The 72089-nt window shown below is 32.8% G+C and overlaps 5 protein-coding genes across 8 annotated transcripts in view; all 5 read right to left on the bottom strand.

Moving 5' to 3' along the window:
* Positions 1-3894, bottom strand: part of LOC112010864 (beta-glucosidase 46) — a 5724-nt gene extending 1830 nt beyond the window's left edge. The window contains exons 1-9 of one of the 3 annotated variants that reach the window (XM_024043234.2): positions 3538-3892; positions 3358-3424; positions 3211-3269; positions 1485-1560; positions 1046-1120; positions 765-852; positions 400-652; positions 170-285; positions 1-50 (exon numbers count right to left, since the gene is read on the bottom strand). The exon at positions 1-50 is cut by the window's left edge and continues 206 nt beyond it. In XM_024043234.2, coding sequence (XP_023899002.1) covers positions 1-50; positions 170-285; positions 400-652; positions 765-852; positions 1046-1120; positions 1485-1560; positions 3211-3269; positions 3358-3424; positions 3538-3693 — 940 coding nt within the window. In that variant the 5' untranslated portion in view covers positions 3694-3892. Of the gene's footprint in view, positions 51-169; positions 286-399; positions 653-764; positions 853-1045; positions 1121-1484; positions 1561-3210; positions 3270-3357; positions 3425-3537 lie in introns of all 3 variants that reach the window. The other 2 variants (XM_024043235.2, XM_065782557.1) reach the window with 2 other exon arrangements.
* Positions 3895-6741: 2847 nt separating this feature from the next.
* On the bottom strand, positions 6742-7703 carry LOC112010867 (beta-glucosidase 46-like). Its single transcript, XM_065782558.1, has 3 exons — positions 7277-7703; positions 7097-7163; positions 6742-7008 (listed from the first exon to the last, which is right to left on the bottom strand). The coding sequence occupies exons 1-3, from the start codon at positions 7430-7432 to the stop codon at positions 6893-6895; spliced, it is 339 nt and encodes a 112-aa protein (XP_065638630.1). The 5' UTR covers positions 7433-7703; the 3' UTR covers positions 6742-6892.
* Positions 7704-14257: 6554 nt separating this feature from the next.
* Positions 14258-29394, bottom strand: LOC112010866 (uncharacterized). The gene is made up of 16 exons (XM_065782540.1): positions 28478-29394; positions 27748-27973; positions 27312-27534; positions 26389-26602; positions 19715-20035; positions 19533-19599; positions 19386-19444; positions 17608-17683; positions 17167-17241; positions 16904-16991; positions 16539-16791; positions 16305-16420; positions 15930-16185; positions 15747-15849; positions 15549-15657; positions 14258-14688 (listed from the first exon to the last, which is right to left on the bottom strand). Exons 1-16 carry the CDS (start codon positions 29162-29164, stop codon positions 14478-14480), a joined length of 3084 nt encoding a protein of 1027 aa, XP_065638612.1. The 5' UTR covers positions 29165-29394; the 3' UTR covers positions 14258-14477.
* Positions 29395-48828: 19434 nt separating this feature from the next.
* Positions 48829-53123, bottom strand: LOC112010878 (F-box/LRR-repeat protein At4g14103). Of its 2 annotated transcripts, XM_024043251.2 has the most exons (5): positions 53024-53123; positions 52686-52771; positions 51633-52585; positions 49301-49459; positions 48829-49196 (listed from the first exon to the last, which is right to left on the bottom strand). In XM_024043251.2, exons 3-5 carry the CDS (start codon positions 52569-52571, stop codon positions 48900-48902), a joined length of 1395 nt encoding a protein of 464 aa, XP_023899019.2. In that variant the 5' UTR covers positions 52572-52585; positions 52686-52771; positions 53024-53123; the 3' UTR covers positions 48829-48899. The 2 variants fall into 2 exon arrangements, with proteins under 2 accessions (XP_023899019.2, XP_023899020.2); XM_024043252.2 differs by lacking the exon at positions 52686-52771 and having other exon boundaries at positions 53024-53120.
* Positions 53124-62339: 9216 nt separating this feature from the next.
* On the bottom strand, positions 62340-66468 carry LOC112010868 (F-box/LRR-repeat protein At3g26922). The gene is made up of 4 exons (XM_065782556.1): positions 66314-66468; positions 64973-65925; positions 62624-62788; positions 62340-62519 (listed from the first exon to the last, which is right to left on the bottom strand). Exons 2-4 carry the CDS (start codon positions 65909-65911, stop codon positions 62340-62342), a joined length of 1284 nt encoding a protein of 427 aa, XP_065638628.1. The 5' UTR covers positions 65912-65925; positions 66314-66468.
* Positions 66469-72089: the final 5621 nt, after the last annotated feature.

The raw sequence follows: 72089 nt of genomic DNA, 5'->3' as shown, positions 1-72089 counted from the left end.
TTTCTTGCATCTCTATTGGATATTTCCCATGTATAATTGGGTCTAAGAACCTGCATTGAACTTCTAGATTAAGTCAGAGCAGTGCCTCTATTATGAATGCAAAGTTCTAAAGAAATCAATATGTCAACAAGTTTTTAAATTGTGGATCAGTTAATGATGTTTTTTTCACCAGTTCATGTAGAAAGATTGAGCCCTCTCCGCTGCTAACTTATCTTCCCAGGAGTCACTAATAGGTTCAAACCACATAGCACTCATAACTATTCCAATGCTACCTCCTTGTTTTTTCTGGATGTTGAGTAAGAAGCAATTTAGTAAAGAAAAAAACGGCTTTATTGTTTCATTCATTATATCTCCTAAAGAGTGTTGCGTCAAGGACTTGGAAGACATTGACTAATTTACCTGGTATTTGGTTCTATAAATACCGACAGCAGCAGCGTGGGATAGGATCATGTTATGAGCCACAACAAAAGGCTCTTTCTCTGAATCCCCACCGCTGCAATTCCCAAATGGCCAGGAGCAGCGACATGGTGGGTAAATCCCTGTCCTGTAACCGCGAATTGCTACTACATTGGGCTCATTAAAAGTGGACCAGTACTTGACCCGGTCCCCAAAGAATCTAAAACATATATCTGCATAATATTTGAATTCCTCCCTGAACAAATGATTTTATTCTATATAAGAGGTAGCCAATCTCATATAAATTAACGCACAGATAGCCTAACTAAACCGTTTCAGGACTGCAGTAAGAGAGTGCTGCCACTTACTGCGTTTTGGAACTCAGCCAAGCTCCATTTTTGCCTTCAAGCTCCTGAGGAATGTCATAATGAGTCAATGTCACGAAGGGTTGGATCCCTGAAACCAGAATATGAAAATTAATAGGGAAATCAGGAAATATATGTTTCTTTCTTTGTAAGTGAAAATTTTGTTTACCTATGTCGTAATGTGGTATGTATTCACAAATGACCACATTTGTGAAAATTGCAAGAGTAGATTATAAAGCGAAAATGACTTGGATGAACATACAAATTTGGGAAGTTGAAGTGACCTTTATGCAGAAGAGCGTTTATGAAGTTGTTGTAATGATCAATGCCAGCTCTATTCACTTTTCCAAATCTTCCCTCTGGTTTGAAGAAAGGGTAGGTGTGAGAGATAAAAAGTATTAAATTATCAATTTTTTCAAAAGTTTAAACTATTATGAAATAATAAATTTAATTATTTAAACACATAATTTTAACACGCCCCTCACGTGTGAGCTCAAACTCCATTTTAATAAGTGAGACCCAATACATGAGATTTTAAATTAGAGGAGTGTGGAGAAGACAATGATCAAACTCAAGACCTCCTGCTATAATACCATGTTAAATTACCGATTTGTCCAAAAGCTTAAATTACTAAAACTTTTGGGACAATTAATAGTTTAACAGAAAGACCACTCCCTCAATCAAGTTAGAAGGTCTTTCCCTTTAAAAAATTGAAGAACTTACTGGGTAGAATTCTTGCCCATGATATGGAGAAACGGTAGCTGTTGACTCCCATAAGATCCATGAGATATAGATCCTCCTGTTTTGTCATAGCATAGCAATGCATATTTATCATTTGTTTTTTTTAATTTTCATAGTTTGAACTATTTAGTTACTTATGAATAATATTAAGCAATGAGAAAATTGGACGGATACCCTAAGGATATTGGTTTAGAAAATATTTTAAGAAATTTTTTATAGGAAAAGAAAAAAGCAATTGACTTTTTTGACACCTTTTATATATTTTCTATAAAAGCGGTATTAAAACTTTTCTAAAATGGTCTTACCAAATACCTTAATACCTTAATAGCACCCGTTAACAGGACCCTTAAACTAAAAGCCTAGAAGATCACTAACAAGCCTTATTACAGTACTATGGGACATCCCTTGTTCTGTCACAATAGCAAAATATGCTCTATTTCTAATGTTTGGAGAGATAGACAATGCCTTTCCAAATTCTAAAAACTCCATTAAATGTTTTGGATTAATACACGTCATTTCTTGCTAATGAAGGTCCTCTAAGTAGGGGTAATTATAGAATACTTCCAGTTTACCATAAATACATACTCTTTCCTTTCACATAATTGTGAGACTCACTAATTAAATTCATGGTGAGACCTACAACTTATGTAAGATGAGAGAATACGTATTTATAGTACTCTTGGAATATTCAATAATTTTCTTGTAAATAGTCTATTTGCAACAAAAACAGATGTAGAGTCTGCTTTGCTCAAATTATGTACAGTTTCAATTTACATGTCTTAATGGCGTAAAGCCTTTTTATCTCTTTAAAACACAAAGTCCTAAAGTATGTTTCTTTTACATGATTAAAGTGAGCTCATTATCAAGGGGTCCTTTTCTATCAACCAATCCCTTTAATATAGTGGGGTTGAAAACTAACCTTATTAGCACAAATAATTCAATGGACCATGATTTATTTAATAGAGCTGAGAAAACAAACATGATCTCTGTTAGGCATCTATTGGTACAAGTGTATGTGTGGGGCTCTGTACATTGTGGAATATGCATATCTGTGGAATTGTATGCATGTATCTGTGCAAGTGTATGCGTGTAAGTGTGCATAGAGTATTATGGGGAGGTAATGCATAACAAAAGTTAGTTAGTGTCAGTTAGATGGAGTTGGTTAGTTGTTTAAAGGCAGTTACAATTACCAGATGTATAAAGAGACTAACAAAAGTTAGTTAGTGTCAGTTAGATGGAGTTGGTTGGTTGGTTAGAGGCAGTTACAATTACCAGATGTATAAAGAGACTAAGGCATTGCTATTGTTCTTTCATTAAGAAATAACTCGATCACACTAGTGAGTGTATAATTGTGTAAATTTATAAATTTGTTACAATAAACTTTACACCGACATTATTCATTTTGCATTTAGTTTTTTTTTTTTTTTTTTTCTTTACATATCTTGAGTTTGAAGGAAAATAGTAGATGGTGATTGTTGTATGCATGTGATGAAAGACAAACAATTAAAAAAATCAAGAAAAATCAATATTTTTATAATTAATATAAAGTAAAATAGATAGTTTGATGTGGGATGTTTTGAAACGTGAGAATGTAAAATAGCAACACTGGCCCTGCGCTTGAATTGAATTCAAATTAAGAACAAATTCATCGTCAACATTCTCATACAAACAATAATAACAACAACAACAACAAAAGGACTTGAGTTACTGGATATCGATGGTACTGGTCAACAGCAATATCTCCATTACTCCCATCCATGATTTTACCTGTAACATACAACTCAAACCATCAGAGGTAAAGATTGAAAGGGGAAGGGGGTGTTGAAGAGCATTAGAACAGAAAAAATATGCTAACCAGGCATATGAGTGAAAACATCCCAGTTATTAAGTCCTTTACCATAGCTCAAGTAAGCTCCTTCAAACTGAAAATGAAATAAAACATAAACATATATTGAAAACAAAAATAATCTGATTAGTGAATAGTATGTTTGAATCAACTTTAATTTTGAGAGAAGTGAGAGAGAGGCAAGAAAACCTGATAAGAAGAAGAAGCTGTTCCAAAGAGGAAGTTGCTTGGGAATTGAGATGATTCAGTACTTCCTTTTAGAGATATGGTATCACATGTTGCCACTAGAATTGGACAGCACATATGAAATACAAAGAAAGCATGCAATACCAATGAAAGCTCCATAGTAATTAACGCTATTCCAAATAAAATGAATCCTTTTTGAGAAAGAAAGAGAAGTAAAAGTTACTCTAGTGAACTTATTATGGAGTACTATCTTTTTAGAAAATAAGAATTTATGTTGTTCGAAGGGTAACAATCAGAAAGAGTATCTAAACAAAGAACACAACAATTATTAGCTGAAATGAGCGTCTAGATGGCGTTGACATTTAGGTGGGGTTTGGATTCGCGTTTGCGTTTCCTTGTTTGTGTTTTTTTTTTTTTTTTTTTTTCATCAGTGCTTATGAACAGTAACCGGTACTGTTTATTCACGTGATTACACTGTTCATGTACTGTGCAGAAGACAAAGTTACTGTTTATGCATAGTGCACGCACTATTCATGGGACTCACAACTACTTATTTAAGAAAAAAATATTAAAAATGGATCTCACGATACTATTCACACATTTAAAAATTATTTTGCTACAGTATTTTCATTTTTCAGTTTCAGCAAAAATAAGTTATATCCAAACAGACCTTTATAGTCATGCATCAGCCAAAATGTGACATACATGACACATTGCACTCAGGGCAGAGCTATAGCATGGCTGGACCGCCCCCCCCCCCCCAAATTTTAAGAAATTATTTTATATTATGTATAAGTATTAAAACTTTAAATATTTAGCTACAAAAATAGAAGTTGGCCCCCCAAAATGTTTGAGTTAGTCCAATAATATTCTTAAAAACCAATAGAATTTGTCAATTGGTCTAGTAGTTATAGAGACAATGTAGTTTTTATTTTCTCTAATTCATTTTTTGTACATATTTAATAACAAACTAGACAACTTTTGTATACTCATTAGAGTTTGAAAGACAATAAGTTCCCCTAAAAAATTATCTTACGAATATATATATTTGAAAGTTGTTAATTTTATATACAATAAATTTATAAATTATGACCTACTTTATATCAAAATATTAATGTTTATATTTGTGTATGTACATATACGCATGTGTACGATGGTTTATCTTAACTCGAAACTAATATATTAATACCAAAATTTGCCCCCCCCCAAACAAAAAATCCTAGCTCCACCCCTGATTTGCACTGTTTGAATGGATATATACAAGTGATATCTCCCACAAAAGCCAACTCCCTTGATTGTTGCATTTGGAAATTTACTAATCCATACATGCATGGTTTAGTAAATTTGACGGATACTCTAAGGACATTGATTTAGAAAATATTTTTAGAAATTTTTTATAGGAAAATAAAAAAGCAATTAAGTTTTTTGACACCTTTTATATATTTTCCATAAAAGCAGCATTAAAACTTTTCTAAAATGGTCTATTACCAAATACCTTAATAGCACCCGTTAACAGGACCCTTAAACTAAAAGCCTAGAAGATCACTGACAAGCCTTGTTACAGTACTATGGGACATCCCTTGTTCTGTCACAATAGCAAAATACGCTCTATTTCTAATGTTTGGAGAGATAGACAATGCCTTCCCAAATTCTAAAAACTCCATTAATTTTTTTGGATTAATACACGTCATTTCTTGCTAATGAAGGTCCTCTAAGTAGGGGTAATTATAGAATACTTCCAGAATACCGTAAATACATACTCTTCTCTTTCACATAATTGTGCGTCCCACTAATTAAATTCATGGTGAGACCTACAATTTATGTGAAATAAGAGAATACGTATTTATAATACTCCTGGAGTATTCAATAATTTTCCTGTAAATAGTCTATTTGCAACAAAAACAGATGTAGAGTCTGCTTTGCTCAAATTATGACCCGGTTTGGATAGCATTACTTTTCACTCAACGTAGAGTTGCGTTTTCTTTTTTTTTCTTTTTTTTTAGCCGGACTTATTGACTTTTGGGAGACAAAAAACACTGTGCATGTACTGTGCGTGCACTGTTCATGCACTGTTCACGCAATATTTAATATTAAAAGTGGGTCCCACAGTACTATTCACACATTTAAAAATTATTTTGCTATAGTATTTTCAGCAACAATCAGTTTTTAGCAACTTTCAGTAACAATAAGTGCTATCCAAACGACCCTATGTACAGTTTCAATTTACATGTCTTAATGGCGTAAAGCCTTTTTATCTCTTTAAAACACGAAAGTCCTAAAGTATATTTCTTTTACGTGACTAAAGTGAGCTCATTATCATGGGGTCATTTTCTATCAGCCAATCCCTTTAATATAGTGGGGTTGAAAACAGACCTTATTAGCACAAATAATTCAATGAACCATGATTTATTTAATAGAGATGAGAAAATAAACAAGATCTCTGTTAGGCATCTACTGGTACAAGTGTATGTGTGGGGCTGTGTACAGAGTAACATTGTGGAATATGCATATCTGTGGAATTGTATGCATGTATCTGTGCAAGTGCATCCGTGTGAGTGTGCATAGAGTATTATGGTGAGGTAGTGCATAACAAAAGTTAGTTAGTGTCAGTTAGATGGAATTGGTTAGTTGGTTAGAGGCAGTTACAATTACCAGATGTATAAAGAGACTAAGGCATTGCTATTGTTCTTTCATTAAGAAATAACTCACACCAATGAGTGTATAATTGTGTAAATTTATAAATTTGCTACAATAAACTTTACACCGACATTATTTATTTTGCATTTAGTTTTTTTCTTTTTTCTTTACGTATCTCAAATTTGAAGGAAAATAGTAGATGGTGATTGTTGTATGTGATGAAAGATAAACAATTAAAAAAATCAAGAAAAATCAATATTTTTATAATTAATATAAAGTAAAATAGATAGTTTGATGTGGGATATTTTGAAAAGTAAGTATGTAAAATAGCTAGAAAAAGTAGGTTTTTATGCTTCAATAGATAGGAATTTTTGAATGAGTTGATGCAAATGCTCTAATCCCCATCAATATTTGCACCTAAGAAAGTCTCTAGACTAATGCCACAATTCTGATATGATCAACTATAAGTGGTGTGGAAAAAATAACGCATACATGTGAAAGTGGAAAGCAGCCACTCATAATCAACTACATCAGAATTGTGGCAAAAGTTGTAGTATAAAAACTATCATAGAAGAACAATAACTCTTTCACCTGGATTTTGTATATTATTTTTACTTTATATAGCTAAGCATGTGTTTGCTTCTCTCTCTCTCTCTCTCTCTAACACTGACCCTACGCTTGAATTGAATTCAAATTAAGAACAAATTCATCGTCAACATTCTCATACAAACAATAATAACAACAACAACAACAACAACAACAAAAGGACTTGAGTTACTGGATATCGATGATACTTGTCAACAGCAATATCTCCATTACTCCCATCCATGATTTTACCTGTAACATACAACTCAAACCATCAGAGGTAAAGATTGAAAGGGGGAGGGGGTGTTGAAGAGCATTAAAACAGAAAACATATGCTTACCAGGCATATGAGTGAAAACATCCCAGTTATTAAGTCCTTTACCATAGCTCAAGAAAGCTCCTTCAAACTGAAAATGAAATAGAACATAAAAATATATTGAAAACAAAAATAATCTGATTAGTGATTAGTATGTTTGAATGAACTTTAATTTTGAGAGAAGTGAGAGAGAGGCAAGAAAACCTGATAAGAAGAAGAAGCTGTTCCAAAGAGGAAGTTGCTTGGGAATTGAGATGATTCAGTACTTCCTTTTAGAGATATGGTATCACATGTTGCCACTAGAATTGGACAGCACATATGAAATACAAAGAAAGGATGCAATATCAATGAAAGCTCCATAGTAATTAACGCTATTCCAAATAAAATGAATCCATTTTGAGAAAGAAAGAGAAGTAAAAGCTACTCTAGTGAACTTATTATGGAGTACTATCTTTTTAGGAAATGAGAATTTATGTTGTTCAAAGGGTAACAATCAGAAAGAGTATCTAAACAAAGAGCACAGCAATTATTAGCTGAAATGAGCATCTAGATGGCTTTGACATTTATAGTCATGCATCAGCCAAAATGTGATATACATGACACATTGCACTGTTTGAATGGACACAAGTGATATCTTCCACAAAAGCCAACTCCCTTGACTGTTGCGTTTGGAAATTTACTAAGAGCATCTCGAAGAGCATAGCTATCCGGGTATATTAGCTATAATTTGGAGAAGTTGTGCACTATGGATGCTCCAGCGACTTCTCCATACTTCATTTTTTTTTTTTTTTTTTTGGCTTATGAACAATAGCCCATCAAGTCTGATGGGCTATTGTTCGTTTTTTTTTTTTTTTTTTTTTTGGGCTTATGAACAATAGCCCATCAAGTCTGATGGGCTATTGTTCGTTCTTCAAATATATTTTCTCTATTACAATAATGATGTATTGAATAAAAAAATATTGGAAGATGTGTAGTTATTAAAAAAAGAATAAATAATGAATGAAAAAATAATATTTAAATAAGATAGAGAATGGGATAGAGAATCTGTTGAAATGTGTATTTGAAAAAGTTGGTAGATAAAGGTAAAAGTCACTGTTCATTCTCCAAACAGTACAAAAATTTGATTAATCTACTGGAGATGCTCTAAACCATACATGCAACTATCATTAGGTGGATGTCGAGTCACTCACACACTGGCAGGTCCCACACACTGTGGGGGCCCCCTATGTGTGAAAGACTCAAACATGCTATTGAAGGTTTACTTTGTGAACATAATTTGAGTTTATCGAACCTACATGGGCAAGGTGATATCAATGGACTCAAAACTTTAATTTTGAAAGAGAACAAGTAAGCATTTTATGTCCATTGTTTTGCTCATCAACTTCAATTAGGACTTGTTACTGTTGCTAAAAATCACATTAACATTGCTGAATTTTTTTATGTGGTTAGTAATTTAATAACTGTTGTTGGAGGCTCTTGTAAGAGAGGAGATGCTCTTCGAGATACACAATTTGTCAAAATTAAAGAAGATTTAGAGAATGGTGTACGTAGAAGTGGGCAAGGTTTGAATCAAGGCTGCATTTGAATTGGGTGAAATTCATTTCCGGAAATGGTTTTCTATATTTTCGGGTGTTTGGTTGCGCCGGAAAAAGCAATTTTCCAGAAATCATTTTCAGTTGACCGTGAGTCAAAGGGGAAAATGATTTACAGAATCATTTTCACTTCAAATGACTTCCGAAAAACAGAGGGAAAGAGAGAGCATGAAGACAGAGAGAGAGAAAGAGAGAAAGAGAGCACCAGCACCGCTGGATTGAACCCAGACACACCGGAGACGTCGCCGGCGAACCCCGTGCACCGCGCCGATCTCGCCTTCGATCGCACTACCGCCGATCTCCCCGGCGATCGCCTTCGATCACCTCCACGCGATCTCGCGATCTAGCCTTCGATATCGCGATCTCGCCTTCGATCTCCCACCGGCGAACCCAGAAGCCGTCGAACCCAGAACCCAGCGCTCTTCGCACCGCGCCGCGCCGTTGATCGTCGATCGTCGTCGACCCAGATTGTCGATCTCTCAGCTTTTTTTTTTTTTTTTCTTTTTTAAGTTTGATTGCTGTTGTTGTTTTTTTTTTTTTTTTTTTTCTTTTTTAAGTTTGATTGCTGTTGTTGTTTTTTTTTTTTTTTTTTATGAACTGATTGTTGTTGTTGTTGTTGTTTTTGTTGTGTTGTTGTTGCCGGAATTTGTTGTTGTTATTGTTGTTGTGTTGTTGTTGCCGGAATTTGCTACCGAAATTTGTTGTAGGAAAATAGCATTTTCCTAATAGAACCAAACACATGAAAATATTTTCCACACCAATTTTCATAAAACAACCAAACACTTAAAAATATTTTACGGGAACCAAACGGACCCCAAGAGACAAATCTTAAATGTCTTGGTGATACACGTTGGGGATCATATTATGAGACTATTCTTAACTTGATTTTGATGTTCTCTGCTGTTGTTGATGTATTAGAGATTATTGAAGAAGATCGCCTCTCTGACCAAAAATTTGAAGCTCAATCTATTATGAGGTCAATTCTAACTTTTGAATTTGTCTTTGCTCTACACTTGATGAAAAATATTTTAGGGATCACAAATGTGTTGTCAATAGCATTGCAAAAAAAAAAATAAATAAATAAATAAAGATATAGTAAATGCTATGAATCTTGTTAAAGTGTCTAGGCAACGGTTGCAAGTGATAAGAGATGATAGATGGGCATCTTTATTGGCTGAAGTATCTTTATTTTGTACCTCACATGATATTCCTATCTTGGACATGGAAGCGATGTTTGTAGTTAGTGGGAGGCCGCGACGCAACACCCAACAAAATAATAATTTACATCATTATCATGTTGAGCTATTCTACACAGTCAGATATGCAACTTCAAGAGCTTAACAACTGCTTTTCTGAGGCGAATACCGATTGCTACTTTGTATGGCTTGCTTGGATCCAAGTAATTCATTTGTGTCTTTCGATAAGGAAAAATTGATACGTCTAGCTAAGTTCTATCCCTCTGATTTTCTTGAGACAGATATTTTGGAACTTGACTCTCAACTGCAAAATTACATTTTTGATATGCGCAGCAATGACTTCTTTTTAGAGCTTCAAGGAGTTAGTGAACTTGCTAAAAAGTTAGTGAGCACATGGAAGCACGAGACTTATCCATTAGTCTATTTGCTTGTGAAGCTAGCTTTGACCCTTCCAGTTGCTATTGCAACAGTAGAAATGAGTTTTTTAGTAATGAAATATATAAAGAATGAACTGCGCAATCAAATGGGAGATCAATTGATGAATGATTGCTTAGTTGTGTATATTGAAAAAGATGTAGCTTGTAGCATTGATAATGAGACTATTATGCAACGATTTCAAAATATGAAAACTCATAGAAGGCAATTAGGCAATTGTAAATTTGATGTATTTGCGTATTTTTTTATTGTTGTTGTCATTGTCAATATATAAAATTTTCTTTTTATTAGATTGTGTAATTTATGCTTGTTGAGGAACACCCTGAAAAAATTTCTTGGAGTCACCACTGCTTCCAAGCATTCATTAATGTACCCAGAAAGCCAGTTCACCTTTCCTACGGGCTCATCAAAAACTCTATCAATAGGAGGAACAATGTTATCAACTTTGCAACTAGAAAAGTATCCAAATGAAACAACTCACAAGTACAATCAAAGGTAAATGAGATCGTGGTCATCAAGTGCCAAAGCACGTGAGTTAATTTACCTACAAAAATGGATGGGTTTCACTTCTTAGCTCACGACCTTTGCTAATGACAATAAGGCATAGTTGCTACCATCAAAATATGGTGGAGCATTTAAAGATTGAGACCAGTCCATCTCAATACGGGGTCAAGAATCGCACGAAGGTGTTTAAACCACAAAGAGTGCACCCGCTCTGATACCAATTAAAATTCAAATAGCGTTGAAAACACTATGAACATTTAGACCCCCAACAAACAAATTATCAATTTAAACTTTATATCAAACAATGTATGTGCGGAAAATGATTATAAGCTTATACCAGAATTGATAAAAAATCTAAACCAAATAAAATTACATCCACAGTAGAAATTAAATGGCAAAGATTAAGGGAAGAGAGATGCAAACACAAGGACAACATAACGATGTGTTATCGAAGAGGAAACCGAAACTCTTGGCGTAAAACCTCTCTGTCACCCTCCAAGCAGTCAACAATCCACTAGAAAATGAAGTTGGGATATATGAACAGCAATAGACCCTCCAAACCTAATCTACTCAAGTACCTACGCCCTCCAAGCTTCTTGCTCCAACGAGGTTACACCGAACCTTTGTCTTTTCTAGCTTACCGGATTCCGCTATAACCCATAGCATCAACTAATAACCATTGGTCCCTTCTTAACTGCTTCCTAAAGCACCAAATAGCCTTCTCACAGATATGGGTATCGTGAGAAAAGGATTTGGGTAAGAACTTCTCAATGATATAACAATGGAGATGATGAGAGTAGAGGAATTTGAAAAGTTTCTATATGAAGATTGTGGATGAATCAATCTTGTTTTTCTCTAGGGTTTCCCTCTCAAAATTCTCTCTGGAAACTCTCTACATTTCGTGGGTTTAAGGGATATTTATACTTAGGTGAGAAGGGAATGTGAAGAGTCAATTTTTCCTAAACAGGATGGTCTGGCGGCTTGGCCTCGCGACTTGACTGAGTCGCGAGTTCAAACCGCGAGGTAACAGAACAGCCAGGCTGGACTTTTTGTCCTATAGTGCTCCAGCTGACGTGATTGTTCATCTTCTCGCACGCTTCACTCGTGTGCTGCATTTGGCGGCTTGCCAGTCGCGAGTCACCCGCGAATCCCAACCGTGAATCCCTGCATCTTGCACAAACTTGAGTATTTCTTCACACTCTCTCACTCACTACCCTTACATGATTCCCACCTAAATACAGGGTTACTAAATGCTAAATTACAAGCAAATTTAGCACAGAATAAAGCCAATATAATGGTTGATTAAATTCAACCTTACACACATGTCCTACCCATTTTTTATGTTTAAATGCTTTTTTTTTTTTAAGTTAATTACGCAATGTATGCTAGAATATTAAGCTTATATGAATATGTAAATATATTGAATATGTGCATGTGAATTCATGATAAGCATAATTGATGATTTTCATTAGATATTGAACTTCCATGCATGTGATATTTAGATATATTGATTCATTATTATTGTTTATATGATTTTATTATATGATTCCCCTCTATGAATTTTCAAATTTGTGAAAAAATTCTACCCGTACAATTCTAATAATTTAATCCTTCAAGATGTATACTCTCATCAAATTGCGTTTAAACCATTAAGCCTACAACCTAATCCTAACGTTGAAATCTCTTGAATTCTTACTAAATTAGGATTTTTTTTTTTTTTTTAATATAGGACACCATTTACTATTTAATTATTGTAATTTATTAATTTTTGTATTTAATTTGTAATTTTCGTTATTTTAGGTTTAGGATTATTATTTCCTTGTTTTTAGGTGCTTCTAATGCTTTTAGGCTAAATTTAGTTCTTGTTATGGTTGGTATTAATTAAGAGTTATTTTAGAATGTATTTTCTTGTCTGTCAAGTTTTACGAAGCCTTAAATAGGCTCATAAGTCTTTAAACATTTTTTTTTAACAATTATTCAATCAATAAAATTCAGACTTTTGTCTTGCTATTTTCTAATGAATTCTAGACCCTTTCACTTTGTAGATTCAAGGAACTCTCATGGATTTGAGGTTATTTTCAGAAGCAAACATGTTATGTTTCTTGTTTTCTAGAAGTAGACGTGTTTTGCTTCTTGACGCCTCCGCATCTCACATCAATTGGTATCAGAGTCTTGACTTATTCTGGTCTGGTGACTAACGTATGAGACAGTAGCAATTCCGGTGACAGCAAAACTTATCAAGTATTACGTAACGTACAACTAGCACTCACAAATATTTGTTAGGATGGCGCCATTGAAGTATGGAAACAGTAGGGATAACTGCAACGGAGACATAACTCACGAACAACCTATTAGTAAGAAAATTTCATATAGGCCTTATAGAATAATTGCAAGTTTTAATGGTTTTTTTTTTTTTTTTAAAGAAGATTTTCTTGATTGGTTACTTGATCTAGAGGAACTTTGAGAATATTTATTATGAGAGAAAAGATAAACTTGCTTTGTATAAACATAATGAGTATGCCTTACATTGGTGGAAACGAATACATTCTGATAGAATTATACGAGGTAAAGAAAAAATATGTTCATAGCTAAGGATGAAAAAGATGCTTGCTATCAACTTTTATCCTTTGGATTGTGAAGAACTTTTGTCGTATACAAAACAAGAATATTACTGGCCAAGAAGAAGTGCATGTTGAAGAAAATATTGTTCTTGAAGATTATGTAGAAGTCAAAGAACAAAATATAGAGATTTTTGAAGAAATTAATGAAGGCCTTGTTATGGAAGAAGATCCTAAAATCAAGATTATTGTGGAGGAGAATAATGAAGCTCCTATTATAGAGAAGTTAGAATTAAGTAAAATAATTGATCAAAAATATTAAAATGATGAGTTCAATTAAATAATGGGAAGGTTCCAATCCTATTAATAAGCAAGAAGTGAAATTCTCAATCTTTCTGGTTAGATTTGGTTGGAATCCTAAGGTGGGACAACAATGTTGATGAAATTTGAAATTTCACATTATTTTTGGAACAATTTAGTTAGTTGTCAAGTCTGCAAAATTATTTTGCAAACTAGCATCTCGAGGCTCTGAAACCCAAGTCCAGTGAAAGAACTCGAGTCTCTAAATCTCGAGTGTGCTTCTTGGTCTGCTTCTTTCTTATTTCTCTGGATGCTCTATGGAACTTGAGTCTGAGAGACTCAAGTTTCTTCACTGAACTCGAGCCTCTAAGGCCGAGATGCTTGTTTGCTAAAATGTTTCAAAAACATGCCAACTAAAGAAATAGTTGCTAAAATCATGTTCAATGGCAAATTTCCTCCAACAATGTTTGTGGTTAAATTAAACATAAAGTATACTTGATTTATATCTATTTGACTTTTGGTGTTTTTATGACAATATTTTGCCCTTTTTAAGCATTATGTGGTGAAGGAGAGGCTTGGGTTTTTATTTGGAGTTACAAGTACTCGTGATGGACTAGAAATTTATTAAGATATTTACACATTGCTTGTACATGCAAGGCTCACTTAAAGCCGAAAATTTACAAACTAGCAAGCACCGAAGTTATAGCAATTGTTCCAGAAAGGAATAGGTCAGCAATACAGAAAGACTAATGTGCTAGAGAAACAAAATTCTGACACAGCTTGTTTGAGGTGCGTTCAGCTTTAATGAATTTCTTGTAAGCTATTGCTCTTGAGGTGCCCCATCAGCACTAAAATTGTGTGCCTTATGGCCAGCAATGAAATCTTTGTACCAAGTCGCTGATAGTTTTCTAGTTCTCTTGAGAGTGGCATAATCAACATAATGAAGCCCAAACCTAATGGTATATCCATCTAGCCATTCAAAGTTGTCAAGCAAGGACCATGCAAAATACCCTCTCACATCTGCTCCTTTCCTGATAATATTACCAAGTTAAACACAAATCAGCTAGCCTTCAAACATCTCATTAGAAATGTTAAAGATATCGGGTTGACTAGAATCAAATCTATTGTTCAATTCTACTTGGAGTTCAAGCAAAGAAATCCTAGTTAAATTGCAAATAGTGTAACGCTAGTTTAATGTATGGTTTGTCTAGGTTTAGCCTACTATTAATACTTACCAAGCTACTATAAGTTCATTGTAATACACAGTTCATATAACAAAGATGTAACCATTAAGTGCTTTCCCTTATGGATGTAGGTCTTTAAGGCACAACTACATTAATTTTCTACTTTCTCTTTCTTTTTCTTATCTCTCTATGACAATATTTATTTTTCTTATTTTATATTTTCCCAAACACTTTATCATGGTATTAGCGCCATGTTTTATCTTTCCTAACGTGATATAAAAACCATGTCTTATCTTTTCTAATATGTTTTGTCTACCTCTTGTGGATGTAGGTCTTTGAGGCCACACCACATGAATTCCTTGCATTCTCTCCCTTTTTCTTATTGTCTTTTTATCCTTTATATTTTCCCATACAATTTCTCATGGTATCAGTGCCGTATTTTATATTTTCTGACAAGGGAAAATCTCACAATTTGTCAGAAAATACCACAAAGGAAAATATACAAAATGGTTGCAGGTTGTCACTTCTAACAGCTTAAGCTATATAGTGGAGAGGCTAAAATAGTACATAAACAGATAAACCCATCTAAACAGTATAAGATTCCTTAACAGTGAGTACTTCCTAGTTGTTTTTCAAAACAAGATAGAATACAAAGCATAAACATATGTAAAACGTTTAGTGCCAATGATGGCTTCATCTTCTATTACCTCATTGCTGTTGCTAGAGCATCTAAGTAGCTGTTCATGTACTCCACTCTCTTGACATCATGAATTGAATTTTCCATGGTGAAATGGGGATTCTCCTCATCACAAAACCCTATTAGGTACACTAGAATTATATAAGAACTTGTTAAACACATAGAGCCAATATTTATTTGAGACTATAAAAGCTTAATTTGCACTCACCATTTTCTGTTATAAACAATGGAATGTTGTTATATCTCTCTTTTATATATGTCACCATCTTTTCCATTCCTTGAGGATAAACAAATATCCAGCCACATGCCGTCTGCATCAATATGGAGACTTAGTAATTTAGCAAAATGCATAGTTGTGGTGATTTCGACAAGTGAGATTATATATTCATACCGGCTCTCCAATGAAGATGTTGTTCTTTTTAGCCGTTCGTAAAGCAAAACCTTCTGTTCTCGAAGCTCCTGGTCCTGGTTCACACGGAGAAAATATACAGTCTTTTATATAGAAGCTGGTGTAGTGATTGATGCCAATGAAGTCTAATTTATTCTTCAGCATCTCCAAATCATGTTCTGAAAACATAGGCAAGTCCGATTGAAGAATTTCTTGCATCTCTATTGGATATTTCCCACGTATAATTGGGTCTAAGAACCTGCGTTGAACTTCTAGATTAAGTCAGAGCAGTGTCTCTATTATGAATGCAGAGTTCTAAAGAAATCAATATGTCTACAAGTTTTTAAATTGTGGATCAGTTAATGATGTTTTTTTCACCAGTTCATGTAGAAAGATTGAGCCCTCTCAGCTGCTAACTTATCTTCCCAGGAGTCACTAATAGGTTCAAACCACATAGCATTCATAACAATTCCAATCCTACCTCCTTGTTTTTTCTGGATGTTGAGAAAGAAACATTTTAGTAAAGAAAAAAAAAAACTGCTTTATTGTTTCATTCATTATATCTCCTAAAAAGTGTTGCATCAAGGACTTGGAAGACATTGACTAATTTACCTGGTATTTGGTTCTATAAATACCGACAGCAGCAGCGTGGGATAGGATCATGTTATGAGCCACAACAAAAGGCTCCTTCTCTGAATCCCCACCGCTGCAATTCCCAAATGGCCAGGAGCAGTGACATGGTGGGTAAATCCCTGTCCTGTAACCGCGAATTGCTACTACATTGGGTTCATTTAAAGTGGACCAGTACTTGACCCGGTCCCCAAAGAATCTAAAACATATATCTGCATAATATTTGAAATCCTCCCTGAACAAATGATTTTATTCCATATAAGAGGTAGCCAATCTCACATAAATTAAGGCACAGATAGCCTGAGTAAACCGTTTCAGGACTGCAGTAAGAGAGTGCTGCCACTTACTGCGCTTCGGAACTCAGCCAAGCTCCATTTTTGCCTTCAAGCTCCTGAGGAATGTCATAATGAGTCAATGTCACGAAGGGTTGGATCCCTGAAACCAGAATATGAAAATTAGTAGGGAAATCAGGAAATATATGTTTTCTTTCTTTGTAAGTGAAAATTTTGTTTACCTATGTCACAATGTGGTATGTATTCACAAGTGACCACATATGTGAAAATTGCAAGAGCAGATTATAAAGCGAAAATGACTTGGATGTTGAAGTGACCTTTATGCATAAGAGCGTTTATGAAGTTGTTATAATGATCAATGCCAGCTCTGTTCACATTTCCAAATCTTCCCTCTGGTTTAAAGAAAGGGTAGGTGTGAGAGATAAAAAGTATTAAATTATCAATTTTTCTAAAAGTTTAAGCTATTATAAAATGATAAATTTAATTATTTAAACACATAATTCTAACACACCCTCTCACATGTGAGCTCAAACTCCATTTTAATAAGTGAGACCCAACACATGAGATTTTAAATTAAAGGTAGTGTGGTGGAGACAATGATCAAACTTAAGACCTCCTGCCATGATACCATGTTAAATTACCGATTGACCCAAAAATTTAAATTACTGAAACTTTTAGGAATATCGATAATTTAACAAAAAGACCACTCCCTTAATCAAGTTAGAAGGTCTTTCCCTTTAAAAAATTGAAGAATTTACCGGGTAGAATTCTTGCCCACGATATGGAGAAACGGTAGCTGTTGACTCCCATAAGATCCATGAGATATAGATCCTCCTGTTTTGTCATAGCATAGCAAAGCATATTGATCAGTTTTTTTTTTTTTTTTAATTTTTTATAATTTTTTTTCGTAGTTTTTTATAGGAAAAGAAAAAAGCAATTGACTTTTTTGACACTTTTTATATATTTTCCATAAAAGCGGTATCAAAACTTTTCTAAAATGGTCTATTATCAAATACTTTAATGGCACGAACCCTTAAACTAAAAGCCTAGAAGATCACTGACAAGCCTTATTACAATACTATGGGACATCCCTTGTTCTGTCACAAGAGCAAAATACGCTCTATTTCTAATGTTTGGAGAGATAGACAATGCCAATTCTAAAAACTCCATTAAATGTTTTGGATTAATACACTTCATTTCTTGCTAATGAAGGTCCTCCAAGTAGGGGTAATTGTAAAATACTTCCAAAGTACCATAAATGCATACTCTCTCCTCTCACATAATTGTGGGTCTCACTAATTAAATTCATGGTGAGACCTACAATTTATGTGAGAGAAGAGAATATGTATTTATAATACTCTTGGAATATTTAATAATTTTCTTGTAAGTAGTCTATTTGCAACAAAAACAGATGTAGAGTCTGCTTTGCTCAAATTATGTACAGTTTCAACTTACATGTCTTGATGGCGTAAAGCCTTTTTATCTCTTTAAAACACAGAAGTCCTAAAGTATGTTTCTTTTACATGATTAAAGTGAGCTCATTATCATGGGGTCCTTTTCTATATATCAGTCAATCCCTTTAATATAGTGGGGTTGAAAACTGACCTTATTAGCACAAATAATTCAATGAACCATGATTTATTTAATAGAGATGAGAAAACAAACAAGATCTCTGTTAGGCAGCTATTGGTACAAGTGTATGGTGCATAACAAAAGTTTGTGTCAGTTAGATGGAGTTGGTTAGTTGGTTAGTTGGCTAGAGGCAGTTACAATTACCAGATGTATAAAGAGACCAAGGCATAGCTATTGTTCTTTCATTAAGAAATAACTCACACTAGTGAGTATATAATTGTGTAAATTTATAAATTTGTTACAATAAACTTTACACCGACATTATTTATTTTGCATTTAATTTTTTTTTTCTTTACGTATCTCAAGTTTGAAAGAAAATAGTAAATGATGATTGTTGTATGTGATGAAAGATAAACAATTAAAAAAATCAAGAAAAATCAATATTTTATAATTAATATAAAGTAAAATAGATATTTTGATGTAGGATATTTTGAAAAGTGAGAATGTAAAATATCTAAAAAAAAGTAGATTTTTATGCTTCAATCAATAGGAATTTTTGCATGAGTTATGCGAATGCTCTAATCCCCATCAATATTTGCGCCTGAGAAAGTCTCTAGACTAATGGCATAATTCTGATATGATCAACTATGAGTGGTGGGAAAAAAGTAACGCATACATGTGAAAGTGAAAAGCAGCCACTCATAATTAACTATATCAGAATTGTGGCAAAAGTTGTAGTATAAAAATTATCATAGAAGAACAAAACTCTTTCGCCTGGATTGTGTATATCATTTTTACTTTATATAGCTGAGCATGTGTTTGCTTCTCTCTCTCTCTCTCTCTCTCTCTCTCTCTCTAATACTGGCCCTGCGCTTGAATTGAATTCAAATTAAGAACAAATTCATCGTCAACATTCTCATACAAACAATAATAACAAGAACAACAACAAAAGGACTTGAGTTACTGGATATCGATGGTACTGGTCAACAGCAATATCTCCATTACTCCCATCCATGATTTTACCTGTAACATACAACTCAAACCATCAGAGGAAAAGATTGAAAGGGGAAGGGGGCGTTGAAGAGCATTAGAACAGAAAACATATGCTAACCAGGCATATGAGTGAAAACATCCCAGTTATTAAGTCCTTTACCATAGCTCAAGAAAGCTCCTTCAAACTGAAAATGAAATAAAACATAAAAATATATTGAAAAAAAAAAAAAAATCTGATTAGTGATTAGTATGTTTGAATGAACTTTAATTTTGAGAGAAGTGAGAGAGAGGCAAGAAAACCTGATAAGAAGAAGAAGCTGTTCCAAAGAGGAAGTTGCTTGGGAATTGAGATGATTCAGTACTTCCTTTTAGAGATATGGTATCACATGTTCCCACTAGAATTGGACAGCACATATGAAATACAAAGAAAGCATGTAATACCAATGAAAACTCCATAGTAATTAACGCTATCCAAATGAAATGAATCCTTTTTGAGAAAGAAAGAGAACTAAAAGTTACTCTGGTGAACCTACTATGGAGTACTATCTTTTTAGGAAATAAGAATTTATGTTGTTCAAAGGGTAACAATAAGAAAGAGTATCTAAACAAAGAACACAGCAATTATTAGCTGAAATGAGCATCTAGATGGCCTTGACATTTATAGTCATGCATCAGCCAAAATGCACTGTTTGAATGGACACAAGGGATATCTCCCACAAAAGCCATCTCCCTTGATTGTTGCATTTGGAAATTTACTAAACCATAAATACAACTATCATTAGGTGGATGTCGGGTCACTCACACACTGTAAAGCCCACCTATGTATGAGAGACTCGGCATATATGCAAGGTACAACATATAATTTTTGAATTAGGTGGGTGGATAATGAATTACTGTTACCTCATTGACTTATTCTTGAAATAATGATTTTCATCACTCGCTTCACATCAACTACATAGCATAGAAAAGGTGGTTGATTAAGTTTCTTCAAGTAGCAAGCACTTAAAAAATTATTCTGTAACTTGTGGTTAGTAGTGGTTAGGAGCCTAGGACTACTAGAGTTGTGTGACTTCCATTTTTTTTTTTTTTTTGCTGAATTGAGTTGTGTGACTTCCATTAAGAATGCATTAGTCTGCAAATAATAAAATTGTGGGGTCACAGTGTCACATAAGTCCATGACAAAGAAAAAATGTATATTTGAAATTGACTGGGAGATATGACGTTATCGAATGAGAGAAAACGAATTTATATATATATATATATATATAAGCTGAAAAGTAGAATTTATTGGTGTTCCACATCAGCGTCCATGTCATTATTTTTTTTTTCTAATTTTCTATAATTATTTTTAACATTTTTTTTTTAATATTTAGTTTTTACACTTCTCCAACCTTTCTCCCTCCCCTAACTTTTCATCTCCCTACTATTTCTCCAACCTTTATCCCTCTTTCCCTTCATCTTCCTTTATTTTTGTCTCTTCTTATTCACATCCTCTTACTATAAATTTGTCACTATCTCTTCCATTCTATACATAGTTATCCCTCAAAAAAAAAAAAAAAAAAAAAGGCTCTCTCTCTCTCTCTCTCAATTTTTTGGTGGATTTTTAAAAAATTTCTTGCTTCTTTACTTTAAGTTAATAATTTTTTATATTCTTTAAAACTCTACTTTAAGTTAATGCAATTTAGTTTTGTTTTTTAAATTGTTGTTGTTGTTGTTTTTTTTTTTTTTTTTTGCTCTCTTTGATTGTTAAATGTTAATTATCCTATTGCGTTATAAAGAATTAAATATAGCATATAAAGATATAATATTATTCTATTACATAACATGATTTGGATAATTTGGTATTTATTCTATTATATAGCATGATTTTTCATAGTGCTCAATTTAGATGTTAAACTATGAGATTTTACTAATTTTTGTTTATTTTTTAATTCTTTGTGATGGACAAAGTACTCTTAATAGTTGTATTAGAAGTACTCTATAATACCAATTATTTGGAGAAAAGCAAAGGTTAACCAAACGAAAACAATCAAATGGGTGACAAATTTTAGTTTTTGCAATTTATTTTTATTATTATTATTATAACAATGCATATATAGAAATTTAATTCTTAAATTTTGCTAATAATTATTTATTTGATAATATGTTTTAGGTGGACGAAATTAAAATTTCTACAAAGAAAATAACCACAATAGATTATCAACAACAAATTGTTTTCCTAATTGGTCCAATTAATTATTGTTAAATTTTATTAATTCTTTTAGTTACGCTTTTTAGTGTTTTGGATTGTAGGCAGAAAAAATAAGGTTTGAGAAAGTTTGTTTAAAACTAAAAGAATAATTTCCAAATTTTATGTTCTTTTTAATAATTCAAAAAATGTTATAAATAACTTTTATTAAAAAATGAATATTTTTGTTAACTTGCCTTTTGAACTTTTGAGAAAAATTGTATTATTTTCATTTTAATACGACAAAATTTATTTTTATGATTGTTCTTATATTACATTTATGATTGTTCCTATAATAAATAAAAATATGATTACAAAATACATTACTCATTCTTAAATTAGTTTAAATTGTAAAAAAAATAATAATAAAACCAGCATAAAAATAACTATCACGTGCAATGCGCGAGTTCGCAGCTAGTTGATCATTAAACTTGGAAAGAAAGAAAAGGTATGCATCTAAAATTATTGCATGAGGTTGAAAAGAGACTTGGCCTTGAGATTTCAGGGAAAATTTCCATGTCTCTATTTAATATCAGGGGCAATTTTTGGCTCTTATGTTCCACAATATCGCCTCAGTTAAATTTTCATAGATTTATATTTGGGTGAAGTTTGTGTTCAATATCTTTTTACATTGGACACGATACGATTGAGACGCGTGTCTAGTTTTAAATATTTTTCCGTATCTTAGCACGTTCAATGCAAAAAAACACCGGACACAGACGATATCCTTTGTATTTAGTAACCTCACACAATCATAGATCATAAATTATTACCTCAGTTAGATTTAACTTACATCTTAAAACTGTTTTGCCATAAAGTTAAGAGAAAGTTTACCCACATAACTTTATATCACAACTTTAAAGTGATGAGTCATAGATCAGAAAATTGAGTACACGTCATTCTCAAAAAAAGAAAAATGAAAATTGAGTACACGCAATGTCTACCACTTGAGGCATTCATTTCATCAAAGTCATGGTTAGAGTTGCGGCGACGAAGAGAAGACCTATGAAATTAATTGGAAGAAATTTCCAGAGCATTTATTTGATGGTTGGAAAGGACCTCTGTCGGTGATTGTAGTGGCCCCCCGCCCCCCTACTTTTTGGTTGATGCCATATAGATTCTAGCACCTCCTTCTGATACTTTCGATATATAAAATTGAAAATATCAAAGTTACTGTTATAATTTTATTACAAAATTTATACAAAACTGATATATGGATAATGAATGTGACCGGTGTCAATTTAAATGGAAAAGTTAATTCCCCTTTTATGAGTAATGTAAGGTATCTATTAAACCAAAAAAAAAAAAAAAAAAAACTTTTCTCAATAAAATAAGGTTTTTTTTAGTAACACATCAATTTGTAATTTCTTATTTATGAGTAATGTAAGGTATCTATTAAACCAAAAAAAAAAAAAAAAAAAACTTTTCTCAATAAAATAAGGTTTTTTTTAGTAACACATCAATTTGTAATTTCTTATATATTTGTGTACACACGCAATGTGATTTAAAAACTATAGTTTCTACTTTTTAATAATTGTTCTTTATTATCAGATTAAGACACTAATAGGTTATAAAAAAAATAAAAAATAAAAATGTCAAGATACCAATTAGAGCATCCTCAACAAGGTTGTTAAATTGATTAAAATGTCAATTTAGCAACCAATACCCTAAAAATAACTTCTATAGCTAAAAAGGCAAAGTTTAAAATTTTAGTTTGAGATACAGTGAGCTGCTAGATATAGCATCTCACTGTAGCTTAAAACTCAAAAAAAAAAAAAAATTAATGTTGGGTGTTAAAAAAAATAGTATTTTAATATGTTGATAGTTGTGGTTGTTGTTTATTGTGTTGAATATATTATTTTAACAAAATATTCATATATAACAAAACGAAAAGTAAGCATATGCTATATATATCAGAAGGCATACAAGCTTATTCACGAACACAAGTCACAACATCCTGAATGGCAGTTTCAATGTCACTGGCATATTTATTATTTAACATAAGTATCGAATGGCTAGATGATGCATCCGGAACATGTACTACACTTTTGTTCCCTTCATGCAAAATATTGGAGCCAGATCCTTAGTAAAACTGGGTCAAAGACTTAAGTACTTATGTTCATTTTCATCAATGTCATAGTGTCAAATCTTCCTGATCAAAAAATAAATAAATAAAAAAGAAAAAAAGAAATTAGACGATAGTTGATCGAAACAAAAATGCCACAAGACATAGAAGTCTAAGTAGTGTATATGACCAAAGTCTAGCCAAAACAGGCAAGATTGTTTAGCACACTTTTGTAATCCAATTTCAAATGACATCACAAGGATAGCATGCCATCTTAACAAATTTATAAAAAAAAATTTAAAAAAAATGCAATTCATAGAAGGATTATTCAGCGGCGGCTTCAGGAGTATTTTTTAGGATGGTCACTAGGAAGAAATTTAATGATTAAGGATTTTTTTTTTTTTTTTTCGAATAGGTGTTTGTTGAATAATTTGTTCACTTGTTGTTTGGTTTAGTCTTTTTTTTTTTTTTGGTTGGATTTAAGGGGTTAAAGATTTGTTTGGCGACCAAAATTATTTTTGGAATAATGCTATTTCCACAACAAATCTTATACAATAAACTATTATTGGTAGGCTTAAAAATGATGTCCGTGTTGAGTCCAAATTAGGATCAGTAACTACTTACTACATAAGATTTGTTGTGAAATTGTTGTATATGTACATTAATCTTCTTTTTATTGAACTTAAACTATAGTGATTTTCAAGCCGGGGTATTTCTTATTTTTATTAGGGTGGTCACAATAAGTTAGTTTAGTACATATTTTTTTTTTGTGGCAAATATATATATATATATATATTGCAAGTAGGGTAGTCCTCTGACCACCCTGGCTTAGAGGTGGAGCCGCTATACTATGGATACCAAGTTCCTGGCTTGAGAGTTTGTAAGCAAACATGGTTCCAAATTAATACATATCAACACAAAAAGTCAGATGATATACACCCTTTTTTTTAATGTTTCTGGAAATATTGGGAGAACTATTTATTAACATTTGATACAAATTAAGAACATGTATGGCAAAACCATGCATTATGAAACATTGCTTTAGAACCCAAGAAGTGGTACCAATATATGATGGAATAAAAATAAAAATAAAAACCATTGAACCATATTAGAATAAACTAAATTATGATTTGAGCTAAATAAAAATAAGTTGAAAAATAAATGACAGTTTCTACAAGTGAATTAAAGCCATGAAAACTAAATTTAATTCCAAAATAGCATATTGCCTAAAGATGATGTGCATAGCTGCTAAAAAACAGAAAACAAAAGGATTGACAATAAAAATAGTATTTTTTTAATGTCACTCATTTAATATTTTGGTGGCCCCAAATTTCACACTGGATATTTGGTGGCTAAGACTTTGCCATATATATGCGCCATGTACGTATACAGTAAAGTATTGGGTAACGTATTCATCCAGTGCTCTTGTGCACTGGATGGGATACCAGGCCAACACGTAGCCATTTTAGAACATATGTCATGTTTGTGTCATCTTCATTGCACTATTGCACTGGTCCACCGGACGCAAGTGAAACGACTCAAACCTGTAGTCTAAGTTTTAACCCCCCCACAATCTGTTGAGACCTTGTCTCTTGGATTCTTTTCAATCAAAAAGCCTCGTGAGATAACAAAGATTACGCAAGTTGATCGAGCTAGCAAACACTAATACATATAGGATACAAAATATTAGGGGTTTATTTAGTTTGGACTTTAGACTTTTAAGTGATTTTGATTCATTGAATAATTAACTAACAAAATCCATTGCAATTAATAAATAAATAAAACAATTTTTTGATTGAATTGTTTAATTAGCAATATTCATGTAACATGTTGGGGGATAGCCATCAGGGTGTCCCTGGAATTGGGGGCGGCCTTGGTCCAAGACTATGGCGCCCAAGCTTTGCCTATAAATTAGTTTTGCCATCAATGGAAAATGATATCCGCCTTTACGACCAATATTTGAGAAATCAAGCTAGGTAAAAGTGGATTTAATGAAGGTGGCCAAAGCCTAATCCCTAGCATAGATCAGCTGGTAATCTTACATTCAGTTATTCATCCCATGCAACTACAATAAATCAATGTGGAAATTCATAATTATCATTATTATTGCCTCAAATTAACATGTTTCAAACATTGAACTCGTCTACTACAACAAATTTTCTCTATTGTGAACCGAGGAAATGAATTCTATCATCTATAGTCACCCTTGTAAATTGAACAAATATGCTATTCCTATGATTTTGAAGAAGAAACACTGTGGGGTCCCAATGATCTCAATCTAATACCAGCAACCTCAATCAGCAGTCTATCAGAAATGCTTCCAGCTCCAGCCCATGTTATCATCATCGCTTTTGTCTCATCCATGCTACATACTACATGATTATTATCAAATCCTTAACTTCCTCACAGCTTTGCCTGCTCACAAGTACAATGAAAGTTGTCAGGATATGCAGACAATCACCATGGGGGTCTTGCATATTCTAGGATTACTCTTGAGTGTCATTTGAATTAGAGTTCATTAGCTATATAAGCTAAATGTTCTTAAGGCTCACATCCTCTTGGATAACATGTGAGAATTCAATAAGCAAGAAAGATGATCAACCTATTTCTCAAGCGGTCCTAAGTTAGTTCAAACGCTGTTCTGCTGTGTTTTTGACCCATTCAAGCAAGTTGAGAATGTACCTGTGAATAGAGGAAGGTGCCAAGAATTGCGATAGCAGCTCCAAGAGCATTGATGGGTTGGACAGGTGTGTGGAATATTATGATAGAGGAGACTATGACAGATATCCGCTTCATTGTGTTTCCTATGCTAAATGTCAAGGGAGAAATCTGATCTAGAGACATATATGAAACTTGGTTATACAAGTGATAGAAGACACTTTGGGCTGCAACCCACCTGCAAAAATTCAGAGCCACACATTTTTCTTAGTAAAAACAAAAACGAAAGCATGTTAGTATTTTAGCAACTATTGGTACCACTGAATAATCAAAACCATCACACCAAAATTGCTACTTCGATCATCCAAAACAAAAGGTGGGGAAAAACATGCCCCCTTATGAGCTGACATAGAAGATCCTACATATTGAGTTCATTCATATCTAATGAATCAGTTTTTAGCTTAATATTAGATATTCTACCATTGGATAGGATGTCATTTAAATTATAAAAGCATGTATTTTATCTAAACGCAATGAAGAGATAAAAATTTACTTCAGAAGTTTGAATGCCTCTTACATTAAACTGTCTAAAATAAAATATTTTTCCTACACCATTCAAATTAGTACATGATTTTACTCGGTCAGTCTAGACCTTTCTATTTGAAGAGCTTCAATTACTTAAATCACCTAAACCAATAATATATTTACAGTGACTTACATCTCTTCTGTTTACCTAAAAGGCCAAAACAAGGTCAAATTATACTTAAAAGAAAGTTATATTTTTACATAGCAAATCTACCCTTGTAGAATTGATAACATTTATTTAGTTTTTACTCCAAAATAGACCAAACCACATCAAGTCAATAAAACAGACAATTGAGAAGTACAATGTCTAAGATAAGTAAAATGGTAACAATTCAATGAGAGGAGTAGGCAATTGAGATTACCATATGAAATGTGGTCCAATCTGAGAGATGGCATTTTCCCAGCCAGCAGCCCACATCTTAGGGCCCTCCACGGCAATGGCAAAAGGTGTAAGAATCAATAGAGACAATATAGATAGACATGCATAGTAGTTCATCCCACTAACAGACTTCCCCTTCATCCCTTTCTTTGAGAATATGTTCCGAAACACAAATGCCAAATTCGATATCATAGCCCCCATAAACCCTGAAACACATTGCATCATGTATTAGATCTCACAACACCATCACTAACAAGACCATACTAGTACAACAGCAAAAATAACAACCTAGCCTTAGTCCCAAAATTTTGAGCTCAGCTAATAAGACAATACAAATAGTCCAAAACCATTACACTAACACGGTAACATCCATCAACATTTTCCTTAATTTAAACAAGTAATTAAATAAGATTTCTCACCAGTCATATTGAAGTTGAGCTCAGTCACAGCAGCAAGCGCACATCCTCCGATAATTGGCAGCAGTGACAAATAAACCGGCACCGGAAACGTATCACCTAACAAAAACCTTGAAACCAAGACACTGAAAGCAGGCTCACCGCTTTTGATAATGTGGGTGAAAGAAACTGCAACTTTCGACATGCTCACAGTCGCTGCTACATGTCCAATTGTATGCGCCACTGCAACCTACACACATAACCAACTTAGTAAATACAAAAAACAGAGTCCCAAAAAATAATACAAAAAACAGAGTTCTGACACTACAACACACTCTGTTTGAAGACAAGATAACAAACAAAAGTCACAGTAAAAACATTTCAAAAATCTCATTATGTTTTTCAAACAAAACCGCAAAAGGGCGTTCTTAATTCTACTCTAATATTCAAAATTACTTGATTTTTTCTTTTCTTTTCGTTTATTTTTCTCGGTTACATTTTCTTAGGAAACAAAAACAGAGGAAAACTCGCACCCAAGAAAAAAAAAAAAAATCACAGAAAATTTGATAAATGTCATTATGGTTTTCAAAATAATCCTAAAAAAATGGTGTTATTAAATCTACTCAAATATTTAACAATTCCATTTTATTTTTTTCTTGTTCTTTTCTTGTAGGATTCCCTTTCTCAGCCAAAAAACAAAATAGAGGAAAACAGAGAAAAACTTGAGCTGATAGAAAAATTTCAAGCTTCTTACAGGGAAAAGAGTCTTCCAGAACTCCAAATCGGTTTTTGGAGCATCAGCGATCCTTGTGGCCCAGGAGATCAGCATCATGAGCGACCCAGTTGCGAGTGAGAGCGTTGAAGTGAGCCAGGGGTAAGGAAAAGCATTCAAAACCTTCTTGTTGTATATGTTGAAAACCACATTCAAAGCCCACCAGGTGGCGAAATATATACCAATTTTGAGCCTCTGAGCCGCCTCCAACCGAGCCTGCTCGTCCGGGAGATCAATGTTAATCTCCAGCGGCCGAGACTGGTCAGCTTCGTAGGCCTTGCACTCTGTTCCACGCTGCTCTGTTTTCTTTAGCAATGATATGTTGAAAACCACATTCAAAGCCCACCAGGTGGCGAAATATATACCAATTCTGAGCCTCTGAGCCGCCTCCAACCGAGCCTGCTCGTCCGGGAGATCAATGTTAATCTCCAGCGGCCGAGACTGGTCAGCTTCGTAGGCCTTGCACTCTGTTCCACGCTGCTCTGTTTTCTTTAGCAATGATAAATTCTCAATGGATGAAATGTAAAGTGGCTTCTGAAAAGAGAAGGAATGGTTAATAAGGTTCTGTTTGACATTTTGAGAAGTGGGTTGTAAAAAATATTGAGGCTTCGGAAGAGGAAGTTTTCGGTTTGTGAAGGACGTGGCTGTGAGCTTCACTGAAGAGATCATGATGTTTGGTTTTCTGCAGAACTAAACAGAATGTGTAAATTTAGATTGGAGTTTGAGTGCAGGAAGAGGAAGGGAGTTGTTTGGTTAGTGGGAAAATGCGAGAGGTTTGAAGAATTAGAGAACGTTGGAGAGGGGAGAGAGGTTGGTGTTGAATTTGAGAGAGAAGGGGAAGGAATTGGGATCTAAGGGAAAGTCTTGAATGGGTCTTTTCTAGGGAAGAAGTGGGAAGCAGAGGGGTTTATATAGGTGGACTCACTGAGGAGGCGGTGGGAATTTTCTTGCCTCTTCTTTTTTCTTTTCTTCCTTCTTTTTTTTTTTTTCCTCCTTTTTGACTTTTATTATTATTATTTACAAAGAAAAAAAAAACTTTATTTATTGTTATTTTGTTTTTATTTTTTTAAGGCTTAAATTTTTTATTTTGTTGTCGGCATTTAGACTTCATTTTCACATGAATGAGAGTTTTATGTGTGTGTGATCCATAAACGGAATCCTTTTTTTATGTGAGAGAAGAACATGATACAATGCATGCATTGAATAATTTTACAAATTATTTAGTGAGATCTTATAAAACCTTTTGTAAGTGGGAAATAATTTAGTTTTTTGACACTTACTTCTTGAGTTTTTATAAACCTTTATTTAATCAGTGCTTAAAATGCTTCTTCTTTTTTCCCTTTTTTTAATACCTGAGTGAGCACTGTAAGGATATTTTTCAAAAACTATTTATTATTCTTGATCAAATGTTTCTCATAAATATATGATAGTCTGTGTAGATTCATAAGCTGCATGTAAAAATTAATAAGGGAGTTGGTATTTTCTTACTTGAGAATTTTGTAAAAGTTTGACTTTTTAATGTTGAGAAAAGAATGTTTAATACTAAGAAGAATTAAAGGGGAATTATAAAAGATAGAAAGAAGACCTAACATATGCCTAACCTTGCAAAAATTTTGATTAGTAATGAAATCTTCAGTTTGTTTACAGCATGAGTTAATTATGTGATTTTCTTTTTTACCAATTTCTTTTTCCATGTATAAACAAGTTTCAAAATTAAACTCAATGCCTAATCACATCTAGCTCCCAACATTTTTTATCCCAGCCAAAAGAAAGAACCCAAAACTAGGACTATATGGGTCATACTTAGAAATTTGTACCCCCTTTCTTAGCCAATTTGCAATTTTTCAACTTTCTTCTAATTCCAATTGAATGGTGAATGCAAATTTGAATCAAATTTCGATGTATTTGTCCCAATATTTAGCTGCACTTACTTTTGATATTGAATTTTTTTAACGAAATTTTCCCGATCATCTTTTTCCGTGCCCAAGTTTCATGTCGTTCCTACTTGGTTGATCAATTCAAGTTTTAAGGGGAAGAAATATACTTCTATTTGATATTTCTCTCTTCCTACAGTCCTACCCCACCATGCTATTCTCGAACATTGTATGTTCAAATCAGTACAAAAATAATTGATCGAGTCCCAATAAATTCTAAATATCAAGATTTGTCTTTATTCCCAAACCTTCTTTTTTTTTCCTATTCAAGCCCACCAAGATTGTTACACCACACACGAACACGACGTGCATGCCTTTAGCACTGCTAATTCTTCACCGCAAATTCCTTGCAACAACTTCGAAGTCTGAATATAACGACAAAAACCAAGTTCATTGATTGATTGGGAGCAAAAAAACCTCATTGAGAAAGACAGGCACACACACACCTGGACTTTTTGCTTGTGAATCACTTGGCAACTAGTGCTAAACGTATGCCAAGTTGTTTCCTTAAGTACATGATGATTCTGATTTCCAATGTTTCTTACACTGCAAATATTATTTTTCATGTTTTGTATTTTGGACGGACGAAGATTTTTCAATTCAAAGTAATTCTTGACGGCTGGTGCAAGATGTGAATTAGATTGGCCCAGTTGTTGGTGATAATGACAGTATTTTGTCTCCATTGGAGAAAAAGGATGAATTCATTTGAATTTGGTTCCAAGCTGTAATTGAATAGGCATGGGTTTGGGTTGTGAATCCAAGGAAGTATAAAGGGGACCATGGCTCAAGGGTCATTTTTATGTTGGGTGAAAGTGTTTGATAATGCTACATAGGGCACGTGAACTCTCAACTTGTGCAAGTAATACCAGTCTACTTTGAATGTGGTAAGCAACAACCATTCCCATCATTGTGAAGTTAGCTTTCTCACATATTTTAAATATGGGATAGCAAAATTAATTTATAAACTATTGGCATTTTATAATCCTTGACTAGAGCCCTTTGACAATCATTTATGATCTAGTATATTGGTAAAACTACGTACTCAAGAAATTGTTCCTTTATTTTGGATTAAATTCCAATAGCCTCATTTGATGATGTGGTGTCTAATGTACTTGTTGCATTCAATTGGATGTCTTTCACAGAAGAGGGTCTATGGATGTGATGTCCTAGATGGATTAATTAATATAGAATTGAATTACTTGAGTGTGTGTTACGTGGGGTGAGTGTTGCATCTCACATTGGATTATATACTCTATGTTAATCTAAGTTTTATAAACAACTACAATGAGCTTTAATTGTGACAAATTATTCCTTTTGTGGTATAGCATAAATGTTATTAGCTAGCATTTTTCCTTGTGTCATTTCATGTAGCCACTCAAAGGTGAGAGCCTTGCCTATCACTTGATCCTGAAAATGGAACAACAATACATATAATGTATGTAATGAAACATATAATGTATTTTGCAATCAACAAAAATACGTACGTATTATAGAATTGAATTACTTGAGTGTGTGTTACGTGGGGTGAGTGTTGCATCTCACATTGGATTATATACTCTATGTTAATCTAAGTTTTATAAACAACTACAATGAGCTTTAATTGTGACAAATTATTCCTTTTGTGGTATAGCATAAATGTTATTAGCTAGCATTTTTCCTTGTGTCATTTCATGTAGCCACTCAAAGGTGAGAGCCTTGCCTATCACTTGATCCTGAAAATGGAACAACAATACATATAATGTATGTAATGAAACATATAATGTATTTTGCAATCAACAAAAATACGTACGTACGTACATACATTCATACATACATACATATATATATATATATTAAATAACATAATTTAATAAAAATCATTAAATTACATAATTAGAATATTGTTTTATATAAATGAAGAAGATGACAGATGTTATTAAAATGACTTTTTAAAAATATATCATAATCGGTTGACTAATTTGAAAATATCCAAGGATATTAAAAAAAATGTACAACTCAATTCCACGGAACACACATAATATGTTACATTGAGTTTAAATTATAATATAAATTTAGAATTGTAGCATTTTTTTTCTTTCCAAATAAAAGAATAATCCCAATATCATTGAAACTTGAATTTTAAATTAATCATTTAAATAATTATCATTTTTATTATTTTTTAGGACTCATTTCTCTAACTTTTAATGTCTATTTTGTTTGTATTTTTTAACCCAAAACTAAAGAATTTGGCTCAAATAGAAGAAAATTTTATACTTTTCAACCCAAAAAATAAGAATAAATAAATAAAATTTTGAGCCCAAAATTGAAAAGGAAACCTACAAAAAGATTTAAGGCCTAACTAGTCTAAAATAGATTGAAATAGACTACAGTGGACTGAATTGGACCAAAAGCGATCGATTTGGACCGAAGTAGACTAAATAGAACCAAATTGGACCAAAGACATCATTCTCTTTGCTCCTAATAGATGAGTACAAACCCCAAGAAGTGTGGCTACCTTATTGTGTACCCATGCATTGGTAGGAGAAATTATAAAGTCCTCATGGTGGACAAGTGATGTGGTCTACCATTCCATTAAAAGATTGCTACCTATTTAAAATTGTTAAGATAGAAAACTTTTTTAAATAGAAACTAATTATTGACTCAGCAATTTTAAATAAATGAGAGTATTTTAGTGGAATGGAGGACAAGTGTCGTGATCCACCAGAGGATTGTATAATTTCTCCATTAGCAGCCCCCTTATTATTTACTCATGCATTGGCAAATCCAAAAGGGCACGTACCATATCAAAGGTCCAAATATTCGAGAAATTATAGACTACGTCACTTGTCTACTATTTCACTAAAAAACTTCCACTTGTTTAAAATTACTGAGTCAGTAATCAGTTTCTATTTAAAAAGAAATTTATGACTCAATAATTTTAAACAAATAGGAGTCTTTTAGTGGAATAGTAGATCACGTCACTTGTCCGAGAAATTATACCATTCTCCTGGTGGACCACATCACTTGTCCACTATTCTAGTAAAAGACTCTCACATGTTTAAATTTGTTGAGTCAGTATTCAGTTTTTATTTAAAACTCTACAATTTTAAACAAGTGGGAGTTTTTTACTGGAATGGTAAATTACATCACTTAACCACCATGAGGACCTTATAATTTCTCCACTTGTCCACCCTGAGAACCTTATAATTTCTCCAAATATTTCCTCCCTCAACTATCAAACTTCCAAACAATAACTAATATTGTTATGTATGGAGAAACTCTTAGTATCCAAAAAATAAAAATCATTTGTTCCATTTTATATTCAACCAATCACAAGCATGTAATGAAACAACCTCGTCCCTATTCTTATCCTCTCCTACAGTTACATTGAAATACAAAATTCAAACCAAATCGCTTCATACTTTATCAGTAGATAATCCTCGGTTAAGCCAAGCATTATCCCATGGAGATTGATACAATCTTATAATCTGAAAATTCAAATTACATGTAAATTTGTACAGGTAATTTATATACAACTATCGCTCCCAAAACAAGTTTCAGAGGAAAGCAATTTATTTCAGCATTTGTTATCAATTACTTTCAGTTTCTATACCAGGCATTTGTTTCACTTTCCTTAAAAAATATCCAAACTTTAAAATGAAAATATAAATCAAAATCAAAAAAAAATATCTATAATAAAAAAAAATTAAATAAAATAAAACAAATAACATACCATGATTTGTATTGAGTTATAATTTTCGCATATTTTGATTTTCCTGCCATGACAAGTTAATTTTTTTGCTTAGTGTACTTGATCATGGCATGAGGATCATGCCCATCTATCATCCTTAGGGGTGGCAATTTTTATCCATATCTATAAACCCACTCATTACCCACTTAATTTGGATAAGTTTTAACCCAACCCATATGAATATTTGGGTTAAATGGGTAAAGACCCATTAGGTTAATTAATTATATGGGTCTTATTGGATAAACTCACTAATACCCAATAAAACCCATCTAAAATTTAAATAAACAACATAAAATCTAAATTTCTAGAAAATGACCAAAATACTTCAAAACTTGAAAATTACCATAATACCCTCCAAACTCAAAAAATGACCAAAATACCCTCGAAACCTAAAAATTACAAAAATACCCCTAAAACAAAAAAAAATGACCAAAATACCCCCAAAAACCCAAAAAAATTACCAAAATACACCCAAAAACCCAAAAAATGACCAAAATACCCCCAAAACCTAAAAATGACCAAAATAGCCTCAAAATCTAAAATTACCAAAATACCCCCAAAACCCAAAAAATGGCCAAAATTCACAAAATGACCAAAATACCCCCAAAACCTAAAAAATTACCAAAATAACCCAAAAACTAAAAATTACCAAAATACTTCTGAAACCTAGAAATTTAGTGAAATAACCAAAAAATCTAAAAATTATCGAAATACCCCTAAAACCTAAAAGATAACAAAAATGCCCTCATAACCTTGAAAATGACTAAAATACCATTAGAATCTAAAAAAAATTATCAAAATGACCCCAAAACCTCGAAAATTACTAAAATTCCCTCAAAACCTTTAAATTGAGTGAAATACTCTTAAAACTTTTAATTTGTCGAAAATATCCTTGAAACATCCAAAATACTCCAAACCTCTATTTTGGTCATTTTAGATGTTTCAAGTGTATTTTGGTCATCTTAAATGTTTAGGGGTATTTTGGTCATAATTTAGGTTTGAGGGGTTTTTATCAATCATTTTTTTAGGTTTTGGGGTTATTTTGGTTATTTTCTAGGTTTTACAGGTATTTCGATCATTTTTTTTTAGGTTTTAGGGTGTTTTGGTAATTTTTTAGGTTTCAGGGGTATTTCAGTCATTTTTTAGGTTTCAGAGGTATTTCGGTCATTTTTTAGGTTTAAGAAGTATTTTGGTAAAAATTTTCAGGTTTAGGGTGTATTTTCGTAATTTTTAGGTTTTAGGGGATATTTTGGTCATTTTTTAGGTTTTTGGGGTATTTTGTTCATTTTATAGGTTTTAGGGGCTTTTTTTGGTCTTTTTTTAGGTTTTGGGTTTATTTTGGTCATTTTTTAGGTTTTGGAGTATTTTAATCATTTTTTAAGTTTTAGGGTATTTTGGTAATTTTTAGGTTTCGGGAGTATTTTGGTCATTTTTAGGTTTTGGGATATTTCGATCATTTTATAGGTTTTGGGGGGTATTTTCGTCATTTCTTAGGTTTCAGGGTATTTCAGTCATTTTTTAAGTTTAGGGGGTATTTTGGCAAATTTATAAGTTTCAAGACTATTTTAGTCATTTTCTAGGTTTCGGAGGTATTTTGGTCATCTTTTAGGTTTTGGAGGTATTTTGGTAATATTAAGGTTTTAGAGATATTTCAGTCATTTTTTAGGTTTAGAGGGTATTTCGGTCATTTTTTAGATTTAAGGGGTATTTTGGTCATTTTTAGGTTTTAGTGATATTTTGGTAATTTTCTAGGTTTTGGGGATATTTTGGTCATCTTAGAGATTTTGGAAGTATTTTGGTCATTTTAGTGGTTTTTAAGCACATTTGGTGATTTTAGAGATATCGGTGGTATTTTAGTCATTTTAGAGGTTTCGTGAGTATTTTGCTCATTTTAGAGAATTTGGGGATATATTGGTCATTTTAGTGGTTTTTTAGCATATTTAGTAATTTTAGAGATATCGGGGATATTTTGATTATTTTAGAGGTTTCATAGGTATTTTGCTCATTTTAGAGATTTTGGCAATATTTTGCTCATTTTATAAATTTTGGGGATAATTTTGGATGTCCAAGGGTATATTGGTAATTTTGGAAGTGTAGGGGTATTTGCGTCATTTTAGGTATTTAAGGGTATTTTGGTAATTTTTGAAGTCAAGACGGTATTCAAGTAGTTTTAGAGGTATTTGGATTATATTGGGTTAAATAGGTGGGTTACTAATTAAATGGGTTGTGTTGATAATGGATAATTAATTTATATATAAACAGATCATAAATAGATAAATGAGTAATTACAAAAATTTTCCTTTAATTAATTTGGGCTTTTTAAATTTTTGAGATAAAGAGATAGGAAATTAAATAGATATATATTTTTTTCGTTAATAAACGGAGTGAATAATTGACAAATTTTATACTTGTAGGATTTTTTTTTTAATCAAAAAAAAAAAAAAAAAAAAGGCTAAAGTATTCTCTCCACTCCATGAAACCTAGATAGATCTGTGTGGTTGCTCACTATCAAAGCAATGGATTCATTTTTATCAAAAAGAAAAAGCAATGGATTCAAACCATGAAAAGAATCCCTTTGATAAATTACCAGATGCTCTCATGCTCTTGATCCTCAACAAAATCTTAGAGACCAAACCCTGGTGAGTTGCTTTATAGTCTCCAAGCGCTTCACTTCTCTCATCCCTCAAANAATATTATCAAACGCAATGTGTTATACATGTTGTGTATGCTAGAGTGGATGCGGAAGAGAAAGCATAGAATAGGAATATCAAGAACACAAGAGTTACGTGGTTCAGCCTTGACGGCCTACATCCACGGAGGAATCTCTTAAGGGCTACATCTTTATTGTGTAGGAGTGTAGTACAATAACCTCTGTTACAATGAACCCTAACATGAGTATATATAGGCGACTAAACCCTAGACTACTAGTACAAGTAGGACTGGGCTTGGGCCTATTACATTGGGCTAATATATGTCTAATATATATCTCTAACACCCTCCCTCAAACTCAAGGCGGAAGCTCGATGAAGGCTTGAGGTTGGATAAGCATGAGAAGATCACTTGAAGATGCCTTGAAGAATGCCTTTGAAGAAACCACAATGAAGAATGTGCCAATTGACCAATTTTGGATCTTCAAATGAAGAAACGGAGTCCAAAATCGGAATCTACGCGAAAAACTGAGCAAGATAGGCCCTTTCAGAAATTTTGACTTTTGGTCAAAGGTCAACGCAAAAAGTCAAAGTCAACTGGTTTAGGGTCAAAGTCAACGGATACTGGTCCGGGTCGGTTCCGGGTTTCCGGGTCAGGTCACGGATCGGGCAGCAGAGCCGCTGACGTCATCCTATGACGTGTCGCTGACGTGGACTAGGGCTGACGTGGCAACAGCTTGCGCGGCGCTGACGTGTCAAGATGACGTCATCATATGACGTCAGCAAGACATCTCGGCGGGTGGAAGGCGCGTGTCAGCGTATACCAGCGCGTGGTGGCGAGACAGAAACCCTGGCGGTGCGTGTAAGCGCGTGCGGCTTCAGATGAGCACCGGAATTTCAGGTTTCGTATATCGGCGGACGAGGAGGCCGTAGGGGCGACGCGTGTACCAAGAAGACGATCTGAAATTCAGGAATCTGAGGTGGCGCGTGGGAGAGTTTCGGAGCTGTTGGCGGCGCGTGTAGCTTCTTTTGGTGGCAGAGTTCCTGAGTTTTGGTCGCGGGAGGTCGTGGATCACGTCTGTGGTGTTGGTTTCATCAGGCGAGACTTGGATTTGCACAGATCAGAGAAGTTGAGTCACGGCTTTGCTTGAGTTTGTGGATCTTGGACACAGCACTGAGCCACGGTGGCTGCCAGATGCCATGGAGTCTAAATCCAGCAGAGAAGCATGTGTGACTTCTGATGGTGGTGTGCACATGAGAATCTTCTTTGATTGTCAGAGATTTTGTTTGATGCCAAGAACGGAGTTTGGCTCTGATACCATGTTGAATATTAGCTCTGATACTATGTTAAATGGAGAATATTATCAAACGCAATGTGTTATACCATGTTGTGTATGCTAGAGTGGATGCGGAAGAGAAAGCATAGAATAGGAATATCAAGAACACAAGAGTTACGTGGTTCAGCCTTGACGGCCTACATCCACGGAGGAATCCCTTAAGGGCTACATCTTTATTGTGTAGGAGTGTAGTACAATAACCTCTGTTACAATGAACCCTAACATGAGTATATATAGGCGACTAAACCCTAGACTACTAGTACAAGTAGGACTGGGCTTGGGCCTATTACATTGGGCTAATATATGTCTAATATATATCTCTAACATAATTGAAGAGGAAAAATTGTTTAGGGACATAAGATTTGGCTACGAAATCAAGGTGAGAACCCCATCTCAATATTTCTATACTGTTTATAAATCTTAAGATATATTTACGATTTTGGCAGCATGATAAGATTCAGTTATGTCTACTATTTGACTAATTGATTACAATGGAAAGATGGTTAATATGAGCGTTATTCATGTAAAGATCTGATTGTAATACTCTTTAAGTTATGGTACTTTCGTATTTTATATTGATTACTCGTTGAAATTGAGGACCTTGGGTCTAACAAAGGATTATGTATATTAGATTAATTCCTAAAAGTGAGTACACTATTTCATTGAATTGCCTACAGATTTCATTTGAATATAGATTCCATGATTATAATCTTAAATCCTAAAGTATTGGCTACTACCTCTGAGTTTTGATAAATTCAAGGAAAAATAATTTCGGGTAGAGATGCTTTGCATTAGTGTTATCATTTAATTCAGCAAAGTATAGTCTTAGCGAGTCAATTTGTATAATTCAGTAAGCTTTATATTTTCTAGAGGATATTAAGTATATATTATGATTGATTATAGGTCCTATTTAAAAGTGTTTTGAGGCTTTTTGGAGGTTGTTTCGGTTGGACTTTCAGAGTGATTCAAGCACTGTAAGTAATTATGTATAATGTGCACAAGTTTTGTAATTTAGGTTCTTAGATGTCAAAGGTTTTCAAAAGTCATATTTTTAAGCTTACATTTTCTAAAGTTTATTGAAAGAATTTTTACACTGTCACAACCCAAATCCATAGAATATGAATTTAGATGCATAATTAACTTGTTGAACTTATATAACTCAATAAACATAATTAATCCAAAATAAATTAAAACTCCAAAGAAACAATACTCTTTAAAAAAAAAAAAAAAAAAAAAAAAAAAAAAAAAAAAAAAAAACCTCTTACAAAAATCTAAACTCACAAATTGGAATAATCTCCACTATATAAAACATGATTACCAAATAAAGGTAACTAAAATTCTATAAGTCTTCAAGTAACTGAAGTCGCCTATAACTTCCACGCTCTACTTTGCACCTTACAAGCGATCCAAAGGTTCTATATTCCAACTACACTTTAATCTGAAAATGGAATTGATGGGGTGAGCCACCATCTAGTAAGTTATTAACCAGAATAACAACAGAATAGAGTCAAGTAAAGCACGAGTTTGATTTCACAATTTCACTCAAAATTTCAAATATAGTTTTCCAAACATATAAGAACCACTTAATACATATATAATCAATCTTAAGTCATTCAAAAACACATACAGATAATTGATCAGAGCAAATGTCACATATACAACATCACTATCCTCACATACAATCCTGTGAGCGGATACCAACATCTAACTCATGCTGATGAGAGATCAATACATATTTCACATATAATCTTGTAAGCGGATTTACACATATATTCTGATCAATTCTAAAAACACTTATTTCGAGTCACATATCACAAAAGCAAAGTTTTACACAAAAATAGAATAATTTTCTTAATATTAACAATTATTCTAAATATAAGGCATGTCGAATATCACAATATCGAATTGAACATAAATCAAAGGATACTTGACTCTCTTAAGGAATGAATAGGAACTGAGGAGTTTATATATAATATTTTTACAATTCTTAGTAAGTCTGAAAGCTCAATTTGCTAAAAGAAACGTTTTAAATACCATTTGGACAAATAGGAATATGACTTTGAAATCACTTGGTTTTAAACAAATTTAATGAACAAGAACCTTTTTAGAAAACTTACTTTGAAACTCAATTGTTTTTTGAAAATAGTTTTAGTTTAGAAATCATTTTTTAAATGAGATTCAGACGTTCAAAATGTTATTTAGAATTCAAAGTTTCTCTTTAAAACATTATCAAAGGTCGAAGTTTCTCTTTCAATGATGTAAAAATGCTTTTGATTAACTTAAGAAGCGTAACTTATTAACATCACTTTTGAAAATATTTGACTTCGAGGACCTAATGAACAAAATTGTGCATATATGCATGATTATTTACAGCACTTGAATCACTCTGAAAGTCCAGCCAAAAACCTCCAAAAAGCCTCAAAACACTCTTAAATAGGACCTAGCCCCACTTTCAGTCCTATTAGATTTGGCCACGTTTTCTTTGAATAATATTAGGTTGGATTAACGTTTTCTTTGGCTATACACATTGGGATGGTTTAATGTTTTCTTTGGGGTTTTATATTAAATCCTAGGTCATGATATTTTGGCTACTACCTTCCTCATGACAGTATGAGTTTCGATTAATGCAAGGATGTATTATTGATTAGAATACCATCGGTTAGAGAAACGTTAATTTAGTGCTGAAGTGTTATTAGTTTAACAAGTATAATCCTAATGAGTCCATTTGTATAGTTCTATAAGCTTTATATTTGTAGAGGATATTAAGTGTATTTCCATGATTGATTATAGGTTCTATTTAAGAGTATTTTGAGACTATTTGGAGGGTGTTTCAGCCGGACTTTCAGAGTGATTCAAGTGTTGTAAGTAATTATGCATAATATGCACAATTTTGTTCATTAGGTTCTTAGATGTCAAAGTTTTCAAAAGTTATGTTTTAAGCCTACGTTTACTAAAGTTTATCAAAAGCATTTTTACATCATTGAAAGAGAAACTTCGACCTTTAAATAATGTTTTAAAAAGAAACTTTCAATTCTAAATAACGTTTTAAATGTTTGAATCTCATTTAAAAGATGAGTTCTAAACTAAACTATTTTCATAAAATAATTGAGTTTCAAAGTAAGTTTTCTAAAAAGGTTCTTGTTCTTTAAATTTGTTAAAACCAAGTGATTTCAAAGTCATATTCCTATTCTCCAAATGGTATTTAAAATGTTTCTTTTAGCAAATTGAATTTTCAGATTTACTCAAGAATGGTAAATATTTATATAATTCCTCGGTCCCTATTGTTCCCTAAGGGAGTCAAGCATCCTTCGATTCTGTTTCAATTCAATATTGTGATATTCGATATGTCTCTATATCTGGAATGATTGTTAATATAAAGAAAATTATTCTATTTTGTATATATTTTGTTTTGTGATATGTAACTCAAAATGAGTGTTTTTAGAATTGATTAGATATATGTGTAAATCCACTCACAGGATTGTATGTGAGAATATGTGATGTGTATATGTGACACTGTGCTCTGATCAATTGCCTGTATGTGTTTTCAAATGACTTTAAGATTTGATTATATACGTATTAAGTGGTTCTTTATATGTTTGGAAAACTATATTTGATATTTTGGGTGAAACTGTGAAATCAAACTCATGTTTTGCACTTTTGCTTGACTCTATTCCGTTGTGTATTCTGTATAATAACTTACTAAATGTGTAGCTCACCCCATCAATTACTGTTTTCAAATTAAAGTGTATTGGGAATATACAACTTTTGGATCACTTTGTAAGGTGCAAGGTAGGCGTGGAAGTTGTAGGCGACTTCATATTACTTGAAGACTTATAGAATTTTAGTTACCTTTATTTTGTAATTCATATTTTATATAATGGAGATTATTTCCAATTTGTGAGTTTAGATTTTTGTAAGAGGTTTTTTTTTTTAAGAGTATTGTTTCTTTGGAGTTTTAATTTATTTTGGAGTAATTATGTTTATTGAGTTATATAAGTTCAGCAAGTTAGTCATGCATCTAAATTCATGTTCCATGGATTTGGATCGTGACAAAAGTCTGAAAATCCAGAGTGACTTTGCGGGCATGAAAAACCCTTCCACTTTGGGCTTACATATGTGAAAAGCTTTTTTTGGTGCTAAGTTTCATTACTGCCATTTTCTCTTTTCACCGTCTTCCTTCCACAAAATAAATGACCCTTTAGCAAATAGAATCGGATGGAATTCTTGGCAAGGAAAAAACTTTTGACAGAGATACCTGGGGAGCTCAAATATTTTATTTGGTAGAAGCATTAAGGAAAGCATTTCGAAGGCATCAATATGTTGAAAATATAATATCCGATAATCAGTGTGTGTTTAAGAGAGTTGTGGTTAGCGATTCGGAGTATTGGGGAAAGGTGTGCATGGGAGAAGAAGGCATTGTGGAGTGTAGGAGGACTTTGGCTCTGGACAATGATAAGGATTCAACCTTTGAGTATAATGGCATGGTGTGGTATGTGCCCGATGTGGATTTGCCAGTGCATGGATACACAATGAAAAGGGCCATACTTTTTTGCATCTTTCCAACTAGTTTACCAGAGGATTGTGGCTATGAAAACCTTCTCAAAGATTTTGAAGATGATGAAGAGGAGGAGTGGAAGATTTTCAATGAAGCTGTAAGGGAGATTGTGACTGTCAACAAGAACAAGAAGTATAAAAAGGGCTTACGTTTACTAGTACTTGGGTGGCGAATTTGGAAATGAGGTATGAGAGTCTTTTACTCTTTGGTGAAGTTGGGACATTTTCATTTTCTAAGACAAATGGTCTATTTACATACCGCTTATTGCTGAAAATTGAAAACACTGTCGTAAAATAATTTTTAAATATGTAAATAGTAGCCGTGGACCCAATTTTAACTTAAAATTTGCTGAGTCTTTACTTGTAGGTCCCGTGAACAGTGCACAGGACAAAAAATGCAAACGCACTAACCTGTTAAGATCAAAAAAAAATGCCAAACACACTAACTTTCAATTTTCAGTAACATCCAAACTCACACCTAGTGTCAATAGAGATGCTTTTTGTGATGGTCAAATTATTTCTTTATTTCGTGTATTATCAACTTTGCAATTTGCATGTAGGTGATAAGACACAGAAGAAGCTCTAGAGCCACTTCAAGCAATTTGTGATTGAGCTAATGAATTGCTTCCCTTCTTGTTTGTAATTCATTCTTGTGCTTTATCATTTCACGGTACCAATCATATTCAAGCATCTATAAACGACAGATTGAAATTAGTCAATCCTTTCTCTAAAAAAAATTTATCCTAAATCTGATATGTTATGATAGATTCAAATACTTTTTTTTTTTTTGATCTTTTCACCCTCGATAGTTTTCTCTTTTTTTTTTTTCTTTTTCTTTTTTGTGTGTTTAATCCTTTTCACCAAATGGCCCTTTTTTGGAGCTAAACCATGCGTCGTTTTTCTACATTTTCCTCCAATGACATTGTTTCAATTTTCAACAAAACATTAATGACGTACAATTTATATTTTGCCTGACCAAGAAGGACGACAATTCTCTAAAAACTATATATAAGGCCCAAAGGCAAAGCCCAATATGTAGAAATGGGTTCAAGTTATTCAAATTTTATTATGCATGTGTGTTTACTTTGGGGCCTAAAACTTTGAAATAAATACTTGTCTCAAAAATAAATTTCTATTTTTTTTATTGAAAAAAAAAAAAAAAAAGTTGCTATCAGAATATGCGTAATGTCCAATATTAGTAATTTACATTATCTATAATTTCTTCTTCTTTTTTTTTGACACATCACATTTAACATTTTATGAATGTTAAAGAACTCTTAGATGATGATGCTATATGAATGTGGTGAAAATGTCTGCTTTAGATAAATGAAATTATTGTCAATGAATACCACTCTTTTATAGTTTTTAATGAATACATGCACAAGGACTGAACCTAATCAAAATTTCTTCCATATCTTACTAGCATAATTACTTGTCTCTTGCATAAGCTTAAGATGGAAATTTTGATGTACAATTGAAAAATAAATCAAGCAAGATTATGAGTTCTAGCTAATTTTGGCAGGCAATCTTAGAATATGTTTGCAAATATGGAGAGTTGATAGGAACAATAAATTTATTAGTTGTTAGTCTTGAAATTTTGAGCATATCATGTCTTTTTTTACAACCTAAATGTTGCATAGGAAATTAACATATGAAAATATACCTTCAGGCCTATATAAATCCAAGTGCAGCACCTATTCTGAACATTGATATAGTGAGTTCTAGAGAAGTTAACTAGAGGGCGTAGTTGATGGAGTACCTTTCATTTTTTAAAATTTTCTTCATGATGAATGTTCAACTTATCGGGAACATTTTTGGTTATAAAGAGCTCTGTATTAAAGCCGATCAAAAGCCAAAAAGAAGGTCGTTGTTCTTGTTAGAGTATGAAGAGTTTTTTCTAACTTGGATCTCTCCTAAGCAACAGGTAACCAATCATGTTTTCAATCTTAATTTTTTTAAGAATAATTTTGAATTCATCTAGTAAAATGTTAGTTCTAATTCTACTTATATTTGGATTTTTTTTTTTTTTTTTTAATTCTTTCGTCAACTGAAGCTTCTGCTTTTTTTGGATGTGGCAGGAGGTAAGATGCACTGTGAGTGCACTCAACATGAAGAAACCGATTCATTACAATAGTAATTCGAGTTGCTTACATAAAAAAGACATCTATTGTAATCTCTTGCATCTTTAATTTTGTGACTTAATAATATTCGGTTGCGTTTGTTTGACTGAATGAAGTAGCATATTTCACGTGGTTGAAAAAAGATATGAAATAAAAGGTCCGCTTATTTTATACCCCCAAAAATATTCAGAACTAATTTCTCACATATATTATAAGAAATCTCACATATATTGACTATGGACGAATTTTTCCTTCAAAATGAATAGCTATGCCAATTTAATTTGAACTATATTCATAATTAATTTTTCACATATATTGAATATGAACAAAGTTTCCCTCAAAATGAATAGCTAAGCCAATTTAATTTGAACTATATTCAGAATTAATTTTTCACATATATTGAATATGAACAAAGTTTCCCTCAAAATGAATAGCTAAGCCAATTTAATTTGAACTATATTCAGAATTAATTTTTCACATATATTGAATGTAAGGACACATTTTGCAGCCCAAGCCCAAGATGTATGGGATCTTGGCCCAGTGAGCCCAGTACAATAAATTTGTAAAGAGTGGGTTGAAGAGTTAGGCCCTAATAAATTTGACAATGGCTAGTATGGATTTAAAAGATGATCAAGCAAGAATAAGAAAAATAAAGTTGAATGAATTCACTGTCCAAAGAGGTATTTCTTCATATAAATCAATAACAGTTAGTTACAAGTACAATTTTGATTGCTACAGTATTCTTTCTCTATTTTTCCTATCCCCTTCTCATGGTAGGTCTCTTACATTATATAGTTCTTCTTGGACCATCCTGATCCTACAGTTGTTGATCATTTGAGCCCTTACTTGAGTGTTCGTCCCATCAGACAACCTCTTTGACTTTCTGTGGGTTGTGGTGGCCAAGACAACACTGTTCAAGGGTCTTTTCCACATAAATGCACCTAAAAAAGTAGTTGCAGTGCATTTAATGCGGTGGTAGCAGCTTTTTCTTAGATATTTTCGGATTGCCTTCCTTCTCGTATGTTCATAGGGCACGTCCCTATCACTGGAGCTTCTTGGAAGACCACCTTGATTGCTGGAACACATATTTCAAGCTATATTTATCATATTAGAGGAAGAGTTCCTCCTCAGACTGCCTTCCACTCATGCCTTATTTATGAGACTCTAAATTGGGCTCCCTCATAACTATTTGTCCTTTCTCGGACCTACCAACATCCTTGGACAAAACCCAAGGCCTAACATATGATTTTGGGCCCTTATCTCTACATTGAATATGAACAAATTTTCCCTCAAAATGAATAGCAAAGCCAATTTAATTTGAACAAAATTTAGCTCTAAACATGTTCATAAAAATTTTTTTTTTTTCAATCCATTGTTGACGATTTATAAAACTATTTACATGTATTATTCAAATAAGTCGAATGACTCCTTAACAAAGTCATGTAACCAAAATTATACATAAATAATCTTTTTAATTGCCACATAGTAAATTGAAAAAAGATAACTTCAAATATGTCTAGACCTAAACTTTTTTTTATTTTATTTTTAAGATTTGTAATTATTTCAAGCCAATATAAGCAAAATGCTACCCTATTAAAAAATTATATTTCCCTCTCGTAAGTAAGACTTTAATTGCTCAAAGATTAACAATTAGAGGCTCCCTCTCATAAATAGGACTCTAATTGCTAGAAGATTAACAATTAGAGGCTCCTTCAAAACTCACTAAGAAAAGCTAAACTTTTTTTTTTTGTTTTTTGGGGAATCAAACTAGCATACGAGGAGAATTAGGATTTGAATCTCCCCTTCTTTAATTGTTGTGACAATTGAATTATTAAAAAAATGAATAAATGTAAATTGTTGGAATTTACTTATATGTCATCCTTATTATTTTTCTTTTAGAAGACTTTTTAATTATTTAATGGGGCTAGTTTAGACAAAACAAAAACTAGACACCAAAGAATCAATTCTTAAGTGGGTTTCAATTAATTAGCTCGATTGGTAAACTCTTTGATAGTTGAATAAGAGATCTGAGATTTAATTCTTACCTCCACCAAAGTGCAATCATAAAAAACGGACGTCATAAGTTGAAACTCTATAAAAAAAAATTAAAAATAAAAGAAACACATAAGGTTAGATAATATTATCATTCTTTTTTTGAGTAAACAGTAATAGTTATTAGAACACACACAAAAATAGTAATAACAATGTTTTTAAACCGGATTTACCTAACCTTTGTAATTGTATACTAGAGTTATAAATAATGGACACTAAACTCACACAACCAATGTGGAATAAAGATCCTTTTTTTTTTTTTAGTAAACAATAATACTTATTAAAACACACACAAAAATAGTAATAATAGTGTTGTAAATCGGGTTTATAATACATTACATAATCAAAATACAACTACAAAGGGGTTTAACCATTGTAGTTGTAGACTGAGATTATAAACAGCAAACACTAGACACACACAACCAATGTAAGATAAACATCCATATTTTTTTTTTAATAAACAGTAATACTTATTAGAACACATGAAAATAGTAATAATAGTGCTTTAAACCAGGTTTATAATACATTGCATAACTATAGTACAACTACAAAAAGGTCTAACATTTATAGTTATAAACTTGAGTTAAATACAATAGATACTAGACACACACAAACAACGTGACTTTTTAATTTATTCCCTTTTCTGACCACAACATGTGTCTCATGGGTTGTGGACAACCCGTGGGCCGAGTTTATTGCAAGGGCACTCTTGTCAAATGGGCTTCCCGCACTTCTACAGCTTCCAAACGCACTCTTGTCAAATGGGCTTCCCGCACTTCTACAGCTACCAAACGCACCTTCAAACTTATGTGCCCAAGGCCCACACTAGCGATCCTTCACCTCTCAATAACACTATTAATAATGCCTGATAGAGACTAGGGATTGAAGATTTCAGTTTGGGTGGTTCAAGGAAAACAACTTCTTTTGCCACAATTTCGTCACACCTACATTTATCACTTTTACATGAACTTATAACTTTTTTTTCTATCACTTATAATTTGTTATGTCAAAATTGTAGTTAAAAAGTTTGTGGTCCTAAAATTTCTCTCAATTTGATATTATTAACTATGTACTATTTATTGCATAGAGTGAAGAGCAATTCTACACAATTTTAAAGATAATCTATATGTAACCAGATTACAAAACTTTCGTGGTGAAAAGCAACACTAACAATAAACTATACTCAGTCATGGTGCCTAATTTCATTATTACCAAAAGTTATAGTACGTGTATATTAGTCTGCATCTCACAAGTAACCCTTTCATAGAACAACAATTCAACCAACCATCAAATACTGCACTAGATTTTCCACACACACACACACACAAAAACCCACTAACACTGAACACATAAATCAAGAATAAGCATATAGCTTGGAGGATCATTAATCAACACCGAATAACATAAGTATCATTAGATACCAGCAAGTTACATAGGTAGAACATCAAGGGAGGAAAAAACAGGAAATAAGTCTTTCAAGTTCAAGGTATAATGAAATAACTAGACAAATTGTCTCATGTTCCAAGAAATAGATATTTATGGCTTCTTTGAGAGAAAGCTCAAGAAATCCATATCTTCATGCTACTAGCCAGTAGCCTAAATTGAAACCAAGTATATTTTATCACCAATAATACAAAGAAAGCTAGAAAGTTGAAGGGAAATTGTTCATAGCTTCCTACTCATTACCCCATCTTCTCAATTAGACCATATAATAGTCATAGTTTGAGCAAACCCATTTATTTTATTCCTTTAGTAGCTAGAATTTATTCCATCTGTTTTAGCTTCATAACTCGTAAGTACTGTACTACACATAAATTGAGTGTAAGCTTATAGCTTGGACAATTCAAAAATATGTTATCAAATAACCGCCCCGCCCACACCCCCCCCCCCCTAAAAAAAAAAAAAAACACATACATAATAGCAAGTAACATAGGTATGTAGAAGGTCAAGACAGGAAAAAAGGGAAAACGGTTTTTCAAATTCGAAATATAATGAAATAGGAATTAATGGCTTCTCTGGAGGTAAAAGCTCAAGAAAGGTTCAAATCAAAAACCAATTCACAATGTTTTGACCCTCTGGGTAGCTTCAATAACTGTTCGTGAACCTTCTTGTGATTCTCTAAGTCCTTTGCAAAATCATGTGAACAAGTTATGACTATTTTGTCCAAGACCACTGCAGTCTTGAGCAAAATCTTTACAAAAGATAGCTGCTCCTCGTCTCCCTCATAACCATAGACTTTGATGCAATTGAGCTGTGACAAGAAACATGGAGGCACTGGATCCAGTATTCTATCATTTCTTTCATAATCTGAGTACAGGCTGATCCCCTAAATTATCATTACAAAGTGAATGTTTAAACCATCATGGGAAATCAGAAAAATAATACAGAACACATACAGGATAATAAACAATGTAGTGCTGGTGAAGTTACCTCACTAAATACCATTGTCTTAAGACGGGGAAATTTTTGCAATATCTTCAACAGTGCTACACTGTTGAGATTAACTGATTCCAATGCCAAATACTCCAAATTATTGAAGATAGGCATATGAGGTAGGAGTTCTACAACTTCTACTGCATATGTTAAAACCTATGAAAAACAATGCATCATAATTAAGAGACTTTCTGTGGCAAGAATATAAGAAGGCAATTGCAATTATAAAAGCCTGCAAATATGGATGCTTGATTAATGAATATGAGATAAGCAACAAGAAGATTAAAAACAAAAACTTAAGTAATTTCCAATCATTTACTGATGTAGGTATTTGGCTCAGGTTGTAAGAAATTGGATGAGGTCAGCAATGATAGGTCATTCATTTAGCATATGGATCCATATAACTGTAGTTCAAATTGTCAGAAAAGCTGTTTCTGTTCTATAGCTTTACCAGACTAGTAAATACCTATCTTACTCTTTTGTATATATTGTCAAATGTATCAACAGAGAACTGCTAATACTTTAACAGCCTTTTTCCAATAGTTGTCTAAGACATTTATATCAGAGCCATTAGAGTCAATTGCTCACAATTCTTCTTGATGACCAGCTTAACCCTTGTTAATGGCTACCACTACTTCATCTTCCACACCCTAGTATCCCTACCTGTCAACTTTGAACATTGGGAACTATGTATCCCTTAGCCACATTTATTCTTTTCCTCTATTATATTTTATCTAAAGTCATTCTTACTATTACTTATTTAATGGACATGCTTTTTTTTTTATTCATTTCACTAATGTTATTTTTGGTCAAACTCTACCTTTTTTTCATTCTTTCAACTTGGATGAACTTACTCTTTTAGACCGGTGCATTAGTCACTCTCCTCTAAAAACGACCAAACCATTTCAAGCCACTTTCTCTCATCTTTTCATCAATAAGAGCTACCCTTATCTTAAAGTGGATTTCCTCATTTCAAATCCTATCTTTTCATGTATTTTCACTTATTCATCTTAACATTCTCGTTTCACTCCACTTATTTTGTGAATATGTTGCAACTTAACAGCCCAACATTACATTTGCTACCATAGAGAATAATTGGTTGTATAGCAATCTTATAAAAATTTCCTTTTAACTTAATTCTGTGATCGTACAATACTCCTGATACACTTCTCCACTTACCCTACTCTTATCCGATGATTCACATCCTCTTCAATCTCCCTGTCTTTATGAATTGTTGATCCAAGATATAGTATGAATTGTTGATCCAAGATATAGAAAGTTGTCACCCTTTAGTATCTCTTCACCATCAATTCTTGCAGCTCCTTCGTTTCTATTTCACTTTTACTAAACATACATTCCCTGTACTGTGTTTTAGTGCTACTTAATTAAAAGCCTTTAGATTAGAGCGTCTAACCAAATTTCTAACTGGCATTAACTCCATTTCTAGTTTAATCCACTAAAAACTATATCACCTGCAAAAAATATAGATGAAGGGACTTTCCCTTGGATCAATTTAGTTAGTTCATCTATCACTAGTGCAAAGAGATAATGCCATGTTAGAAAGGCAAATAAAAACTAAAAATTCTATCATTCATCTAATTTGCTTGACCATCAATTTTATTAATCTAAAATTCCAACTCAACTCAAAATATACATGTAATAAATTTATAGTTGACCTATTTTCAAATTTTGGAAATTCCATTATAAGTATGGATTGCCTTGTAATGTGTTATAAATGAAGTGAATGAAAGATATAGCCATTTGACTTTTGATGTTGTGGATGTAGGTCTTAATGACTGCACCGTTATAATCTCTTTTGTTCTTCCTTTCTGAATTTCTCTTTTATGTTCAATAATATTCCAAGTTTTAAAAGGTATATTGAACTTTTATATGGGATTTTGGCTTAGATAACAACAAAGGCAGTGGCTTGTAAGCAAAAGTTAAGAAAAAAAATTAATTACTATATGATGAAATGTTTGTTCAAGTGTTAAACATAGTGTTTAAACTTAGGTAAGTTTTATTCGCATATAATTAATTGTTCAGGACTCAGGGGTCAAGACTCATTATGTGTAAAATTTCCTCATCCATAAGAATATTCTTCAAACATGCATCACGAGATTCAAAACTCAACAAACATGAAAGCACAAAATGCTATTCTGACTTTAGCCTCAACCTTTAATCAGTTACCTTTTCCAATTTAATGTAAATGATACATAATTACGCAAGCAATGCAAAGGAGGAATTAAACACTTGATACAGTTAAAAATAAAAAATAAAAATAAACAAAACAAAACAATAAACAAGCTTATAAAGAGAGAAGAAAGTCTACCTCAACAGCATCGAATGCAAGTGTTAGTTTTTTTACACTAGAGAACCCGGTAAGAAGCATATACATGTGGTGGGCAATTTGTCTTTTTCTCTCACCAAACCAACTAGCAAAAACTGATGCCTCTACAAGTGAGGGTGAGTTGAGTACATGGTATTCATTGTAGAATTCACCAAGATAACAAAAGTATTTGAGGCTAACTCCAGAAATCATGACCTTACAACCATTTTCATCATTCTGATTTTCCCTATCGTCAACCATACGAATTGAAAGAAGCTTTGGAGCAGAAATATTCACAACCTTAAGATTCACCCAGTTGCAATTCTCTAATTCCAACTCCTCAAGGACTGGCAGCCCAGAAAAAAGCTTCTCGGTTGAGTGCTCTTTCGGAAATGTAACACAGCTCAAATTTAAGGTCTTGAGATTTGTGAAGCAAATTGTAGGAGGAAGTTTGAGGATACAACGCATGTCAAGTTGTAACTCTGTCAGCGTCATACAAGTAAACAAGCTATGAGGCAATGAAAATGGTTCTCTGAAATTGTAAAGGCCAATATACAGCTGTTGAACATTACGCCTTACTGCAGCAGAGATCCACGCACTTACATGAGATGCATCACGCAGCACATCACAAGAGAGAGTGAATTTTTTTATATCAGAAGAGTCGCGAAGAAGAAGCACTCTTTCCACAAAATTCATGAATTGCTTTCTCTTAGCCAGCTCCGACCCATTAAAATCAAGATTGGGAATGGAGGTCCAGAGGTATTCCCACCTCTTGCAAAGTACGCTAGTTCTAATAGCATCTTTTGTTGGAAGTAAGGATAGGATGTATCGAAGAATCTCCTCCGGTAAATTATTTAAGCATTTGATGTTCCTGTCAACAATGTCTAGTTCTTCATTTAGCTTCTGCTTTTTGGGTTGTTGAGTAAGACCACTTCCATCCATAGTTTAAACAATTCCTTTAATATAATAAATACAATATTATGAACATAGTGAGATACAAATAGTCAGCCAAAAATATAAGTTTTTTATAAGTTACTTCACAAACATATGGCTGACCTTAACTAATCTGTCCAGAATCCATAGCTGACCCAAAATTTTAGAACTAAGGCTTTGTCTGTTGTTGTTGTAGCTATGAACATGAACTATTCCAGAAAGTATAATGTTTACATTTCTAACATTATTACCAAAATCAAGATAAATATGGTAGTATATATCTTTTGGCCAGATATTCCAAAAAAAAAAAAACCCATGTATTTTGATTGTAACAATTTTTTATCTTTTGGCCAAATTTGGATCAATTGAAAACTTCAATGCATCAAGAACACAAGATAATCACTGAACAAGAACTATACTACTAGTATATAAAGATGGTAGAGAAATGGGTAGATAATTACCGTTTGTGCCGCTGGGAGGAACCAAAACGACGTCGGTGGAGTGGCGTTTCAGTGTTTGATGTAAGAAAAGAAAGCAGAGAGGGTTTTTGGTTTGGTGGGAAACAAGGTAAAGAATTCCCTCCAAATTGACGGTGAAATGGATTTTAAAACGACAGCGTTTGGGGGAGAAGATGTGATGGACCTGGGCTTGTCAAAGTTGGCTGACAGTTCAGGCCCATTTGGTTTTTTTTTTTTTTTTTTTTTTTTTTTTTTTGTTACGAGTCCCACTTGGATTTTATTCACTCAACTCAAGAATGATTCAGTTATTGTCTTTTTTCTATTTCTTTTTTTTTTTGGCTGAATGATATATATTTATTATTATTATTTTAATAAGTAAATAGTAAGAGAAGTGGAAGAACAGTTCGAACTACAAATATGCAAATATAAGGCATTTTAAAGGATGTTATTATTGTTGGATTATCACATATATGCATTCAGTTTTTTGAGAAGGAACATATCTTATTTTATTAAGTAAAATTAGCTATGTAAACCAATACAACAATCCAAACAAAAAAGAATGTAATGTGATCTAGCTTCTTCAATTATCATCAATAATAACTTGTTGGGGAGGAAAGCAACATAAAGTTCTAGTGTCGATATTCAACAAGAAATTTTGCTACAAAGCAACATAAAGTTCTTTTTTTTTTTTTTTTTTTAAGGCAAAGACATAAAGACTTGAAACATATGATATGCCTCACATGACAGTGACACTGCAAATAGTCAGGCATTAATACAATATGTACCCCCAAAATAAATGCAGAATTAGTAATCAATTTCTTGTCAAATAGAACTATGTACTACAAAAAAGCAGTAATAGAAAAAGAATTTTAAAGAACTGCTTTATAAGTCTTCCCATAACACAGATCTCACTACATGTGCAAGGAGGCTACTTATTATTACTATAATAGCGTGCTCTCTCAAATGGGCGTGCATTTGTCATTTCTTCATGCTAATAACCAGTAACCTAAATTGAAACCATATATATTTTAGGCGGAAATCACATTTTTATCCCTATATTTTCTATATTTTCAGAAGATTTCCCATTTTGATTCCCAGATTTTATTTTTACCGCTTTTAGTCCCCATCTTAAAAAACAATTCTCGTTTTGGATCCTACCATTACATCAAAACGGAAAATACACACATGGCTACACTCTAAATACTAATTATTATCTTAAATATTTATAATCCACTTAATAATATAAAATTTACAAAAGAAAAAAAAAAAGTGAAAAAAATACCTAGTATTGGATTTCTTGAAAGTAAAGTATCATACAAACAAAAAAAAAAAGATAAATCACTACACAGCCCACACTCTAAATATTAATTACTATCTCAAATATTTATAATCCACACATTAATATACAATTTGCAAATGAAAAAAAAAATTACTTAGTACTTTAATTTTTGAAAGTAAAGTACTATAAAAATGAAAAAAAAAAAAAAGAAAGAAAGATAAAGGTAAATCACTCCACATTCGACACTCTAAATACCAATTATTATCTTAAATATATTATAATCCACTTAATAATATAAAATTTACAAATAAAAAAAGGAAAACAAAATTTATCCGATACTTTATTTCTTAAAAGTAAAGTACCATACAAAAAAAAAAAAAAATCACATTTGATGGTTTCATCTTCGCATTGTGCAGTTTCAGCATCATATGTGACAGTTTTTTTGTCACGTTTGGGGTGTTCCTTTATTTTTTCTCACATATGACAGTTCCATCCTCACATTGTGTAATACCAACATCACATGTGACTGTACTTTTATACATTCATGATTCCCTTTTTTTTTTTCTCATATTTGATGGTTCTATTGTCACATTAAGCAATACTAATATCACATTTACCGTACTTTTCTCGCATTTAACCGAAATGACCCCATAACTTAAAAAATTACTGAAATATGCTTATAGCCTAAAAATGACCCTAATGCCCCCCTGAAACCTAAAAATGACTAAAATATCCTTGACACCTAAAAAATTACCAAAGGACCCTTGAAATCTAAGTTGACTAAAATACCCCTTGAAACCTCTATTTACAAGACCAAAATGACAATAAAAATGTTATACAACCACTCTATTTGCTTGATTTGAAACTCATTGATTTTAAAATAAATAGATTTTAACAGCTTGATTTGAAAAATTCCTTGTTTGGGTCTTTTTATACAATGAAGGATTTGAAATTTCATTGTTTAGATACCAAAATTTAGATTTGGTTTTAGATTTAGATTTATCATAAATAAAATAATTTTTCCAATTATTACTTTTCTTAAACTTTCTACATTTTAATTTTTGTAACAGTTTTTTTAATAAATACACGAGATAATGAAAAGGCCATTGATAATCCAATTAACAAGATAATGTCTGAAAATCTATCATCTCAGCTAACCATTTTTTTTTTTTTTTTTGCTAACTATTGACCACTAAAATGTTCTATATCAATCAACATAAAGAAAGAACCCAAATGTATGAGTTTTCTCACAACATTTAAAACTCAAACAATTTTTTTTTTCAAAGTTCTTAACAGCTAAAAAGTTCATATCAAGGGAGACAATAAAGTATCCTGTGTTTTTTACACAAAATTCAAAACAAAGAGGCCATTGATACACCAATTGACAAGATAATGACTAAATATCATCCATCATAGCCAACTAAAAAAATGTCTTGCCAACTCTTTCCAACTAAAATATTTTAGAGAGAGTACCCAAAATACATGGGTTTTTTTTAACAACATTCTAAATCTCAAACTAAAAAATTATTTCAAGTGGATCTTTTCTACTCTTTTTTCTCTGGCAAGGATCAATTGCATAACTTATTGATACCAAATGTTGATGTGTTGTTGTGCAATAGAAGAATTCATCATTTTTCTCCTTCCTCAATCATAATTTCAATTGCATCGTCCATATATTTTGCACCAATACCAGTAGCTCTATCCCTCCCACACAAGATCTCAATGTCCTCCAATTGTAGCAAGAATGATGACTGCTTATTCAAAATGGCTTTCAAAAGAGAAAATGGAGCCATTGTTTTATGTCAGCATGAAGGTCCTAGAGATTTTATGTAAAATATGTGATGGGCAATAATCAACAGCCATGCAATGTTTACCAAATGCCAACCCTTATATACTTCCTTTAACCTACACAAACTTATATAGACATTTTCATGCAGTACTTCAATCAAACAGAAATTTTCCTTTGACAAACAAAACATATTGATTAGAGGAGTTTCAACAATACCAAACATATCGTATCAGACATGTCGAGTGAAGCTTAGTGACAAAGTCTCCATGGCCAAGCTCCTAAGCAACTCCATATGCAATATAAGTCTTAGGACCCTTATCTGATTTTTGGGGCAACTAGAGAGCAATGTTTAAAATACCCTTGTGTGGATGTGTATATTCCTTAACTAGCGAGCAACTGATAAACTCATCACCATGATGTGGCAAGTGTTCAAATAAAGTAGATGGAGGCCAATCTTTTAGCTTCAGTATCAAGGGCCATGAACGACAATCAAACTGACCTTCTATATACCCAGCAAAAAACTGGCGAATGTTGATATTAGTCTATGATTCATCACAATAATTAGTATCACAAAGAAAATTATCAAGGACTATTTGCATATCATTTTATTATGCCTAAGTAAACAGGTGGAAAGTAAAAACACTTTAAACAAAAAGGGAAAAATAAAAGAAAAAACAACGACAATAACTCCAAAAAAGAAAATTGGTCTTAACAATCACTAGCGTGAATGAAGAATCACCAGAAAGTGGTGGTCCTCCAATTTTTCATTGGGCTTTTTATTATATATTAATTTGAGACTAAAAGGCAAGGGACAAGAAGGCAGTCATCTCCTCTTGAAATCAATTTTAAGGAATACATACACTGCTAATCCTCAAGTGAGGAGTATTTAAAGCANCAAATAAAAAAAGGAAAACAAAATTTATCCGATACTTTATTTCTTAAAAGTAAAGTACCATACAAAAAAAAAAAAAAAGATAAATCACTCCACACTCCAAAATATTATTTATTATTTTAAATATTTGTAATTCTACTGTACATCCCTTTTTTTGGGGGTATGGTATATAGTAGTAGGCAACCTGTTATACCACGTTATCAAAACATCACATTTGACTGGTCCTCATTTTGCATTTCAACATCATATGTGAAGTTTTTTTCACTTTGTGGTTTCCTTTATTTTTCTCACATTGTACAGTTTCATCCTTCATTGTGAGTTACAACATCACATGTGATGTCTTTTTCACATTTGAATCACATGTGACATTTCTTTTGTCACATTTTATGGTTCATTTTTTTTTTTTCTCGCATTTAACAATTTCATGCTCACATTGTGCAATTCCAATACCACATGTGATAGTTCTTTTGTCACATATGATGGTTTCCTTATTTTTTCCCGCATTTGACGACTTTATTCTCATATTGTGCAGTTCCTACATCACATCTGATAGTTCTTTTATTATATGTATGGTTCTTTTTTTTTTTTTTTTTTTTTTTTCTCACATATGACAGTTCCATCCTCACATTGTGTAATACCAACATCACATGTGACTGTACTTTTATTACATTCAGTGATTCCCTTTTTTTTTTTCTCACATTATGAATTCATCTCACATTGTGTGAATACCAACATTCATATGTGATAGTTCTTTTATCACGTTTGGTTGGTCTTATTTTTTGTAAATGACCCAGAACACTAATGAACAAGTTGCAAGATAGCATCTCCCTTTTTCCCTTACTTGGATTGAGTAGGATAACCATACTAAAACTCTATTCCTATTTCTTCTAGATTGAAAAACTATTATTGGTGGTTATCAAAGGCTAGGAATTGAATTACTGTGTTTAGAACTAAAAGGAACCTTCCTGAGAATAAAATAAATTGAAAATTCTTAGAAAGAAAACCTATTTTTTCAAGAATTTTCAAATAGTCTCACTAAAAACTAATAAAGCACAATAAATCAAACACAAACTTCAAGCTTCAGAAATATTTTCTGAACTTGAATCTTATCATATTTTTCATCCAATTTTATAGTTTTTTGAAAAATAAATTAATTTGAAATATAAATCATTTTCATCTATATCTATATCTATATATATATATATATATCTAAAAGCTGAAGCATAATATTTATTGTTGCTACGCTCCAGTTAAGCCACATCATCGCTATGTCATCATTTATTTATTTTTTATTATTATTACTTTTTTATTATTTTTTTACTGATTCAGTCTGTTCTTAAGTTCATGTGTTACTTTATCTCCAAATCTATCATGTGTCTCTCCATTAACCCAGACTCTTAAGATACCGCCATTATATGGAATTCTAAAAGTCACCAATACTTTATCTCCAAATCTATCATGTGTCTCTCTATTAAACCAGACTCTTGAGATGCCGCTATTATATGGAATTCTTATAGTCACTAATAGATTACAACCTCCTCACCTGTCATTTTTTTTTTTTCTATAAATTTTCAATTGTTCTCTATCTCTTTACAAATTGATCGGTATGGCCTTCAATGGGACAGTTTCTTAAGTGTTTTTTTCGATCTTTCGATCATGGCTCAAGTTCATCTATCAAAACTTGGATAGTGACTCTAGAGCTTGTAGTCAAAATTGAAGCAGATGAAATGTGAATATTAGTAGCCCAGGTCCAAAAGGTATAAACTCAAAATGAGTTCTGCTATTTGTATTATTCTTATTCTTTTTTTATTTATTTATTCCCATCTCATTAATATATATATATATATATATTATTTTTTCTTTTTCAAAATTGATTTGAGATGGTTTATTCCCATCTCATTAATATATATATATATATATATATATTATTTTTTCTTTTTCAAAATTGATTTGAGATGGACATTTGATCATGTTTGTTATAGAATGTTTTATGGTTGCCCTTCTCTAGACTGTAAGAATGTCACTCTCAATATGTTTGCTATAATGTATGATAATTAACTTCAATGTAATCTTTTTATTTTGGTCTTTGTTTTATAGTAAGAATGTTATTCATTTTCATCAAAGAGAAATAGCTATTTTTCTCTTTTTCCAGTCGTCTTATATGCAGAACTAAATTTCATTTTTATCTCTATTTTGTTTGTCAATTCCTCAACAGATGTCAATGATCAAGACTTGCTATCATTTGAGGCTTTTTAATTTATTGAATGTCATACTAATCAATTAGTAACCATTTTTTTCTTAGAATCTTTTGAAGGAAAGAGGAATAAATTTGTTGCTTTTCTTGGGTGTTGCTTGATAATTTGTTTTCCTTACACTAATAATTTGTTGTTTATTGTTCAATTTGATTGTTCGGTGTCCCAGAAATTGTGGGAAAATAGAAGATAAAAGATAGTAGAGTTTGAATCTTAAATTTTTTGGTGTATGGAACTTGGGAGAAAATGGGCTTTTGTCATTTTTTAAAAAAATATCCAGCAAAATGCCCCATATTTGAAACTATTTAGAAAAATGCATTTATTTTGAAACTTGATTTTCTAAAAATTGAGTTTCAATTTAAAACTTAATTTTTGGATAATCAAGTTATAGCAAACTGAAAATTAAAAAAAAAATTTCTGGAACTTGCGTTCCATGTGAAGTACTCGAATTCCAAAAAATAAAATTATAAGTTCACCATTGTTATAACTCGATATTCCAAAAATCGAGTTATAAACATGAGCTATTCCAATAAGTATAGCTTTTTGGAATCTTGACTTGACTGACCTATCATTATATAAAATCACCACCATTAAATAATTAATTTTTTTTTTCCTACTGGGTCTTGTTTACATTTCTAACATTATTACCAAAATCAAGAAAAGTACAGAAATTCCAAAATCATTTATTTTGATTGTCACATTTTTTTTTTAATCTTTTGGCCAAATTTGGATCAATTGAAAACTTCAATGCACTAAGAACACAAGATCATCGCTGAACAAGAACTATAATACTAGTATATAAAGATGGCAAAGAAATGGGTAGATAATTACCGTTTGTGCCACTGGCAGGAACCAAAACGACGTCGGTGGAGTGGAGTGGCGTTTCAGTGTTTGATGTGAGAAGAAAAGAAAGCAGAGGTGGTTTTTGGTTTGGTGGGAAACGAGGTAGAGAATTCCCTCCAAATTGACGGTGAAATGGGTTTTAAAACGACAGCGTTTGGAGGAGAAGTTTTTTTTTTTAATCTTTTGGCCAAATTTGGATCAATTGAAAACTTCAATGCACTAAGAACACAAGATCATCGCTGAACAAGAACTATAATACTAGTATATAAAGATGGCAAAGAAATGGGTAGATAATTACCGTTTGTGCCACTGGCAGGAACCAAAACGACGTCGGTGGAGTGGAGTGGCGTTTCAGTGTTTGATGTGAGAAGAAAAGAAAGCAGAGGTGGTTTTTGGTTTGGTGGGAAACGAGGTAGAGAATTCCCTCCAAATTGACGGTGAAATGGGTTTTAAAACGACAGCGTTTGGAGGAGAAGATGTGATGGACCTTTGCTTGTCATAGTCGGCTGACAATTCAGGCCCACTTGGATTTTTTTTTTTTTTTGATAGGAAACCCACTTGGATTTTATTCACTCAACTCAAGGATGATTCAGTTCTTGTCTTTTTTTCTTTTTTTTTGTTGGCTGAATGGTATATGTTTTTTTTTTTTAATAAGTAAATAGTGAGAGAAGTGGGAGATGAGTTCAAACCACAAATATGAGATGCTTTAAAGGATGTTATTATTGTTGGGCTATCATTTATATGCATTCTATTAAGGCAAAATTAGAAAGAGTCCAAGCAAAAAATGAATGCAACATGATCTAGCTTCTTCAATTATCATCAATAATAACTTATTGGGGAGGAAAAAAAATTGTAGGGATATTGGGGGAAATTAATTATCTCATTCGCTTATATTGTTAATAACTTATATGCATGTCTCTCACAATATGTAGGTTCTACATGTATATATACCCACCACATATAAAATACCATGTCTTTGGCTTTAAAGACTATCAGAGCCATTGCCAAATTGCCTAAACAGGAAGGTCCCTCGCTGCACAGACAATGTTGCCTAAATGGTCACTGCATTCTCAGCAAGCCTGAAACTCTAGTGTCAATATTCAACAAGAAATTTTGCTGCAAAGCAACATAAAGTTCTTTTTTTTGTTTTTAAGGCAAAGACATAAAGACTCGTAACATATGTCTCACATGGCAATGCAAACATTCATGCATTAATGCGAGATGTGCAAAAAGAAAAAATGCAAATTTAGTAATCAATTTCTTGTTAAATAGAACTATGTACATAATGTACTACAAAAAGCAGTAATAGAAAGAAGAATTTTAAAGAACTGATTTATAGGTATTCCCATAACATATAGATCTCACTACATATGTATGGAGACTACTTATTGTTACTATAATAGTGTGCTCTCTCAAATGAGCGTTCATTTGTCATATCTTCATGCTAATAACCAGCAGCCTAAATTGAACCAAATATATTTTATCACCAATAATACAAAGAAAGCTAGAAAGCCGAAAGGAAATTGTTCATAACTTCCACCACATTACCCCATCTTCTCAATTAGACCATATGATGGTCATTTTCTTCCTTTTAGTAGCTAGAATTTATTCCATCTGTTTTAGCTTCATAACAAGTAGGTACTGTACTACACATATATTGAGTGTAAGTTTATAGCTTGGACAGTTCAAAACTATATTATCAATTAACAAAAAAGATCATTACATAATGTCAAGTTACATAGGTACGTAGAAGGTCAAGACAGGAAAAAAGGGAATTTAGTTTTTGAAGTTCGAAGTATAACAAAATAGGAATTAATGGCTTTTCTGGAGGTAAAAGCTCAAGAAAGGTTCAAATCAAAAACCAATTCACAATGTTTTGACCCTCTGGGTAGCTTTAATAGCTGCTCGTGAACCTTCTTCAGCTTCTCTAAGTCCTTTACAGAACGATGTGAACACGATATGACCATTTTGTCCAAGACCACTGCATTCTTGAGCAAAATCTTTACAGCAGATAGCTCCTCCTCGTCTCCCTCATAATCATAGACTTTGATGCAATTGAGCTGTGACAAGAAACATGGAGGCACTGGATCCAGTATTCTATCATTTCTTTCATAATCTGAGGACAGGCCGATCCCCTAAATTATCATTACAAAGTGAATGTTTAAACCATCATGGGAAACCAGAAAAATAATATAGAACACATACAGGATAATAAACAATGTAGTGCTGGTGAAGTTACCTCACTAAATACCATTGTCTTAAGACTATATGACCATTTTGTCCAAGACCACTGCATTCTTGAGCAAAATCTTTACAGCAGATAGCTCCTCCTCGTCTCCCTCATAATCATAGACTTTGATGCAATTGAGCTGTGACAAGAAACATGGAGGCACTGGATCCAGTATTCTATCATTTCTTTCATAATCTGAGGACAGGCCGATCCCCTAAATTATCATTACAAAGTGAATGTTTAAACCATCATGGGAAACCAGAAAAATAATATAGAACACATACAGGATAATAAACAATGTAGTGCTGGTGAAGTTACCTCACTAAATACCATTGTCTTAAGACGGGGAGATTTTTGCAATATCTTCAACAGTGCTACACTGTTGAGATTAACCAACAATTCTTCCAATGACAAGTACTCCAAATTATTGAAGATAGGCATATGAGGTAGGAGTTCTACAACTTCTACTGCATATGTTAAAAGCTGTGGACAACAATAAATCATAATTAAGAGACTTTCAGTGGCAAGAATATAAGAAGGCAATTGCAATTATAAAAGCGTGCAAATATGGATGCTTGATTAATGAATATGAGATAAGCAACAAGAAGATTAAAAACAAAAACTTAAGTAATTTCCAATCATTTACTGATGTAGGTATTTGGCAGAGGTTGTAAGATATTGGATGAGGTCAGCAATGATAGGTCATTCATTTAGCATATGGATCCATGTAACTGTAGTTCAAATTGTCAGAAAAGTTGTTTCTGTTCTATAGCTTTACCAGACTAGGAAATACCTATCTTACTCTTTTGTATATATTGTCAAATGTATCAACAGAGAACTGCTAATACTTTAACAGCCTTTTTCCAATAGTTGTCTACGACATTTATATCAGAGCCATTAGAGTCAATTGCTCACAATTCTTCTTGATGACCAGCTTAACCCTTGTTAATGGCTACCACTACTTCATCTTCCACACCCTAGTATCCCTACCTGTCAACTTTGAACATTGGGAACTATGTATCCCTTAGCCACATTTATTCTTTTCCTCTATTATATTTTATTTAAAGTCATTCTTACTATTACTTATTTAATGGACATGCTTTTTTTTTTATTCCTTTCACTAATGTTGTTTTTGGTCAAACTCTACCTTTTTTTCATTCTTTCAACTTGGATGAACTTACTCTTTTAGACCGGTGCATTAGTCACTCTCCTCTAAAAACGACCAAACCATTTCAATCCACTTTCTCTCATCTTTTCATCAATAAGAGCTACCCTTATCTTGAAGTGGATTTCCTCATTTCAAATCCTATCTTTTCATGTATTTTTACTTATTCATCTTAACATTCTCGTTTCACTCCACTTATTTTGTGAATATGTTGCAACTTAACAGCCCAACATTACATTTGCTACCATAGAGAATAATTGGTTGTATAGCAATCTTATAAAAATTTCCTTTTAACTTAATTCTATGATCGTACAATACTCCTGATACACTTCTTCACTTGCCCTACTCTTATCCGATGATTCACATCCTCTTCAATCTCCCTGTCTTTATGAATTGTTGATCCAAGATATAGTATGAATTGTTGGTCCAAGATATAGAAAGTTGTTGCCCTTTAGTATCTCTTCACCATCAATTCTTGCCGCTCCTTCGTTTCTATTTCACTTTTACTAAACTTACATTCCCTTTACTGTGTTTTAGTGCTACTTAATTAATAGCCTTTAGATTATAGAGCGTCTAACCAAATTTCTAACTTGGCATTAACTCCATTTTTAGTTTAATCCACTAAAAACTATATCATCTGCAAAAAATATAGATGAAGGGACTTTCCCTTGGATCAATTTAGTTAGTTCATCTATCACTAGTGCAAAGAGATAATGCTATGTTAGACAGGCAAATAAAAACTAAAAATTCTATCATTCATCTAATTTGCTTGACCATCAATTTTATTGATCTAAAATTCCAACTCAACTCAAAATATACATGTAATAAATTTATAGTTGACCTATTTTCAAATTTTGGAAATTCCATTATAAGTATGGATTGCCTTGTAATGTGTTATAAATGAAGTGAATGAAAGATATAGCCATTTGACTTTTGATGTTGTGGATGTAGGTCTTAATGACTGCACCATTATAATCTCTTTTGTTCTTCCTTTCTGAATTTCTCTTTTATGTTCAATAATATTCCAAGTTTTAAAGTTTTAAAAGGTTTATTGAACTTTTATATGGGATTTTGGCTTAGATACCAACAAAGGCAGTGGCTTGTAAGCAAACGTTAAGAAAAAAAATTGATTACTATATGATGAAATGTTTGTTCAAGTGTTAAACATAGTGTTTAAACTTAGGTAAGTTTTATTCGCATATAATTAATTGTTCAGGACTCAGGGGTCAAGACTCATTATGTGTAAAATTTTCTCATCCATAAGAATATTCTTCAAACATGCATCACGAGATTCAAAACTCAACAAACATGAAAGCACAAAATGCTATTCTGACATTAGCCTCAACCTTTAATCAGTTACCTTTTCCAATTTAATGTAAATGATACATAATTACGCAAGCAATGCAACGGAGGAATTAAACACTTGATACAGTTAAAAATAAAAAATAAAAATGAACTAAACAAAACAATAAACAAGCTTAAAAAGAGAGAAGAAAGCCTACCTCGACAGCACAGAATGCAAGTGTTAGTTTTTTTACACTAGAGAACCCAGTAAGAAGCATATACATGTGGTGGGCCATTTTTCTTTTTCTCTCACCAAACCAACTAGCAAAAACTGATGCCTCTACAAGTGAGGGTGAGTTGTGTACATGGTATTCATTGTAGAATTCACCAAGATAACCAAAGTATCTGAGGCTAACTCCAGAAATCATGACCTTACAACCATTTTCATCATTCTGATTTTCGCTATCTTCATCTATACGAATTGAAAGAAGCTTTGGAGCAGAAATACTCACAACCTTAAGATTCACCCAGTTGCAATTCTCTAATTCCAAATCCTCAAGGACTGGCAGCCCAGAAAAAAGCTTCTCGGTTGAGTGCTCTTTCGCAAATGTAACTCTGCTCAAACTTAAGGTCTTGAGATTTGTGAAGCAAATTGTAGGAGGAAGTTTGAGGATACAAGGCATTTCAAGTTGTAACTCTGTCAGTGTCATACAAGTAAACAAGCTATGAGGCAATGAAAATGGTTCTCTGAAATTGTAAAGGCGAATATACAGCTGTTGAACATTACGCCTTACTGCAGCAGAGATCCACGCACTTACATGAGATGCATCACGTAGCACATGACAATAGAGAGTGAATGTTTTTATATCAGACGAGTCGCGAAGAAGAAGCACTCTTTCCACAAAATTCATGAATTGCTTTCTCTTAGCCAGCTCAAACCCATTAAAATCAAGATTGGGAATGGAGGTCCAGAGGTATTCCCACCTCTTGCAAAGTACGCTAGTCCTAATAGCATCTTTTGTTGGAAGTAAGGATAGGATGTATCGTAGAATCTCCTCCGGTAAATTATGTAAGCATTTGATGTTCCTGTCAACAGCGTCTCGTTCTTCATTTAGCTTCGGCTTTTTGGGTTGTTGAGTAAGACCACTTCCATCCATAGTTTGAACAATTCCTGTAATATAATATTATATACAATATTAACAGCACACAGAGATACAAATAGTCATCCAAAAATATAAGTTTTTTATAAGTTACTTCCCAAACATTTGGCCCACCTTAACTAATCTGTCGAGAATTCATAGTTTACCCCAAAATTTTAGAACTAAGGCTTTGTCTGTTGTTGTTGTAGCTATGAACATGAACTATTCCAGAAAGTATAATGTTTAATTTCTAACATTATTACCCCATTAAATTTTCCATTTTTTTCCTACTGGGTCTTGTTTACATTTCTAACATCATTACCAAAATCAAGGAAAGAACGGATATTACACAAGATAATCACTGGACAAGAACTATAATACTAGTATATAAAGATGGTAGAGAAATGGGTAGATAATTACCGTTTGTGCCACTGGGAGGAACCAAAACGACGTCGGTGGAGTGGCGTTTCAGTGTTTGATGTGAGAAAAGAAAAGAAAGCAGAGAGGGTTTTTGGTTTGGTGGGAAACAAGGTAAAGAATTCCCTCCAAATTGACGGTGAAATGGGTTTTTAAAACGACAGCGTTTGGGGAGAAGATGTGATGGACCTAGGCTTGTCAAGTTGTCATAGCCGGCTGACAATTTAGGCCCACTTGGTTTTTTTTTTTTTTTTTTTGGGTTACGAGTCCCACTAAGATTTTATTCACTCAACTCAAGGATGATTCAGTTATTGTCTTTTTTCTTTTTTTTTTTTTTTTTTTTATTGAATGATATATATTTATTATTATTATTTTAATAAGTAAATAGCAAGAAAAGTGGGAGAAGAGTTCAAACTATAAATATGCAAATATGAGGCACTTTAAAAATATTATTATTGTTGAGTTATCACATATATGCATTCTGTTAAAGCAAAATTAGAAACAGTCTAAACAAAAAATGAATGCAATATGTTTTGTTTCTTCAATTATCATCAATAATAACTTATTGGGGAGAAAAGCAACATGAAGTTCTGGTGTCAATATTCAACAAGAAATTTTGCTGCAAAGCTATGAAATTTGATGAAGAATGAATTATATTCTCACATTACTAACTGTACAAACAGAGGAGGTATTTATACAAGATGAAGTTCTAACTAATCCCTAAATATACGGATCTAAAACTAACAATACCTATCAGCTACTTACACGTGTCCATAAGTATTACCACTGTTAACTACAACTAAAACTACCAGTGATATAGACAAAATACAATATAAAGCTACAGGTCGTTTTCAATAGCTGATTCTTTGTGCTTGTCTTGCTCAGTTTGCAACTTGTAGTTCTGACCCTTCTGATAAAAGCAACATAAAGTTCTTTTTTTTGTTTTTAAGGCAAAGACATAAAGAATTAGTATGACAGTGACACTGCAAATATTCAGGCATTAATACAATATGTACCCCCAAAAAAAATGCAGAATTAGTAATCAATTTCTTGTCAAATAGAACTATGTAATACAGAAAAGCAGTAATAGAAAAAGAATTTTAAAGAACTGCTTTATAGGTCTTCCCATTACACAGATCTCATTACATGTCACAAGAGAGGCTGAATCTTTTTATATCAGTTGAGTCGCGAAGAAGAAGCATACTGTCCACATAATTCATGAAAAGTATTCTCTTATCATGATCCATTCCACCAAAATCAAGATTGGGAATGGACGTCCATAGGTATGCCCACCTCTTACAAAGTATGCTAGTTCTAATAGCATCTCTTGTTGGAAGTAAGGATTGGATGTATCGAAGAATCTCCTCCAGTAAATTATGTAAGCATTTGACGTTCCTGTCAACAATGTCTAGTTCTTCATTTAGCTTCTGCTTTTTGGGTTGTTGAGTAATACCACTTTCATCCATAGTTTGAACAATTCCTAATATAAAAAAGGGAAATGTTAACGAGTGTCTTTAGGACACTAATTAATAATTCATTTACAGAAAGTTTTTATGAGAAACAAAAAAAAAATTTAATTAATATTTTGACAATTTTTTTCATTTCCCGTAAAAGTGGTATCAAAACTTTCTTAAAATGAATTATTAACCAGTGCCCTAAGGGCACTTGTTAGCATTTCCCTATAAAAAATACTTTGTCAGATACTATATTAAGAACATAGTGAGATACAAATAGTCAGCTAAAAATATAAGTTTTTTATAAGTTACTTCACAAATATATGGCTGACTCTAACTAATTTGTCGAGAATCCATAGTCGACCTCATAATTTTGGGACTAAGGCTTTGTTTGTTATTATAGCTATAAATAAATATAAGCTATTCCAACAAGTATAATGTTTTGGAATCTTGACTAAACTGACCTATCACTACACAATATCACTACCATTAAATTTTCCATTTCTTTTTCCCTACTGGGTCTTGTTTACATTTCTAAATAGATATTCCAAAACCATATATTTTGAATGTAACACTTCTTTTTTTTTTTTATAAATCTTTTGGCCAAATTTGGATCAATTGAAAACTTCCATGCACTAACCACACAAGAGAATCACTGAACAAGAACTATATATTACTAGTATATAAAGATGATATAAAGTAATGGGTAGATAATTACCGTTTGTGCCACTGGCAGCAACCAAAACAACGGCACTTTGGTGGGTGGACTGGCTTTTCAGTGTTTCATGAGAGAAAAGAAAGCAGAGAGGGTTTGCGTTTGGTAAAAGGAATTTACATTTCCCTCCAAAATTGTGATTTTTTTATTTATACATTAAACCAAGAGTCTATTGCAAACTAACCCGCAAGGAAACGGGTATCAAAAGATACAACAACTTCAGTATTTATAGATACATTAGGTGCGCTGTCACTAGCGCATTCAAAAGCTAATACATCCCACAAAGAAAAGGGGAGGGGAGTAACATAATAAACAAAATCCTCCCGTTGAGCACTTCCTATTTTAGCAAGCAAGTCAGCAGCATGGTTGGCCTCCCTAAAGCAGTGGCTGAGCTGGACCTGCTGGAAAGCTTGGAGAATGTCCCTGCATTCAGCCACCAATGGCCGGGTTAGTCTATTAGTGGAAGATGAGGAGGAAAAGAGCTTGACAACATCAGAGGAATCCACATTAACTATGAGCTAATCTATATTAAGTTGTCTTGCCATGCGAAGCCCTTCCCTCAAAGCCCAAAGTTCCGCCACTAGGACCGTGGCAATGCCTAATGGTTTAGAGAAACCTTGGACCCAAGTCCCACTCGAGTCACTTAGAAGCCCACCAGCACCAGCATGGCCATTGATGATGGAAGCATCAGTATTCAGCTTATACCAGCCCGGTGGGGGTTTATCCCATTTGGCATTAAGCCGAGGCCTTGCACTGGGAACTTTGGACGAAGCTGTGAGAAAATGATATTCTAAAGCTTTTGCAACACACTCTTTTAGAAGCTGCTGGTTCGGAGGTTTAGCTTGGTAAGTAGCACAATTTCTGTTAGTCCATAGAGACCAAAGACCAAAAATAAAGAGAGTGGACCATGGTATGCCATGATGCCGAGAGGGAAGAATAGAGGAGCAATTGTCATGCAACCAATCTAATAGAGGGAGGCCAAATGAGTTGTATAGACATGAGGGTGGGCCAAGACGGTTCCAAAAACTGACAGAGTAAGGGCATTCTCTGAGCATGTGGCTAATGGACTCGGTTTGGGATTTACAGATGGAGCATCGCTGATCGAGGCTTAAACCCCTTGAACCCAAAACTTCTTTCACAAGTATGCTATTATAAGTGCAAAGCCAAATAAAGAGAACGAGCTTTTGGGGAACTCTAAGCTTCCATATCCAAGTGAGAGAGGGAGTGTTCGGGTTCAAGGTATTTAAACCCTTTGCTGCATTGTAGGCAATCCGAAGAGAGAAGTCACCATCATTAGTGAAGTGTAAAAATGGCAGCGTTGGGGGGAAGATATGGTGGACCTGGGCTTGTCAAAGTTGGCTGACAATTCAGGTCTACTTGGATTTTATTCACTCAAGGATGATTCAATGGTATTAGCCGAAACTAATTCCAAACTCAATTTTCATCACCCAATTTTTAAAATAGTTTGGTTTATTTCCAGCATTTTTTTTATTTATAAATATCTTCTTTTATTTTAAATATACAATCATAAGTGGTAGTGGGTTTTAATTTCTAAATCTTATATAGTTATTGAGTGATATGGCAAGTTCTCATTAAAATAAAAGTAGATTACAATTAAAAAAATATCGGAGGTAAGCCAAACCCTTTTCAAAATCTTCGAGCGCCTCCTTAAGAAACATTGTTTGGTTCGATTTTTGTTTTTGCTTCCCATAACTCAAAACTTAAAAAATTGAGTTAGAGTTACCAAAATTAAGAACAAGTTTTAGGAGTTTCAAGCTATGGAAACTGAGATATTGTGGCATTCTTGTAAATCTTTGCAATTTTGTGGGACTCGTGGTCATGACTTGTTTCCATCAAGTCAGACCACAACACACTCTCCCAATGGCTCTCACACCCCTTCTTCCTTCTCATTACTCTAGTCTTTACTCCACATACCCAAACCACACCCACCACCATTACATTTCATTTCATCTTCCTCCTCTCAATCCTCTGAACTTTTTTTCTTTTGCATTCGAATAAGAGCACCTACCCATCCAAAGCTCTCGGTGTTTAGGTTCTCTCATCAAGCCCCTATGTACCTTTCAGTCGCTTATCTCTCTCAACTATTTCATTTTTTAATAGGTAACTAGTGAGAGATGTGGGAGATGAGTTTAAACCATAAATATGAGGCAATTTTTAAAAGGGGAAAATATGAGGCAATTTAAAGGACGTTATTAGTGCTCGGTTATCACATATATGTATTATATTAAGGTGAAATTAGAAACAATCCAAACAAAAATGATTGCAACATGATCTAACTTCTTCAATTACCATCAATAATAAATTATTGGGGAAGAAATTAATTATCTCATTTAGTGATTATGGGTAATTCTACCGTACCCTTTTTTTTTTTTTTTGGTACAGTACCTACTAGTACGCAACCTACTATACTAGATTACCAAAACATTACATTTAATGGTATCATCCTCACATTTGTGTAATACTAATATTACATGTGACTGTACTTTTATCACATTCGGTAATTCCCTTATTTTTTTCTCACATTTGATAGTAAAATTCTTACATTGTGCAGTACCAACATCACATGTGAGTGTACTTTTGTCACATTCGGTAATTTCCTTATTTTTCTCACATTTGATGGTTCCATTATCACATTAGGCAATTCCAACATTACATTTGATCATACTTTTTTCAAATTCAGTAGTACTTTTAATTTTTTCTTCACATTGGGCAGTACTAATATCACATTTAACCGTACTTTTGCCATATTCGGTTGTACTCGTATTTTTTTCTTACATTTGATAGTAACATCCTTAAATTATGCTATACGAATATCACATGTGACTGTACTTTTATTACATTTAGTGGTTTCCATATTTTTTTTTTCTTACATTTGATGGTACTATTGTCACATTGGGCAGTACTAACATCTTATTTGACTGTACTTTTCTCACGTTCAATGGTACTTTAATTTTTACTCACATTTGACAATTCTATCATCACATTGGGATTTGGGCAGTACCAATATCACATGTAACCGTATTTTTGTCACATTTGATAGTTCCTTTTTTTTTTCTCACATTTGATAGTTCCCTTTTTTTCTCACATTTGATGGTTCCATTATCATATTAAGCAGCACCAACAACACACATAACAATATTTTTGTCACATTTGGTTGTACTCGTATATTTTTCTAACATTTGATGATACTATCTTCAAATTGTGCAGTACCAAAATCATATGTAACTGTACTTTTATCACGTTTGGTGGTTCGAATTTTTTTTTCTCGCAAATGATGGTTCTATTATCACATTAGGCAGTACAAACATCACATTTGATCTACTTTTCTCACATTTAATTGTACTTTAATTTTTTTCTCACATTTGACAGTGTCATCCTCACATTGTGCAGTACTAACATCACATGTGACTGTACTTTTGTAACATTTGGTGCTCCCCTTATTTCTTTATCACATTTTATAGTTCCATTGTCATATTAGGTAGTACCAACATCACAGTAGACTGTACATTTCTCACACTCTGTGGTACTTTTGTCACATTCGATGGTTTTTTTTTTTTTTCTCACCAATTACCATAATACCCTCAAAACC

This window comes from Quercus suber, unplaced genomic scaffold (genome assembly GCF_002906115.3).
Source record: "Quercus suber isolate HL8 unplaced genomic scaffold, Cork oak 2.0 scaffold_306, whole genome shotgun sequence".
Classification (NCBI taxonomy): domain Eukaryota; kingdom Viridiplantae; phylum Streptophyta; class Magnoliopsida; order Fagales; family Fagaceae; genus Quercus; species Quercus suber.
This window is presented reverse-complemented; position numbering and strand designations above follow the sequence as displayed.

Excerpts from the sequence above, each read along its gene's own strand:
- LOC112010867 (XM_065782558.1), bottom strand. The coding sequence starts at position 7,432 with ATGGAGCTTTCATTGATATTGCATCCTTTCTTTGTATTTCATATGTGC. Across the intron at positions 7,164-7,276 it reads CAGCTTCTTCTTCTTATCAG|TTTGAAGGAGCTTTCTTGAG; the intron begins GTTTTCTTGCCT and ends TTTCATTTTCAG. Across the intron at positions 7,009-7,096 it reads TGTTTTCACTCATATGCCTG|GTAAAATCATGGATGGGAGT; the intron begins GTAAGCATATGT and ends TGTATGTTACAG.
- LOC112010878 (XM_024043251.2), bottom strand. The coding sequence starts at position 52,571 with ATGGATGGAAGTGGTCTTACTCAACAACCCAAAAAGCAGAAGCTAAAT. Across the intron at positions 49,460-51,632 it reads TTGCATTCGATGCTGTTGAG|GTTTTAACATATGCAGTAGA; the intron begins GTAGACTTTCTT and ends TGTTTTTCATAG. Across the intron at positions 49,197-49,300 it reads AGACAATGGTATTTAGTGAG|GGGATCAGCCTGTACTCAGA; the intron begins GTAACTTCACCA and ends ATGATAATTTAG.
- LOC112010868 (XM_065782556.1), bottom strand. The coding sequence starts at position 65,911 with ATGGATGGAAGTGGTCTTACTCAACAACCCAAAAAGCCGAAGCTAAAT. Across the intron at positions 62,789-64,972 it reads TTGCATTCTGTGCTGTCGAG|CTTTTAACATATGCAGTAGA; the intron begins GTAGGCTTTCTT and ends TGTTGTCCACAG. Across the intron at positions 62,520-62,623 it reads AGACAATGGTATTTAGTGAG|GGGATCGGCCTGTCCTCAGA; the intron begins GTAACTTCACCA and ends ATGATAATTTAG.
- LOC112010866 (XM_065782540.1), bottom strand. The coding sequence starts at position 29,164 with ATGATCTCTTCAGTGAAGCTCACAGCCACGTCCTTCACAAACCGAAAA. Across the intron at positions 26,603-27,311 it reads ATTGGACCACATTTCATATG|GTGGGTTGCAGCCCAAAGTG; the intron begins GTAATCTCAATT and ends GAATTTTTGCAG. Across the intron at positions 19,600-19,714 it reads CAGCTTCTTCTTCTTATCAG|TTTGAAGGAGCTTTCTTGAG; the intron begins GTTTTCTTGCCT and ends TTTCATTTTCAG.